This window comes from Melanostigma gelatinosum (genome assembly GCF_949748355.1).
Source record: "Melanostigma gelatinosum genome assembly, chromosome: 11".
NCBI classification, from domain to species: domain Eukaryota; kingdom Metazoa; phylum Chordata; class Actinopteri; order Perciformes; family Zoarcidae; genus Melanostigma; species Melanostigma gelatinosum.
This window is the reverse complement of record NC_136644.1, coordinates 19,499,879-19,571,967: the sequence shown is the minus strand read 5'-3', so window position 1 is coordinate 19,571,967 and position 72,089 is coordinate 19,499,879. Positions and strand designations below refer to the sequence as shown.

Genomic DNA, 72,089 nt, shown 5'->3' with positions numbered 1-72,089 from the left:
ATCAGGAAATTGTCATTTATGCTTTTCTAGTCGCCAATCTCTGATAATGTTACATTGTAAATGACCGTGTTTAAATAATAGACTGTGTATAAAAAGGTTTATATTGACAGGATGGTGGAAGCATCGCTAACTCATGAAGGTTCATCTCAGCTACATTATGATGCGTTCAGGCTCTGTTCTGTGAAAATGAGTATTGGGCAAAAGGTAGATTATAACGTGATCATGATGTGTTCACGTGTAATCTCGTAAAATGTAGTGTTGGTGAGAAACTTGAATAAATCCAGTTGTTTGAAGGAGATGTTTTCACAAGAACATAAATATACATTAGAGAGGGAACTATAACTCGAAGCAGCGTATAATACATCATTAAAACTACTAATGACAAGATTTTTTATGTTCCATAAAAATACAATCTTTGATTTGCTTAGATTTTGTGTTTTCATGAAGAAAAATAACACACTATAGTTGACCATAACAAAGTAAAAGCATAACATCTAGAATTGTTGATGGTTTACTGACTTCAGAGCAGTCAAAATGATTTTTGGGATGATGGCAAAAAAAAGAAAGAAAAGCCTTGTAGACCAGCTGCTATAATCGAACAACAAAGGGATCTGTTTCTGCCAATATAGATCATCAACGATCGGCAATTAGTATCAAATGCAAAAGACAGGATCAGGGATCTCTTTAAGTTATATTTGCTCCCTTTATTCTTATGTGCTGATTTGATCTGTGATCTGATCTGTGATCCGATCACCACTCCGTTGCACCACTAATAGACGAGGATGTCTGCATGACAAAAACAGGCTTTTTGTGCACCAATTTCGGCTCATACCTTGCGGTGCTAACAGCACTAACAGTGCAAACTCTGATGAAAGTGCTGACAGAGCTAACAGTGTTTACCTGAAGGGGAACCAGAGGGTGTGTGCGACGCTACGATGACGCGGTTGGTCGGGACGGCATGGTCAGCAGTAACCGCCGCATGAGAGCAGGGCAGAGCAGTGAAAGGGAGCTAACTAGTGAGAAACGCTCGCATGCACTAACCTGCACTAAAAGCACGCGCGACCGGACAAATTATGTCAACAAAGCGAGGAGGATAACAACATTGTAAACATGAGTTTTTGGCAAGGGTATTCAACTAAAATTCAACGAGGTCCAGTTAAAGAGAATTCCCTCATGCAAAGGTCCGGAACATCACAGAAATGTCTTTTCCTGACATCCAGACACAAAGCTGTAAATTGTTTGTTTTGTCCAACACATTTGCAAAACAGAGAAAAGCAGCAATGTTTGGGTGATTGACAACTTACAGGATTAACTGATGATCATTCAATGTGGGTTAATTTTCTGTAGATTGATTTATCAACTATCTATCTATTCCGTCAAATATCTATATGTAGTCATCAACCTTTGAGCCTGGTCGCTCATGTCTCACGCAGCCAATGAAGAGTCACAAAGATGCCTGCAGTGGCCTCGGACGCTGCTCTGCTCCCTATAAAAGCTGAAACACAAACCATCATTTACACAACAGCTCCATAAAAACTACTCTGACATTCCCTACAGCTGAGGCCGGGTAGTGCTCTCTCGCTATTGTGTTAGCGGTAGCTCGTTATGGCCATCAGTTAGCCTATCGGACAGAAACTGAGGCTAATGGGAGCACAGAATGGGATCATGCGACACTGGCAGGCGGAGGCTTTGACCCACCTGGTGTGAGCTGTTAGCCACTACACTAGCCCCATGGATCATTTTGCACCACTCCAGTGTCTGTTAATCAATTTAGGCCTGGGCTGTGTAGGATGAGGAGGCAGTAATGATGCTCTCTGGACCCTCCCCTGGGACGGAGCATTATAAAGAAGCTACATTATTTATCAGCAGGGTCCTGGATGGGGCCTCCATTAGCCTCCGCTCAAATGGAGTCACTGGCTATAAACAGAGGAGTACAGGAAGAGAGAGAGTGGTAGATAAAGAGAGAGAGAGGAAGAGGGGGGTGAATGATGCAGAAAGAAAAAGAGAGGAATAAAGTGAGAGTGGCGGCAAAGTGAGACAGAGTGATTGTTTTGGAGAGAGAGAGAGACGTGGAAAAGACTCGTATAGCTGGTCTCTTCACCGAGCACTTCTCGATTAAGTGCCTTCAAGGGTCGTTGCTGAGCAAAGAGTGACACTACAAGGATGCAAGAAATGCTTTTTCACAAATATGAATAACAGCAATGCCTACGAAAGCATCTCCAGAGTAGCAGCTGTCGCAAAGTTCAATATCACTTGAGGCCACACACTGAAAAGAAGACTGATTTATGAGCTATTTCACTGTTTTGCAGCTTTGTAAATTGAATATATTTGGGTCTTGGACTGTTAGCCAAACAGAATAAGCATTTTGAAGACTTCACGTTGGGCTCTGGATCATATTATCGGCAGATTAATCAGAAGATTAATCTACAGTGAAAATAGTCTTTAGTTGCAGTCCTAATGAACAAAACCCTTTTATTCAATAAAAAAGTTTAAACTTCTCAAATGCCTAAATAAAATTGCCCAAATGTAAGTAAATCAGGCTGTATCTGATGAAAGAAATGAACACACATTTTAAATCATTTTTGAATAAAATGCCTTAAATTTTGTTGTACTGTAACTGTAACCAAAATACGCTGAGTGGGACATTTGATGGTTGAAAAATAAATCAGTCAGCGCTCTCTGGTGAATATGAATTGCATTGGCAACATATCTTCACGTAAATTCTTGCTAATATATAAGGTAATATAATATACAGCATTTGCAATAACCTAATATTACCGGGTATATCAGCCTGTCCTGAGCACGACTATTACTAAGCTATGTCGAATAGCCAGCCCTAGCAGGTAGCAATATGCAGATATTTACCACAGCCACTTGTGTCTTATTAAACAGTGGAAGAGCAAAGCTTGAAATAACCAGTCAGACGTGAGGTGCTGGCCTTAGCAACTAGACATGGCATTGACCTGGGAGGCTCCTCAAACTCACTGCTGTGGTCACTTGTCTTCACAAACACCAACACGTACACAGCTTGGGCCTATCATAAAGATTACGCTGGTGCACAAGTGAGAGAAATCCAACTTGTCACTCTTCTTCCAAGCATGACATGGAAAACACTCCAACAAATACTAGATTTAAAAGGCCGAACTGGGTTCAGATTCTTTATGTCCCAGACACACCAGTCCCACACACACACACACACACACACACACACACACACACACGACTGCAGACATAACGAGCAAACACATGGGGTTTCATGCAGCTATCTCAACCATGCTTGGCACTCAGTGTTGGGTTAGTGTTGCGTTAGGGTGGACACCTCACCCCGACACATGGCAGGCTGTGTTGTCCGGGGCCGTGCAGACACACAGGAGGGTTTTGACGTTGTTCACTACTGTTGTGACTGACTCTCTGGATACAGGAATGCTGCTAACCTATATTTACACCTTGTTGTTGAGTAGTTTTTGGTCTTTGCTACAGTAGATAGATAGATAGATAGATAGATAGATAGATAGATAGATAGATAGATAGATAGATAGATAGATAGATAGATAGATAGATAGATAGATAGATAGATAGATAGATAGATAGATAGATAGATAGATAGATAGATAGATAGATAGATAGATAGATAGATAGATAGATAGATAGATAGATAGATAGATAGATAGATAGATAGATAGATAGATAGATAGATAGATAGATAGATAGATAGATAGATAGATAGATAGATAGATAGATAGATAGATAGATAGATAGATAGATAGATAGATAGATAGATAGATAGATAGATAGATAGATAGATAGATAGATAGATAGATAGATAGATAGATAGATAGATAGATAGATAGATAGATAGATAGATAGATAGATAGATAGATAGATAGATAGATAGATAGATAGATAGATAGATAGATAGATAGATAGATAGATAGATAGATAGATAGATAGATAGATAGATAGATAGATAGATAGATAGATAGATAGATAGATAGATAGATAGATAGATAGATAGATAGATAGATAGATAGATAGATAGATAGATAGATAGATAGATAGATAGATAGGGGTAATGTTTGACTTCGGTATCAGAGGCAAATATAACGTTTTGTAATGAAGCCAATAAAATCATCTTACAATCACATCTTCATTGCTATTTACTGAAGAGGCTTCACCCCTAACCCTGTCGTTTCAATGATATAAAAACACCATTTGTTGAATTTTCAAACTGAATTTAAAGCCGCATACCCTGAGAATGCAGTAACGATAAAAAAAAAACATGGACAAGGACAAATTCCTGTCCTTTGGGTAATCTGATATGTCATCTTCAATAATGTCAGGAGATCCAGCCTGAGCTGCTGTAGGTCTCACTCTCTCACTCTCCCTCCTTTCTCTCTCCCTCTCTCTCACATACACATGAACACAAATTCACAAACATATTGACAAGTAAAACCAGAAACGTCCTCTAGTGCACCAGTTGGATAAGCCTCAGCATCAGCCAAAAGACAGCAGAATGATGAAGACTTAAAGATGTAAAGGTATGGCATGTGTGGTGAATTAAACTGCATGTGGACTTCCTTATTCATCACACTGGTTCAGTGACATCAAAGTGGGATCACTTTATGATGGAAAAGGACCACATATCAAATCACAAGCTTACCACCATACAACTATATATATATATATATATATATATATATATATATATATATATATATATATATATATATATATATATATATATATATATATATATAGTATAGAGCTGAAAGGATACGTGCTCAGTCATTTAACACATTTGTCAAAGAACGCAAAATATTTCCAGAAAATGTGAGGATATCATATCATTTTAATTTAAAATATTTGGGTTGGCAATTTGAAGCAATTTCTTGGGGCTTTCGGAAATTGTGATGGGCATTTTTCCCAGTTTTCTGACATTTCATTGATTATGTAATTCATTAAGTATGACACATCCAGTAGCTTCATGAACCCACTAGCCGACCATGTGTTCCATTCCTGCAGTTTCATCTTTATTCCCTCCTGAATGATCACTGTGTGGGCTTCTACTGATACCAGCTTTAAAGAGGATTAACCCCAAATTTAGAGTGTTTTAGTGTCCAAACACAGAACATTCCTGTAAAAAACAAACTTTGTCCCTGCAATATACAGTAAGCTAGCCTACATTATTACAATATTAGAGTTCTGTATCAAAACACTGATGTTTTTAACAATGAACAATCATGAAAATGTGGCTGAATTTGCAGCTTTGCAGTCTGATAGTGTGAGTTAAGGGAAGGACAAAAAAGAAAAGTTTGAAGCTGCCAACTGACACACTGTTGCGTTGATAACCATTGGGGTCTATTTCCCTGAAACAGAACCACGCACACCATAGCGGGTGAAAATACGCATACGGGAACTATTCATTTAGCATGTTGAAAAATAAAACAAAAAGTTTACAGTACCTTTTCTTCCTTTGCTGCTCTCTCTGTCTCTCTCTCTCTCTCTCCCTGTGTCTCCTCCTGCTTGCGCTCTCAGCCCGTCTTGGGTCTGCTCGACCCTGGCGTCAGTCAGTCGCGGAGCCCTCTCACCCTCCGCTGAGCGCCAGTATCACGCCGCGGGAGCATGCAGCCCCCGACAATAACAAGACCTACTTTTCACACATCTAACATCTTCATTCACTGTGTGGAAACGTATTATGTAACTATGAAACAATGGAGTTTTCTCTCGCTACACACACACACGAAGTGCTTCTCGCCACTGGAGAGTTTCTTTTTTGCAGATGTCTGAGTTTGTTGTCGCAAAGGTGGTGAAATGTTGCTCGTCTGATGCAGTTCAGAGAGAAAGAAAGCAGAATGAGGGGGCTCTGCACTTCAGAGACTCCCAGAACATCCCTGCAAAATATAGGATAGTTGCTTGATTTTGCTCTTTTCTGCATAAATTACCAGCAATTGCACAATAAGGACGACTGACCCATGCAGCAGCATTATCGTTCATTATTTCCCTTTCTGTTTTTACTAAAAAGCCCTTTTCACCAAACTTGGCCAGTAATCTCTTGTAGCAGTTTTAACTCTCTGGTTCATCTACAGTGAACTCCTGAACTGCACCTTGTTCAGCCTGCCTCTCAGCTCCTCTCTTGCTTGATGATCAGCACTATTTATGTTGTCAGGAGATCAAAAGTGTCCAAAAGCACAGGAGCATGCTTACACATCATCTCAACTTCTCACCTCAAGACAATCATGCCCAGTCTTGATGCAGGCTTTACACGGGTGGTAGGAAGAAGGATAATTTTGCAATGTCAAGAGTGAAACTTCCAACTGTTGTTACCATCTCATTAATATTGCATGATAATGCATGAAAATAGCCTTCAGGCCAGGGAGCAGCAGTAGAGGACATGAAATGTCATTTACGCATGAGCTAAATGAGTCCATATAGGCTACATATGTGCATCAGAAATAATCATCTTTGGGGCATTCAGAATAACTTTTGATGACATAATATTTGATCTAATCAAGGCAGAGCTGAAGAGGTGAAATTGCGGTAACAAAATATTTTATAGCCAAAAAAGAAAAATGCACTCCTTCACATAACAGAAAGTTCAAAAAGTACAATATGGCATCTAAGAAAAATACTTACCAGCATACAATACATTTGATTGAAAAGTATAAGACAATTACAGTAGCTATTAATTCGCCCGGGCATATGTTAATTTGTTAAAAACGTAGGGTCAAATAGATTTGATTTAATTTATTTTGAGGGTTTCATTAATCACGTTCAGGGTCGCCGCGGTGAGGAGGGACTAGATTATCTCGAAGACAGGCGGAGGGAAACGTTCAGAGCGGAGGAGGCTTCTGGCGTAGGTGACGTCACGGCGCTGGCGACAGAATGTCTGAGTGAGGCGGGAGCGAGCTGCACGTGAATAAATCTGGGAAAACAGTGCGAGGAGGGGGAGGGAGAGGAGGGGCAGGGACGACGATGATGATTATGAGTAGCAATAGAAAGAAGGCCTCCCAAACTACTCATTTTTAGTCGAAGGGTTCCCTTCGCACACGCAGACACACACACACACACACACACACACACACACACACACACACACACACACACACACACAGACAAGGCTACTGTACATTCATTACAACACCACAGACATTTGCATGCCTAATGCTTTTAAGGAAGAGGTTACAGAGTTTATATAAACTATCAGGCTTTATGACATTTTATCTCATCATAACTGTGCAATCGACTGTTGATATTCCCGTAAAGATTTACTTTGATATTTGTACAGCGCCCATCTTTGTTTAAACTGAATGAATCAACCCCAGTTTTTTCTAGCGGTGGAGAAAAGTGACAAAGTAGCCTAAAAGCACTTTAGAGGTACATTTCATGGGATATTTCAATTGTATGCAAATTTATACTTCCACTTCAGTAGGCTACATATAAGAGGGAACTATTGCACTTTTTAAACCACCACGTTTATCTGACACCACAGCTGTTGTTATGTTATAGATCATTTTACATACATACCATGATCATAATCATCATCTACAACATTATGTAAAAGTCGCAACAATGTAAAATTACTCGATTATAAGTGAAATTGATCTTGTAATGGACTATTTTTACATTGTAGTAATGCTAATTCTACTTCAAGACAGGGACCGGAGGTAAGAGGTTAAACCTGCAGGGTCACCAAAACATTTTTTTTTATTTTTTATTTCTTTTAACAGTTTATATAATTAATTAACTGTTTGATTATGTTGTATATCAATTTGATCTATTTTCTACACAAACCTACACACTGCCACAAATAAAACTGTTTTTGGGGAAATGTATATTTTATCTATTTAGTGGAATCAGCCCATAGCATATCCACCAGTTATAGTTTTTAAACATAATTTAGGAATCATCGCAAGAGGCACAAATAAAATCTGACAGATGCCTAAAATACTTGTTGGCTATTTAATTACTTGGCTCAAGAGTGTCAGTAATTTCTCGTTATGTAGCATGAAGCAACCACAATGCAAATATTTGCATTTTTACAGTTACTAACATGAAGCAAATTATATTCTACATCACACAAATTATCTCATACAGTTGCTGGAATCCAGATTACGTGAGCACTAAAAAAGAAAATCAAATGTACTTCACTTATGTACTTGTTTTTGTTTTATCAGTGGCAAGGCCGCTACCCAAACAATCACAAACAGAAACCTTCTCCCTCGTAGCAGTAATGACAGCTGACACCGTAATGAGTTTATATCCCATTTATTATTCACACTGAAGACTGAATATTGCTACAGGAAAACAAAAGCTGTGTTTCATACATACAATGAACAATGCTGTTATTTCCTATCCTTGCACTGTAAGCGGTAAGCACTGAATGTGGAGACAATTAAGATGACAGTCGCCATTGTTGAGCCATCACACAGCAGGACATCAACCACTGATGGAGAAGAGAAAAGGCCAACTGATGGGGTCAGCTCCTTTCCATCGCAAGTTGTGGTGCATGTCACCCTTAGGTAACCTATAGCTGAAAGAGACACCGCAAGCAGAATCTAAATCATGGCGCAAGACATGGGGAGATGTAATAACTCTCAGGCAGACAACAAACAAGAATGTGGCAGGCTGTCTTCAAACGATCCAAACTGAGTGGCGACATGAAGCTCTGCCCACCTCATGTATGGCAAACCACTGGCTTCTCTGGCCAACATCCACATCTGGCAATGTTCATGGGCCGTTCAATCATGGCAAAAGATTTAATAACAAAAATAAACTGCAGTGGATTTTGGGAGCTAACATTGACTCAATTGGGATTTGTCAATCATTCAATTGTGAAGACAATTATGTCAAAATCCAAACCTCAGAGGACTTGAGGTTGTTTTCTCACCTGGAGTTCGCTTCATTTGTTCTGGACCAAGAAAAAAAAATAAGGAACTCAATTCTGTAGTCACTGGTCGGACCAGCTTACAAACAAAACTGTAAACTGTAAGAGCTGTAAACATGTCTGTCCAATAAATGAGTCAGTTCATGCAAAATTATATTTACAGCTCTTCATTTGTTTGTATATGAACAAGAACCGGACCAGTACTAAAAATGCCTCAAAGTGTCATTTTTTACCGTTTCGATTCAGGAGAAATTATCAAAACAAGATTATAAACCACTAATCCGGTCCATTTGGCGTTAAAGTCTACTCAGCTCATAATAAATTGAACATGGCTATCTCTGTGGTTTATAACAACAGATGTGTGGACCACTAATCAGCTTCTAATGCCCCAACATTTGCCTTTTGAATGATTATCCTGATGCAAAAACTGTTTTGCTTTTATTTTATTTATGAAGCTCAAAATCACATTTGCCTCAGAAGGCAATACCATCTTCAACATAAGGCATCCTGTATCCTCAGACCTGCAAATGGAGAGCATAGGTGGCCGATTTTTGGCGAAAAATATGTGACATTGTGGTAAATCTTCTAGATATCTATCTAGATAGAGATATCTATCTAGATATGATATTAGTTTGTGTATAATTGTGTTTGCAGTGTGTAAAATGGCTGGTTGTTTTGCCCAGAATCTCTTCGTTACATAGGTATATGATATGTCATAAAATATCATTTTATTAATTTCGCAAAAGTGAATTGCACACATGTGTAGTCTGTCGCCTTTATTTAATTTAATTTCCCACCCTGTCACCTCAATATTTCTTTGGCAGTTAATCCTGTTCTACTGTCCAGTCACAATCATACAGGAGGACAGGGAGAGCAGATATCTTCATCTAAAAGAAGAGCCCCGGCTCTTGAAATAGTCAAATACTTCTCTGCTCCCTTAAACCAAAACAGGACAAGAAATGCAAGGCTGTAAAACGTGCAGACAGGACATTAACATTAGAAGCACTTAGTAGTTGGCTGTATGAGGTCAGGGTTCATGAAAAGCGGGAGCCATTTAGAAACTTTGGTGCGCTGCCTGTCTCCGACCAGACGGAGGAAGAGTGGACTCACGGGTTAGGATTGATTACAACATTAACTCCATAGACTCCCATGAATTAACACGGGGTTGAAATGCTTAACGGTGACTGACACAAGTGTTTAGATGACACTCCTTCACACACGCAATTCATTTTGCCATCCGACAGCTCTTGGCAGGCCCATCCCATTTTTTGCAGCGATGCGAGGCATGGCAGCAGTGCATCGTGGCCGGCTCACATTTCAAACGGATGGCTCATTTGGCGCGGCTTTCTGCAAGTCCTTCTAGAAATAATGTCTGGGGTGGTAATATTTGAATGCTGTCTCCAGGGGCTCTCGGTTTACCTCTTCTACCTCCATTGCACAGAGACAGAGGATGCACCAATCAGAGAGGGGGACACGACCTTAAGGCCCACGAGCTCGCCACTTTCTCATTTTATGCTCAAGGTATGTCCATTTACATGCAGTGAGTTGCATGCGTGATGGGCAGACGTGCACCTTGTCTTATTTTCATCGTTTCTCGAACACACTTGATTGTTTGTTCTCGCAGGTCTTTTCGAGGTTTTGATCGCTGGCCCTGTCACTAGACAATGTATTTCCAATCTAATCCCACTGTGTAAAATGACACTCCCTTGAGGACTGCTTCTGCAACCCCCTCCCCACCCTCACAAATGCACACACATACACACACACACACACACACACACACACATGCAATTCCGTTCAACCCCGGCAAAGAGATTCCATGGGCTCAGTGTGGAGGGTGGTCTGCCCTGGTTTATTGAGTAGAAGTGTTGGAGTCTTGGGGAGGGGAGGCATCTGATGGCAGCTGTCACAGTCACTTGTTAGATGGGACATTAACCATAGATAGCACAGCTGTCAGTCAAAGCAGTCCCTTTGTCGCGGCACATTTTGCACAACGGGGTGGTGACAGGATGAACTTCAATCAACGCTTGTGGACACATGGCAACGCACCTGTATGTTGGCCAGCTGTCCCTCACTGTACAGGTGCACCCCCAGAAGCATTTCTTCACTAAGGACGTGTCTTTTTGTCCCAGTGAGACATGTTGCATTTGACGGCGTTACCTTTGTTTTTACGAATTTCCTTTCATTTTGCCAAGATATTTGTCAAGGGAATTTTGAGACTCTAAATGGCCTAAGGGTGTTCTGCTTTAGACCTGCAAAGGATTGGTATCCAATCCAGGGCGTTTTCCTCTGATTAATGAATTTGTACTTGACATGTTATGAAGATCCTTCTGACCTCGGCTGCTGAGCAAAGGCTTGCTGAAACCTGCTAGACAAGTCACATTTTTTGTCAGTTTTGAATTTCTGAGACAGTAAAAAGAGATGGAACAGACCTCAGAAGCTTTAGGAACACTTTTCTTAATCATGGTCAGGCTATTCAAGTAAATTTAAAATTTGAAATCAAATTGAGTAAGATGGATATGCAACAAAGGTCACAAGGGAGACCCAAAAGTTATTCCAAAAAGGACAGAGGCATATTTACAGTTTTAAGCCTTCGGTTTGACTTTAGAGGGCCAGTGTGTAGCATTAGCAGAAATGTAATGTAATATTAAGAACTATATTTTCAATAGTGTATTTCAATGAGCCCTTTATATCTACATGAAAAGCGGGTCCTCTTCACAGATTCCGCCATGTTGCACTTAAAATAGCGTTGTCACGCGAAGGATGGCCTCTGAGCGAGGCGAACGGCGTAACCACGATTTTGCACTCGGTGGCACACAGTAACGCTGTCCCTTTAAGAGGACATTGTTACATTTTGTGAAATACTTATTTGCTTTCCTGCCGAGAGTTATAAGAGAAGATCAACACCACTATCTCATGTGTATATCAGGCTACAGCCACCAGCTGCTTATTAGCTTAGCATCAAGACTGGCTCCATCTAAAAGCAACAAAAAAAACGCCGACCACCACCATCTAAAGCTCACTCATTAACACGTTCTGTATTCTGTACCAAAAATAAAAAAGTGGTAAAAATGGCTTATGTGCCAGAGTATATTATTATTCAGGAAGGTACTACTCCCGGCCAAGAAACAGACCTAACGCGCCTAATAAAAGGTTTAATGTGTTAGCTGATGCAGCACTGAAGAATGTCAGGGTTACAGTTTCAAGTAGTAAATTCAATATTTTGCTGGATCTTCTTGCCAAAGGTATTTCCATGTTGTCTGGAACAAATATGAAACACAGCAAATAGTCTATAACATGTCCTTGCAAATCATGGTGCATAAATGAGTACAGTTCAGTTTACAAGGAGACACACAAACCTTTAACGGATCTTCTTGTCTGTGACCTAGTTCAGGACACCAACCATAGCTACAGTAGATGAGGACTGATCACAAATATTTTCCCCGAGATCAAAACCTCTCTCCAGTGTAACGTCTTGCGTCAGATCAAACCTGCATCCTGCTAACCAGATCATCAAGCAGATGTTCCCTCTGTTCAACCAGGCTGAGCTCATACCTCAGGAGAGAAGGGGGTCTGTACATCTGCAGCCCGGCTGGAGCATTGTAAGCGATAGCCATCATGACATCACCTCTTCCTGGTTTGGCCTCCAAAGACAGATCTGCAGGGCAAAAATAGACCGCTCCTCAAACAAAGCTGATGACTGATTGTTTGCAGCAAAAATGATCACGCTGGTGGACAAACCACAAGGACATGAAGGTGAAATGTCACAGAGTCAACAGAAGAGCTGTACATGGATAACCAGATTCTATATAACGATGTTAAATTGATTTAATGCCAACATTACATATATTTCTATCAAATGTGAGGCACATTATTTAATTGTCTATGTGGGACTGATGCATTGTTATATGTTTCTGGACAGAGGTTCTGGAAATTTGATATCGTGTTACACGTGTAAGGTTACTTGTTTACCCTGTTATGTGTCCTTTGAATCTTTCCAGCAGAATGTTATTTCAGCTATAGCAGCATGGCTCTTTGGACGACAACGGCAGTCTGTCCACCAATCTGATGCAGACTGAAGTATCTCAACAACTGTTAGAAGGATTACCATGAAAGTATGTGCAGACATTCGTGGTTCCCAGAGGATGAATTGTTGTAACTCTGGTGATCCCTCTTTCTTTTCCTCCATCTCATACCATCATTGGGTCAAATTTTCAACTTGTCTACAATGCTGTTTTATGACGAATTACCTTTAGAACGAATGGCTACCGTGGTGTCGTAACACGCTAAACTAAGATGGTAAACATGGTATACATTAAATGCCGACTTCAGCATTTCGCTCAAAGCACCACTGTGTGTTTTAAGAACAGCCTCAGAGCCGCGAACATGGCTGTAGACTCTTATTTACTGTGATGTATTCTGTATGCCTTGACAGAAACAGAGTGTTGTTGACTGTCTTGGTTGAAAGTGTTCTTGTCTGCACCTTTTGATTTGTTTGCATGCTCATTTGAATGTGTATTTGTTACAGTATTTACAGAAATTCAACACATGTCCCAAAAAGGAGAACAATTAGTCGACTGTCCTGGCCATTTACAGAAACGAGACGAGGGAAATGTTTTGGAACACAGCACTCATACACACGTAACAATAGGACACTAAGTTTGTCTCACTCAATTGGTGGTGAGCTGGCATTTTTCTCTACTGCCGTATCATGACACCACATGAAATGAATGCTGTCTCGGCATTGCAAATGTGTGTGCAAACCATTAGCTACAAACGTAACATGATTCTGAACCATTTTCGGAGCCAATGCTCACTTGAACTCATAACAACAGCGGGTCAGAGAGCTGTAAATGAAGTAAAAGACACACATTGCCAACCTGGGAATTCCCTCCTCACACGGGGGACTCGGGGACAGAAAATGTACCCAGACAGTGTGGTGATGTCACCAATCTCTAATTGATCCCTGCGGTTACAGCTGTCATGTGACCAGAACAGATTTGATTAACAGGGACAGGAGGGGGTTCATATGTTTTATAGGGACTTCAGACATTTACAGGACGAGCTCGCTTAACTGCCCAACCTTATTAGATAACCCTCCATCTAAACTCCCATTCACTTCATTCCTGAGTAAACTAACCGAGGCTTTGCTCATGTGTAAGCGTTTTCTCTTCGTCAGGTGTGCAGGATGCCAAATGCTATTTCCCTTTCTTCACAATAAAATAAATAGTAGTACCAGAGGAAAGCTTCTCAAGTTACCTGAGCACCAGTTACACTTTTCACCAAGTGCCCACCAAAAACTAAAATGATGCATTGTGGTTTGATAAAAGCAAAGCCACGTTGAACTCCATTTTATTTGACGTAAAAATAGGAAATATGTTTGCCCAAAGCAGCTATCAAGAGCCCCATTCATATTCTGCAAATACAATTCCAAGTGTCATTACATGCCTATACCATGACTTTAAAGGGAAGTAAGCTCTGTGACATTGCAACACAGTAAAACAAAAAAATCTCAATCATTTTTAAGTTGTTTAAGTTTAAGATTCCTGATGTTCTGGAAAATGTTGTGACTGCTTTTTGAGTAGAAGACACTCATAATATCATCTTGCCATGAGCAGCAATGCCATTTAAAAAATATAACAATAAAACACGATCCGTGAAAGAGTCGATGATTATTCTACGACATTATGATATCCAAAATTTACTGAATAAAACATAAACTTTGTAATAAATAATCAACATTAAAACATGAATAGAAAATTAAAATGATCATAATAACAGGTTTTATTTAAATATATATTTTTAACTAAACAAATGTGTTACCATTTTGTTGATATTAATCCAAAGATATGTGGACAGAACTGACCACTGGTACAGAAGAGAAGCTCACTGTTCAGTAGATACTGAGCACCATCTAGTGGTCAAAAGTGGTCAGTGACCGTTTTTGCAGATTTTGGGCTGCAGTTTATTTAAGACCAAGTAGCTTCATGACACATCGAGTGCTGGAATAGTCGACATGAAAATGCAAGCGATAGCCCCCGTCATTTCCGAAGGTATGTATCTCAAATACTATGTGTTTCAATGAAGCAATAGCTGCTCTCAAGTTCAAGACTGTCCATCACAAATACAAGATTCAATCCATGAGTATACATCTCAAATGAACCTCAGTGATACATCTTACTACCGGTAATATTGGCATATATTCAGTACAGTGCAACGTCTTCGGACTGTAGCAGCCACTGTCAACATTTTCTAGTTTCTAAATACTAACTTCTGGCAACTGTAAACACGTGGACAACAGTTCTTGGCCAATCAGATTGCAGCATGGCATTGGTAAAGACTTTTAACATGCATATTGATGTTTTCCAACACACAGCAGCGTGAAGCTATCACTCTAATCATCACATGGCTCTGGAGCCGTGTAACTTTATTCTATGACGATTTTACTATTCCCTTCAGCCGCTGGTCTTAACGTGTTGCAATGCGTCAATAACATGTTTTATGTCATGCATTAATCACGATTAAAATTCATTTCTAAATGACTCAGTCCCACTAAAACCGCACTTCCCCCCTGCTGCCAGCAGGGGGGGCTTTGTCACACTTTTCCCCAAATGAGCCTTCGCCCTCTGTCCGTATGTCCGTCCACTTGAGACCCCCTATCTGCTGATATCACGTCGTTACGTCCTCTATTGTTCATCTTTCACATTAATTAACGGTTCATTTCAAAATGTGCTGCTGTAACACAAATTAAGATCAAATACAATTTAGATTTAGAGAGATTGAGAACATCTGTAGTGTTGTTCTTTGGGAAAATAACGTTCTGTATAACAAGAAAGCATTCCCACGATTAATAAATGTGGTGAATAATCACATGTTTGATGATGATGAGGATGATTTTTTTTAGACAATGTGTGATTGGTGGACCACACTGCAAGCACCAACAATATTAGTTGGAAATTGCTTTTCTTTTAGAGCACAAAAGAAAAGAAAATCCAAATGTAGAAAAAGACCCTCCTCAACTAATTTGTTGTCTATACACTGAGGTTCCTTTTTTTTTTGGAAGAAAGCTTTCTTCAGAAGCGTGGGCGTTAAAAGGGAACGCGTCACACGTCCCCAAAATCTGTGATTGTGAACGATGATTGTTGCTGCGCTGTACCAGATTCCCCCCAGCCCTACGCTGTGCATGATTGAAATGGATAAACATGACATTACAGTCATTTAGCAGACACTTTTATCCAAAGCGACTTACAAGTCAGAGTCTATCACATTCCTACACCGGGAGCAATTTTGGGGTTCAGTGTCTTGCCCAAGGACACATCGACATGTGACGAGCAGAGCCGGAGCCGGGGATTGAACTGCCGACCCTCTGATTGAAAGACGGCCCTGCTATCCCATTAGCCGCAAACATGAGAATGTAGCTTTTGTCTGAAAGTGGATGCATGTGTAAAGTCACATATAATAGAATACAGAGAATATAATATAAAGAATATTCGTAGAATAAAGTCCTGGCAGGGAAAATTAATTGAACAAATTATCTATTTTTGGACACTCTTTAAAGTTTTGCTGAGGGGATATAAATTGCGATAGTTCTACGTGTAACAATTTTTTTTGGGTTCAAGAATTCCAAATATCAAGTGGAAGTTTGACAAAAAGTTCTCCGGTTGCATGTTATACACAAATTTTATAGTGTAATTTACACAAAATGTACATTTCACTGCACTAGAAACATGCATTTTGCTACATTTTGTTTGCACATCTCCTGGTTTTCCATGAGATGTCAGTGTTGCTCTGTAGACTGTCATTGTCCCCCAAGACGTTGTGTGAAAGAGGCCTTTGAAAGTCTCTTGGCAGCACCTGACTTACAGCTAAACACTGGTACAGTTGGAGGGAAAAATCAGTCTCTCACTCCGGCTTCAAGAAACATTCCATGTCAAGTTATTTCAACTTTTCCGTCAAAATAGACGCAATTTCTTTTCTCGAAAACCTTTTCAAACTAAAACAGCGAGCCAGTAATTCATGGAGCTAACATGGAGGCCAGTGTTGATCTCTATGGTGCCAAAATAGACAGAGCAAAGCCTAAAATGAAACAATATCTCAACCAATGGCTCACAACATCTCAGCGATGCGGCAGACTGCCAGCAGGGGGTTGCAGCGCGGTCAGGTTGAGGAGAGGTTTTGGGGTTGTCGGTTCCTCCTCAAGTTTAGATTAAGTGGCAATTGAGGTTCGGTTTGGCCTGACTCGTGTGGGTTTAGAAATGGAGCGGGAGATGGGGGAAGTTTCTTGAGCAACACATCATTCCTTTGCATTGTCATCAGACACAAACATATTTTTGATGTTTTGTTAATTGTTGTCTAAAAAGGGCAAATGTAACATAAAAACAAACATCTTTCACCACGCTCCTGTTAGAGCGGGCATGTTGGACATCAAGTCAACCATATGAACATGCAATTTAAGCTCAACAGTAATAAAACCATTTCCACTCATTGAAGTTTTTAGCGGAACACACTGTTTTAATTTCTAAGTCAGGGCAGGGTGGGGTGGCAGCAAAGGGGGAGTGAATGGGAAGGTATTACACAGCATGACTACAGTCCGTCTCTGTGTCCACGTCTATGTTCCCCGACTACTGCCCCTGTGAGCTCACCGGCCACTGACAGGAAATTGGCTGCAGTCTCCTCTCACTGAGTGATTCCCCAGCGGGACAACCTGCCAAGCGACGAGCTTGCCAGCAACCTTCTCATACATTCCTCAACGGAGTGGCCGCTGCCAGCTCGCCGGGTCTGGGTTGGTGCCACCCTGTGCTTCCTTAGCTGCCCCAGACACCTGAACTGGCACAGGAGCTGAGAGGACAGAGAGAGAGAAACAGGGAAGGCTGCATGGTGGAAGTGAGGGCTATGCAAATGTTTTTGTGTTTTTTTTTGTGTGGCTGTTGTTGGCCACTTGGTGGCAGCAGAACAAGATGTAAACACAACACTGACATAATATCTCCTTATGAAGTTGCTATGGTGAACACGGTTAGCCAACAATAGCAAGTTTACACATTCAGCTGATATGGAGCAACATTTCTTTGGAGTTTGTCTTTCTGATGATATTTACTCTCCTTTTAGCTCTGTTTTTGGTCTCCACCAACTCTTGAGGGAAATGTCTGTCTCTTTAGCTGCTAAATGCTCCACTATGTTCACCAGCTATTCACTAACTTTGTCAGTGGGCTGTTTGGTGCTGGACAGTGGTTTATTAGAGCTTTTTCACGATGAAAAAACAAAGACAATCAATGGGTTTTGTCATTTAATTTACGAGGACCTGTTATGAAACTGCAGAGTTGGATGATATTCACGTCTGTTCATCACTTAAAGCAACTCGTCTTTATTTCAGCGTGAACATATTGATTTGTGCAGCTCTATTCTTTGTGCGATTGACTTCTCACTTCTCACTAATGTTCGTTCCTTTACTTTTATCTTTGTGCTGTTGAAAACACAGTGATGCAAATATTGCAAGTAAGTAAAAAAAGTACATAATCCTCTGAAAACTGTCTTGTCGAGGTACCAAAACTAGCCCCAAAAAGCTTTAGTTCATGTCTATAAAATGTCAGAAAACAGTGAAAAATGTCACATTTTCACAGAACCCACGGTGACATTTTGAAATTGTTTGATTTACTACAAACAGCCAAAACTCAAAGACATTCTGTAGAACAACACATCCTTCCACTAGATAAGATGGAAGCTGGAAATGTTTGGCAATAGATAAATTATCAAAGTTGTTGACAGATCGATGACTCATTCCCACACCAACAGGAAGCAATCTCTTCTGTCTGTACCTTGGAGGACACATGCTGTAAAAGAACAGAAATATATTGCTTTTCTCACTGGTGGGGCCCTAATTGCTGCACAAAAGAATAGCAAAGTGTGTTGGCTTCGAGGAGAAACCTTTGGTCCCAGCCACTTCCCTTCACCTTCTCCAGAGTGGGCATTCCGATATAGATTAGCTGGAAATCTTTCCTGTTCTATCGAGGATAATCCCCCGAACAAGGCTGCTCAGATATTAAGAATGATTTAGGCACAGTGAATTCCGGTCAGGTCAGCGCTCCACTTTCATGTTATCATGTGGCTGTTCCACTTGTTATATATACCTTGTGGAGAGAATAGGAGCAGACAGAAGAAAGGAAAGGAAAAGACTGTTCAAACAGAGTTTAAAGTCTTCATGTGGATTTGAAACATGAATTAAGGTCACTGATACACAACAGCTCAGTCTGTTTGTGTGCTTGAACAAGGGTGTCTGGGAGTTAACTTTTTAAGACGTTTAAGGTCTGTCGGATATTTCCTCATCAGGTTTTCCTACAGCCTCACACACACACACACACTACCCACCGCATAGCCGAACATTCATCGGCAGTGTATTATGAATGAGAATTACAAGGAAGTGCACACCGCCTTTTTTTTCCTCCCGGGGTCACACAGAAGAGAGTGACTCACATGTATTTGCTCCACATAACGTGATTTAAAAGTGACAGGACAGAGCTGCCTTTAAGATAACAGAAAGCTTTAATTGTCCCTCGTGGCAAAATTGGGAATAGTGGGTTAGTTAAGCTGCTGTGATGTGATTCTATTTTAATTTCTAAACTGACACAAATGAACCCAGTTCATTTCTTTTTGGCGCAGATTCGTGAATACGGGAAATGATTTGGCAACTGAACCAATAAGCTCAGCTCATTTTAGTCAAATTCAATAAAAGACATCTTGGAGGATTTCTGTAGGCAGTGAGCTCTCTGCTCGACTGCAGAGTTTTGCAGGCAAAGGCAAGCAAGAGAAAATGGCATCCTGACAATGGTTCAAGCTTTGGCTCATTCCCCCTGAGTGGGATTGGTCAGCATTTATAATTTTAATTCATTCATGGAAACACTGCACTGTGTTCCTCCGAATAGTGACTGTGTGCCGGAGATGTGGGTCCAATAGGAACACAATACCAGAATTAGCCGTGGAAAAGCCTCCTCTGTCAGGAAGAAAAAACGGGCTTATTTCTAGGTAAAGTGAAAAGGACAGTATGGGCAAGACATGGGGTTTTAGTGGTTTTACAGTTCAGTGGTGGTGTTTGAAAGCACGGCCTTTCAGCAACGTGGGTGGCACGCTTGTTCCTAGCATCTCTGCTATCGTATTGTCATTGGCTCTATGCACTTGTCAGCATCATTGCTCACTTTCTCAGGATAAATGTTGATGTTGCTTTACATAGGGAAAGCCGAGGCAGCAGCGCTTTGATTCGTGAAATTGCCATGGCCTCGCCGTGAGAGCTTGTGTCACTGCAGATGTCCAAATTCCTCTGACATGTTTATTGTTTTATTTTATTTTGCGGAGGCCAATCTGCACGGCTCTAGCGCCACCGTTCCTGTCGCTGCTCCTCCAATGCGAAATCGTGTGTGGTGTAAACAGAGAAGCAGAAAATAACAAGCAAAAGAAAAGGGAAAATTTCCACCCCGGCGACGTCCTCCTTTTTCCTCCCTCACCCCTTTCAGGGTGCCCACCGCTTGCTGTCCTTTATTTGTGGCCTCAGTGCTTTGGCGTTAAATCTTATTATTTTTTGGTAAATAAACCAGTTTCTGGTCGGAATTACACACAACTTGGTGTGAGGTCCTTTTCAGAGAGGGGCCTGGATCCTTTTATCTAAAATGTTTTCTATTTCTGCTTTTGTAGGACACTTTTGACTGCTTTCAAAGAGAGAAACAAGGTTTTTCTTGCTTTTCTGGGGGTGAGGTTGGGGATTTTTCTCAGCATTGTGGTGAGATTTATTCGAAGAGGCTGCATTTTTTCTTGATTTCCCTCTTTGTTCTCTGTAAGTAGTTCCAGGTCCCCCCTCACTCACACACACACGCACGCACGCACACACACACACACACACACACACACACACACACACACACACACACACACACACACACACACACACACACACACACACACACACACACACACACACACACACACACACTCTTTCTCATCTGTGTGTGTGTAAACGTGCACGAGGCTCTGGGATTTCTCAAATGGGTGGATGTGTGTGGAGCACATGTGTGAATGTGTGTGCGCGAGGCTGAGGCGGGGACTTGATGTGACACCTGCTGTTGCGATGAATAGGGTCAGTGGCAGGGCCCTTCAGCAGGCAGCAGCTGCTTGTTCTCACTGCAAGCCCGACTCTCTCAGCACTCCAAAGCCTCCAGGACTACAACGGAGGCCCTGACACAACACATAGTGCCCCCTACCATCATCTACTATCATTACAGTTATTATCTCCAATTCCCCCTCTCGATGGTCCCGGGGTCACGGTGTTAATCGTACGGATGGAAACGTAAAATTGACCTGAGGAAAACATCAAAAAACGAACTTCAATTTCCATTCTTGTGCTCTCTGAACGCAGGAAGAGGTTTCCAGACAGCTGCTGACAGACAAAGATTCCTGGTATTTGGTTGGTTTGACCTGTCTATGCTCTCTTGCTGTGAGGTAGTCTGCCCTGCGTGTGACTTAGTAGGTCTGAAAACATTCCCTGTGGCACAACAGAGGAAGAGGGCAGAAGATAAACAGCGAGGTATGAAAAACACAAGTTTCAAATGCCTCTAAATTGACTGTTAAATTTGTTTGTGCTTTTCTATAGACATTATTGCCTGCATTCTTGCTTTGGTGTCAGTTTTAGGTCTATTAGAAATGTGTTAAATCCTGAATTTCTATGTCAATCATTTGCTCTAATCATGCAAGATATTGTCTCCTTTCCGAACATCTTTGTATTATAGAATATTATATAATAAATAGTTGAAAGCTGCTAAAATTTCAAACAATTTTAATTTGAAGTTCATAAAAATAGCATCATATTAACCCATTACAGACACATTATATGGTAGATGTACAGATCACAGTGAATATCCTTTCACAGCAATTTCTTTCACCAAGATTCTTCAGTTTCGTGTAAACCGAGCAGATATATCTTCCCTTATCTATCCACCAGAGGTCAGCCTTTTATTAACAAATTCTGATGAAGTCTCACAAAACAGCTTTTTCCTATGAAGAAAACGCAAGAAATATTTGATAAATTACCAAAGATTCATAGACAATTTTACGCAGCATTTCGTGGGACAAAGTAGGTCCAACATGCAATAACAGGGGTGGCATTTCTGTGACACTGGATGATGCCACCCCAAGGAAAGCCCTCCTGTCATCACACTCCATTTGGGCTGAAGCTCACACAAGCAAAGTACAGAGTGTGGTCCTGTTGCGGTGCATTTGTTAAATGAAGGGTTCCTTCAACAGACTTCAAACATGCAACTAATGGTGCTGGGGGTGTTCCAGGTTTTTTCCTCGCTGACTGGGACAAGAAATGACAGCCTTAAAAGGAAAAAGGTTTAATAAAATGATTAACATTCACAAAATACTTTGTTCTGAGAGTTGCAAAACTTCCCCACGTCTATTAACCATTGTTTTAACCTGAACACCCCTTAAGTAATGCTCTAGTGTTGCGTGTCCCTTTTGGTTTGAGCCAGACTGTAAGAAGTAGCTTTAAGATGAAGGTTGTCTGGGTTTGGTCCTTTTGGAGAGTTTGTAGTTGAAGTACATCTCAGCCTTGGACTGTGGGGCTCTCCTGGGCCAGCAGGTGCGTCCGTTGCCGGAGTAGTCCTCCAAACACTGACAGGTGTAGGAACCATCTGTGTTGACGCACTGAGCATGGCGGCTACACCGGTGAGACCCGATTAAACATTCATCCATATCTGTGTAGCGGAGGAGAACGAATGCTCGTCAGATATTTCATTGTTTCTCATCATCAGAGCGAGGCTGCATCGAGTCACGTTAGATCAGCATGGAGAGAGCAAAAGGCTCTATTTCAAACCTGCTCGAGAGATAATTTTGCAATGCTCATCACATGGCTGAAAACAAAAACAGCTCGTGGGTGAGCCCACAGCTGAGTGGGTGAGCTATGAGTGCTCATCAAATAAACATGGTCTCTGGATCCTTCGCTGCCAAAGCACATCTAAACATGATCCCTCTCCCTGCCAATTAACACAGATGAGGAGAACATGTGGAGCTGTGTTGTGATCCGTTCAGACATTTACAGGATTGGACATGGAACAGTTCTGAATGTGGCTCCACACACTGTGGCTTAATGGTCTAAAGACGCTGGTTTGATTCTGGTGTGAGACTTCTGTTGCATGATATCCCCTTTACTCTCCCCCCGTGTTTCCTGTTTATCCCTACCGTCTACCAAAAGGTTAAGAAAACCCCACACATACCTCTACATTCAAGCACATCTTCACATGTACGATTTAATGAGATTTCATCTGAAACATTTGACCATCTGCACAACAACAATGGGGAACTGCTGGATATTTACATGCTCCGAAACCACACTCTTCCTTTTTAAAATGTAACTTTGTTTAATAACAATTGAAGGCCACACCTCGACATTGCACCGCGCCGCGGAGCGTCCCCATCACAAAGCCATCTCTGCACACACACACGAAGCTGCCGAAAGTGTTCTTGCAGATCTGCCGTGGCGGACACACGTCAGCATCTCGCCGACACTCATCGACATCTGCAACACAAACATTGTGTCAAACGCCAGCAACAGCTTTGGCTAATTTCATTGCACAACAGACCACATTTTTGGCCTTCTCGTCCACACAACGCAGCTTAAATGTTTCTGGTCTTTGGTCAAAAGAATAATTATCTTCAAAAAGACGTGACAGGCACAAATGAGTACCTTAACCCTGCAACTAGCTCTTTGTACTGAAGCGTTAAAAGGTGCACTGTTGTTTAAAATAAAGCCAAAAAAAGAAATGATCTGATGTGATAACATTGTGGCAACAACACACAAATTAAATAACAACTGTGGTATATATAAGAGCCATGACAATAAATAAATGAGTTGCTCCAGTGAATGGGAACTTTCCCACAGGGACAGGGTCCTTTTTACGGACTCTGGAACTTAACCTGCATTTTGATGAATTAGGGAAAGAATTGACAGTGCGTTACAATACTAATACTACCATAATATTTAGTATTCCAGAAAAATATTTAGTATGTCCCAATACATAGTATGTAAAATGCAGTATGCCAAAAATACCAGGATGTCCTACTGCATGAGGTCGCATTTTGCAGTATGTAAGCCAGCAAGCTTTTATCGCTATTCTGACCCATAATCCTCTGTGTAGCACATATATCAACAAGAGGGTCGAGGTTCAAGGTGCCATGTTATTAGGACGTAGTGTGTTCCAATTGAATGCATACTGCATGCAACAGTACATACTTTGTTCGGGTTCCTTTAGAGTTGTGTTTCTGGCAACCTGATTAATGTCAGTCCAACATTCACTCTCTTTTTAGCTTTGTTTTGGTCATTTAGCTGCCAAATGCTCCACTATGTTCACAGTTGCTACCTTTGTCTGTGTGTCGTCCTGGGTAGGTGGTGTACAGTGGGTTTTTAGAGAAAAGGGTTAATAAGAGTGGTGAGAGAGCATCAAAACATGTGGGCTGCAAAACCAAAACAACAAGCTGAAAGACGGTCAATACCCCTGAAGCTGAGGGATTAAAATGATGAATACACTGTTAGTTAATGCGAAATAACAACCACTCCCAAACACGAACATGATATCAGCCTGAATGATGAAGTGAAATGAAACGGCGGTTCAGGCTTAATATCACGGCAGCATGAAATATGAAAAAACACTAATTATAAACAAGTGAGGCGTGTTGTAGTGATGAACTGAGGGGGGTTTCTGAAGGAGCATTACCTTCACAGGTCTTGCTGTCAGCAGCCAGGTGGAGGCCGGGAGGACACAGGCAGCGCACTGCTCCCCCTCTCTCCATCTGGCAGCCAAACTGGCAGCGCAGGGAGAAACATGCGGCCTCTCCTGGAAGACAGACAGGGAAAACACTGGCTGAGGAACGGTCAGAGGAATGGGCCACTGGATCACCGCTGAGAGAACACACACACACACACACACACACACAGCCATACCACCACATACACTCACACAACACAAGAGTGCAAGTTCTGCAACAGTGGGACTAGTAATGAAACCATGATAAAAAATGGTGACTTAACGTTACTTAAAACAAAAAACAGTTTTAATAAAAAAATCACAAATTTGTATTTTGTACCCTTTAAATATCAACATGTACAGACATTTTCATCATTTGGGTTTTTAGGACACTAGAGTTTTAAATGTTCTGCTTAAACTGAAAATGACTCACTGGTGCAGGTGTATCCAGGTTCACAGTAACAACGATAGCTACCGTGTGTATTCATGCAGCGGTGGAAACATGGTCTCTCCAGGAAACCGCACTCATTCACATCTGGAGTCAAGGAAACATTATTTGAGGAGTAGAAAGAAATCCTTGCAGTAAATCATGCAGGAGAATTGGTTAAGAAATTAGAAACATGAGACTGACAATGGTTTTGTGCATTACACTCATACCTTCATCACACTGAGCTCCTTTATACCCCGTGGAGCATAAACACTTCTCTGCTCCCAGACATTTTCCATTTACACACGACTTCTTGCAAACCGCTGAGGAAGATGGTGGACAGACCATGAACCAAATCATGTTAACATCACAAACTTCTGTACACTGGTATATGATAAGACCATAAGCAACAGTATACTAAATAAATGTTACAATTGAAACCAGCACTGACTCACTTCTTGTTCACTTAAGGGCAACAGAAAAAAAGCTGTAAACATATTAGCCGTGTTTCCATTCAATTTTCAAGCCAATAGTAAGCAAACTTTTGAAATGACGCAAAAAGTAATGTGAAAAAAGAAATGTGAACTAGGCATGTTTCCATCAACTTGGTTTGAAACAAATAAACTAGGCTGTGTCGATTCCTCAGACGTTGCCGGTATATGGCTGTAATCTGCCGGTAAACACACGTAAAGGTTGCCAAATGGAAACAAAACAAGTCCCCTTGGTCGATCTATGAGCGAAAAATGGAGAAAGGTCTTCAGGAATTAGTATCAATTGGGCAAGTTTTAGTTGTCCCTTTATTGATCGTGTTTCATGCTGGGACAAAGACGAGTATTATATGAGTTAATAAGCTCATACCAAGCTCTCATCACACAAATGTAAAATCTTAATATGCATTGTAGATAGTAACTGTGGCTGTCGGATAAATGTGGAGGAGTAAAAGACTAAAGTAGTATGAAATGGAAATATACAATGATTATATGTTAGTATAGATGGAGGAAAAATGCAAAGAAAAGAACCAGAAATGCAAGAATCACAACTTCCTCACACGTGTTTGTTGTTTTGCTGAGATGCCGAACTGATAACCTGTGAACTGTGGGTAATGTGTCATTGTTCTTGTGCTGTCACTGCATCGCAGAATGACTTACGCTGACAAATGCCGTTAACATTCCTCCATCCCAAACAACAGGAAGTGGTCTGACCATAGCTGCAGATTCCTGGCGGTGTGCGACCCCCAGAGCGCTCCAGCGCATCCTCCACTGACCTGCGGAGGCTGCGACACAAAGGTTACCAGATCATTAAGCATCGTCGAGCCTTCGGGGCTTCAATTTCAGCACAGAACCCAAACAGACTGCTGCCCTGGAAGACGGTGGCACACCTCAATTGTAAAAACACAGAGGGAGGCTATTTGTCTGGCCTCAGTATATGTGCAAGTATGCAGCGAGCTACATAAACACACTTCAAATAAAAAGCTGAAGACAGCTGCCTTCAAACTGAAAACGCGATTGGAATACAAATTTAAGGATAGATATAGCTAATTAGAAAAACTAGACGTCTTAACGAGGTACTGCGAAAGTGTTGGATTAAAATGTAATCTAGAAGTGAATTCACGTAAAAAAAAGTCAAATTAAAATTCACAATTTTAGGTGTAGGTTTGAATATCATCCCACCAATCATGACACATCAGGGAGAGACAAACTTGTTTTGCCTCTAGCCATCGTTGCCTCAGATGCAGCGACACAATTTAGATTTGTTTTTGAAACAAAAAGTGAGGTGGGAGACAACCGGCGCCAGTAAGAGCTCCAAAACGTGTGCGAGGGGATATGACCCTTTTGGATTCATATAATGGCAAGCATGAAGGGTGAAGGTATAAGCGGTACATTTGGTTTGGTCATTACAGCTGACAGTGGCATAACACAGCCCAGTTTATTCTTTCTCCTTTTTTTCTCAAGTCTTGTTCTGTTTCTTGTCTCATTTATTTTGGGAAGGTGGTTCTCAGATGTTTTTTAACAACCAAAAGTTACCAAAGGTTAAGAAGCCTTATCTTAAATAATTGTAAGACAAATGGTGTTCAAAAAATGAATTAGTGAAGTAACAAGGAAACTATTCGACAACATGAAGTTCCTAAAGGAAGTATAATGCAGGAATAACATACACCAATATAGTGAGCAGTATATTCAGCTTTTAAACTGTTATTAATTACTGTAATTTTGAGTCATCATCGCCAAGTTTTTATAATACATCCACAGTCACACCGGTTTTCACATCTATGCATTGCATATTGGGACTGATAGCTGAAAGTACATGCCAAGGAGCTTGTTAAGGTAACTAAAAACATAAAAGATAGGGATTAAAGCAAAAGAAAAGAAAGAAAATGTATCTAGTCAAGAATGAATTTAGTTTACAATGAAATGCCACGAAACTACAATTCCCATTCAAATAAATATCTTGTGCATTTTATGGCTTATCTTTTGACCACACGTGAACCCATTTACTGCAGCTGTATACCGTAACTACTTATGAAACAGCTTCCTCATTCTCAAGAATTCACCAGAAAAGTCCTTAAATTGTACGCGGTAATAATTCCTCCCTCGTTGAAATCTGCAGTCATAAACAAAAGTGCATAAACTACAAGGCCCACAGAACCACCGAACAAGCTTCTTTCATAGCTGCTGTTAAATCTCCTCACACCCACAGAGCAATTGAGGCTAAAAATATGATAAGACGAAGGCCAAGTAAATGTTCATTTCGCATGGTCACACTGTAACGGAGGAGAAAGAAAGACCCACACTCACCCTCCTTGGTTTTTAAGAAATTTACTAAATTGCACATTTGGTTGTTCTGATAGTTGAGCAGTATTTAACTTCTCTTGATTCATATAATATGTTGCTTTCAAAGGATAGATTATCTTATCGAGTAAAACAGATTCACTTTTATTTAAACTCTTTCTTACCTGTCCTGGTGATGAGCCATCGAGAGCATAATAAAATGCAGAATCACCAAAAAGAGTCGGAATATTTCAATCATTTTCTCCCTCCACAGTTCCTATGACAACTTTTTAAGTTCATATTAACTACATCTATCCTCCAAAAAACCTTCGCGTCGTCAAAACGTGGCACTCGTGTTGTGATGTGTGTTTAAAGGCACAGGTAGAGGTGTCTTCCGTGCCAAAGGACATTCAAGGGCTTGTGAAGGTGTTTGTTTGAGGAGTGGCGGGGGAGTCATGGTCTAATTGTAGGGTCCAGGTGTGACAGCTCACCTGTGTGAGAAAAACAGAGAGGGGGACAAAGAGAGGCAGGGGGGGGGAGAGGACAACAACGGAACAATGAAGGCAAAGGAATACAAAGAATGGAAGAAATATATTAGTTGACATCTCCTTTGTTTGTTTCTTTTTATTTTTCGGGGAGTTATTTGCTGGAAGTATTTCTCTCCACTGGTGGCCGGACAACCTCACAGTGACAGTAAGACTCCAGTAAGTCACTGCCATTCAACTTGTTTCCAGTAAATCCCGGTAAAACCAAAGCCTGTCATTTTCATACTCAGCTTTTTGATAGAAATAAACAAAATATTTTTGTTTGTGATATTTCGTGACAGACAGAGCCAGGATGGCGCTTTCCCCTTCTGTTAGTCTTCATCCTAAGCTAATCGCCTCTTGCCTCCAGCTTCACAACATGATGATACCTATCTGAGGCCAACATTATTCTGCTTGTTTAGTCAGTTTGCAGAAAACCCCCTGTTTTCAATTGACGCCTCAATTTGTTGACGCCTCAATTTGTCTGACCACGAAACAACAAATGGCACATATTTGGCAGGTTGCTCCAATTCCATTCAACTAATTATGACATCACTGTGGGTAGGTGGCTCCGGGGTGCCACTGCTGCAGAGGAGCCCGTAGCGCTTTCAAACTGAAAACCACAGAGTTTTTAAATTCAACCAATCATACTCATAGAGGAATGTGATTTAAATGAGGTGCTGGATGGCAGGAAAGAAGATGTGGTTAAGGGTGACTGAAAATTGAAAATAGCCTCAGTTCATTTTCAATCTCTCCCTACGCACATACACACAGCCTTCCATCCAAACCTCCATCTTGGATGGTTTTTGTCAAATGTGTCACCACCACACATCAGCAAGTGAGGTGGAAAGAAACCATAAAATGGCTGTGCACGGTCTGCCTTGAATTAGTGCCAAACCTCACTCCGTATCTGTCATAAACGATACAATTAAACTTAATCCTGCCTGCCAAAAGGGAAAGGAGCGAGGGAATTGGCGAAAAAAAGTGGCCGTCAACAGTAAAACTGAATGATAAACGTTGTCGGTGCTAGCGCAGTGTGTGGCAAGTGCAGGAGTTGATCAGAGAGTTTGCGTTGTGCTTGCCTCCATCTGGACTCGGTGGGAGCGGATCAAGATTTCAAGTGTGTGTGTGTGTGTGTCTGCGCCAAATCTGCAGATTCCTCCTCCTCCTCCTCCTCTTTTGACCACATTAGAGGTGTAACACATTGGTGGTCTTTGATTCCTCAACTTGAAAAGGGATGCCCCACAAAGAGATCAGATGTCACTTATGTAAAGCCCCTTCCCCACCCCCACCTGCTCAAAAGATATAACATATCCGTCATAAATGATGAGGTTGGAGTGAGTCCCCCGAAGTGAAAATAGGATTCCTGGAACAATGTTGGTGGTCAGTCACACGGTCCATACAGAAAGCCCTTCTGCTCTTATTAAATAGCACTTTTTCATGTGCAATAGTGACATGAGGGTCTATTTCCTGACAGTTCAAATGCATTTTCTCGTGTCCACAGAGATGAAAAGAACACCATCATTTTGGAGTTAAACACTGCCTCTAATGGCTTAATTTGAACTTCATTGTCAACAGTCTGCTTGAGGTTTCACAAATGTCACACTTGGAGGTTTTACTTGTCAAGAAATATAAAGACATTTGGGAACGAAGTACACAAGCTGTGAAAAAGGGAGAAACTGTAACAATGTATTTTACTTACTGTGACACCCACTGTAAAATAGATGGAAAATAAATGGGAATATACTGCAAACATGCCTACATCTTACTGAGAACATGAGTCAGGAAATATTAAGGAAGACTTTTTCAGTTTCTGACATGTTTCAAATGAGAGGCAACCAGTGTGAATTCACTTTGTTTCCTTTTCTAAACTAATCACGGCCTGTATTTCAAAGCCACACTATAGAAACAATATATAAGAAAGAGAAGTAAAAAGTGTAAACATGTCTGAAAAGGAACTTTGATGGGCTCCAATATTTCACAGCAAAATGCAAGAAACTGACATTATTCAACACTTTTTAACATGCTCTTAAGGACCCCAAATTCAATCAACGGATGAATTGTCAGGTTCTTTGACACATTTCAGATATAAATCATCTCCTTCATGGTTATTGCCACATATCAACCTCCCTGCAGGAACCAGCAAAGTATGATGAAACTTGAATACAAATCAAAGTTGTGAGTCAACGTAGCGTGTCATTATTTTGAGGGTGTTTCTCTGCTTCACGAGGAGCTGTGCGGAGAGCTTCATCACCACAGAGCTACCATCGTTTTTTTGGTTCGTGATTTTAGCAGGTCACCCCCAGGATGATGGACAGTCTGAGGTCAGAGTTCGGGAGTGGGTATGCAAAAGAGTCGCCCAGGTGTGAGGGGTTAAAGAGGAAAGGTCAGGGATGAGGTCAGCAAACGGGACACCTGCGAGGGTCTGATGAGGACAGCAGGGATGGCTGTGGCAGGAGGACAATGTAACTGATTTGGGGTGAGAAATAGGGTGGAATCCCACTCTATCCATCACCATGATGCTGAGTACCCGGTGCAGGTGCAGCATTTTGTAATCCTCTCTCTCACTGTGTTCTTCTTTCATGTGCCGGGACATTGTGCACATTTACATTTACACATTCAGTCAAGAATGACAGTGTCTTCTCTTTGAGTCATCAGCTTTTTCAATTATAATAACATACATTAATATTGACATCAATATTAATGTATGTTATTATTAAATCCAACATAAATATCCTTATTGTAATATTATTAATTATTATACATACTACTAATATGTTATTATTATTATTGAAAATCTTAAAGCTCAGTGATTGTAGTCTAAAAAATACATGTGTAGCCTTACCATAACACTTTAAAACACAAGATTGGAGCCTGCTACTACTCCAACATTGATTGACAGGTCTTGTATGAAGCATACTTGTAATATTTTCTGATGTAGTGTCATTTGTTTACATCCGTCATGTTTGTCAACAAGAGGCATGTGTTTCATTATTTTAAACAAGGTTGGTTTTTCATCTCAAAGTCACAGTATCTGCAATCACATATGAATATTTCCACAATTTATACTGTCACAGAATTTCAGACTGGGCCTCCCTTCCTGGTCTGGTTGTGTAACAACGCCTTCCTGTCACCACTTTGCCATGCTTGTTAGGCTGCAGTTAAACTGGAGGTACACAGTGTACAGAGAGGCAGTGCAGCCATTCGACACAGAGCTTTGGAGAGATTAGGATGCACACACACCACCAACACAGGCAGTCTCTGTACCAAACAAGGATTAGGGTGTTGGCAAAGAAAAGGCAGCACACCAGAGCATTGCCAAAGAAAATGATTCACCATATGTGTTTTTTACCTTATGTGGCACTGATGAGAATGAATGGGCAATATTTTCTGAGAAGGAAGGGGCAGTATTTCTTATTCAGTTCAATATTTCACTGTGTAGAAGGGCATGTTTACTCTGTAATCCTCCATTTCTGGAATAACACTAACTCGATTTATTTAGGATTCATTTTGGAGAGTGTGCTCTGACGCAGGACTCGGAGTTATGGGGCTGCATTTGTGTGATTATGTGGGTTTGACTGAGAGGCCATACACTGTTGTAATTTTTTGTTATAACAGAGCCATAAACAATAAAGCTTTCTTGTTTACAAAGCGTTGCTCTGCCTTTTTTGTTTCATAGTAACTCTTGATTCATTAGCACGAGTTAAGAGATTATTTTGAGTGGTTTAAAAGCTTTCTTCTTAATTACTCTTCAAATCTTCAAGGTTTAGTTCAACATTTTGGAAAATGCAATTATTTGCTTTCTTGCAGAGAGTTTGTTCCTTGGCAGTTTCTCGTGCTTGCACATTATTAAGTACGGAGCTAAAGCCAGGAGGTGATTAGCTTATCTTAGCATAAAGACTGGAAGCAGAGGGAAACAGCTAGCCTGCCTCTGTCAACAGAGTCCACCGCCATGCCAGCAGCTGTGTGAGGCTGTACTGAGGCACAGCTAAATACTGAAGTTGTTTACCATGTTCAACATCTTATTTTAGCATGTTAGCATGCCCACATTTGCTACAAAACACAACATATAACTGAGGCTGATTCGTTTTACAGGTAAAACCAAATATTGGACAAGTTAGAATTTAGACCTCATGATTTTCTTCGAGGAGAAGTCAAGGGATCAACAAAAGTGATTTCAATCAGGAGAGACAAGGGAATGAAGAAAAGACAATTGTTTGTTTATAACAGATGATATGTCATGATAAAGTCGTGACAGAATGCTGTTGGTGCTTAGACTACAGGGAGCAGCAGCAAGATAAATCATCCTGTTGAGTCCAGACACTGGTGGACACAGGCTGATGAACTGATGAAGCTGCAAAGCAGAAAGACAATCATATTCAACAAGAGAGAGAGAGAGATGCAAGATGATCGGCTAACAATGTAGATGTGTCACTGTGCTGTTGGATAGATGTGACCAGCTGATGAGGACAGCTGATATCAGGTTTGAGAGCCTCAGACAGTGACAGCAGGAAATTATGAGTGCACATGCGTGAGAGGAGTGAATGCAGGATATGAGAAATAAAGTACAGGCCTAAGCATGCAAAAGAACAGTCTTCCTGACTGAAGTTACACTTGAGCTCCATTACAAATTACCCAGAGGACAACATAAATGTCTGAACCAAATTTCAAGAAAAGAAAAACAAAGATGTTAGCGTCAGGTCATTACAATGCATTATATGAAGCACAAATGGTCGCTTTTACTTCTCTGTTAGTGTACGGATTAAAAGGTGATGTTAAAAGGTGTGGATAGGATCATTTTGGAGAGAGCCAGACGAGCTGTTCCCTCCAGTTGCCAGTCTTTACGCTAAGCTACAGGCTAACTGTCTTCACTTGCTCTGTGTTTAGTAAGACTCAAGACATGTGAGTGATCAACCGTCTCTACTCTCAGCAAGAAAGTTTATTTCCAAAAAACGTCATATGATGTTATACATTTCTACAAACTGGCTTAAACAGGATTCGAGTTTTGTCATGTATGCTGAAGGAATAAACCAAGCAAGACTGAGCAAGAGCACTTTTCAGACACACGCTGCTGTGGGATGTGTGAGAATCTGCATGCAGAGGTGTGCATTTGTCCCCATTGATGCAAGATTCTCCCTCTGAGTGTACATGCTATATACTCTGGTGTGTGTGTGTGTGTGTGTGTGTGCCTGTGTGCTGTCACTTGTGCAAGACCCTAACCTCTTTGCTGGTGTGATAAACTGTTTGTCCCACACAGTGCAACAGAGCGGACCCTGCCTGTACAGATAACAAGGCGGCAGGCATCTGGCAGAGTTCACTGGCCTGGACACACAGACGCGCAGACAGAGGGCTGATACAAGCTATGGCCCCACTACAGTCAGAGGAAACCACATCTTTGCAAGCTCAGAAAAACCAACTGTGCTTTTCTTCTATTTTCCTTTCACTGTTCCCTTCTCTCTCTCTCTCTCGTAGGGCAGGACAGTTCTGGAGGGAAGCCCGTGTTTGAAAAGCAAATATGTGCGAGAACAGCTGTCATCAGAAAATTGTTCTGGGACATTTCTCTTGTAAACGAGAGACAGAGAGCAGGACTATAGTTGGTAATCAGGTGATCTGTGGACACTTAGTGGACCTTTTTTGGCTTTGCTTGGTGTCTTTGCTTGACGCACACAAACACATACACACACTATTTGACCCCGGTGTCAGCTCTAGTGTGAGCAGTGAGGCTGCGGCGGATGTCCATCTGTTGACTCGGAGTGATGTAAGCTCAAGATGAGCCCTGCAGATTAAGAGTGAAGGCAAACAAAGGGCCCTGCCAAGATGAGCCACAGTGTATACAGATTAATATAACAATACAGCCACACGAGCGCTGCCGTAAACCATTTGCATAACTCTTGTTAATGTGTTTCGGAAAAATGTCCTTGCTTTGCTTTGAGGGGATACCCCGACATGGAAACTTATACTTAGGTGGTCCATTCCAGCCGACATCAGTTGTTTACCTCGCCCTGCTGAGGATCACAGAGAGGGGAAGCAGACAAAGAGCGATGTGTTGTCTTTGACAGCCGCCCGCACGTCCGGATAGATCAAACACACACACAGAAACATACGATATATGTAAAGTCACACATGATACATGAGTATCTATCTGTCGATCTATCTATCTATCTGTCTGTCTGTCTGTCTGTCTGTCTGTCTGTCTGTCTATCTATCTATCTATCTATCTATCTATCTATCTATCTATCTATCTATCTATATCTATCTATCTATCTTTCTATCATGTTAATTTAATCAGCTCACTGAGGGTGTTCACACTTTTCAGTTAAACCAACCATCTTGTTGCTTTCAAAGTTTAAAATCTGTTCCTTTCTCCCAGTGAGCACGTCAGTAATCCCTCGTCAAACATCACATCAACACAGAATGTCTGATGTATTCACTCTTTCATCACCAAAGTGTTGAGACTCTATTCGGGGCTTTATTGCTGTACAGTGTGTCTACCCCTGTGAAATGACGAAGCCATCGACAGAAACTTGCTCCCATTTCTGCATGTTTCAGCTTTTTAAGTGTGCTCAATGAATAAAATACATTACCTTTCTGTAAATTAGTCTCTCCTTACAAAATGCAAGATCTACATAAAGTAATAAATAGGAACAGACTGGTTTGGATTCGGGAACACACACACGCAGCTGATGTTTTCGTTCAGAATCCTCTCCTTTCAATGCCGTGCGGTATCATTTATCATGGTTTCTGCAGTACAGCACATCACACTCGCCTCGTTTTTTAACCGCCACCCCTCACCCCTCACCCCCGCCAGCCTTACCTGTCTCCCAACACTCAGAGCTGCTCTCAGCCCTCTGTGGGGGTTCAGCATGTGTTAACATGACAGATTGAGCCCCAGTGGGAACCTTAATTGCATCATTTCATGGATGCGAGTCAGTGCTGTGGTCCGGGAGAGTAAACAAGCTCTGAATCCAGGAGCAGAGAGAGAGAGAGTGAGTATGGGGGGAGGAGAAGGAAGGGGTGTGGGGGAGTGATGGAAGGGTGATGGAGAGATGAATGAGCATGAATGCGAGAGCTAAAGAAGAAGAGGAAGTGCTTCAGGATGGGATATTGGTGTAAAATACCGAGATACTGAGATGAATTGAAGAAGTGTGAAATATGAGATAGTGGGGGTGTGTAGAAGGCAAAAAAAAAAAGAAATCTCTCAGCTAATAGGGCCGAACAAAAACACACAAAAAGCAACAGCCTTGCAAAACCACCCAAACCTCCTCCAAGGTGGTCGTCCTAGTGAGGCTTGTTTTGTTATGTGATAAGCTGAGAGTTAAGTGAGGCAGAAGGAAAAGGCAGCAGCAGGCTGCTCGGAAAAGTGTGTCTTCATTAGTAAGCGATCGGGGCCAGGGAATATAAGATTTCAGCTGCCTCGGTCGTACGTTTCAGCAGTAGTACTCACCGAGTCAGCCAAGAGTAAACACATGAGGTCACAGAATACACTTCGCAATTAGGGGAGTGACAAAACCAGATATACAACGGGGGGATTTGACGCGCACACACATGTACACACATGTACACACACAGGTACGGACTCAGTGAAACAAGCAGCACGCATGTTTACACAGTCCAGATCCAATATTCTCACATGAATCAATATGTTGGAACCTGGAGGCCACGATTTATACTCAAAATCACAGGAGACCAGTGGCAATGTGGACAAACACAGATGTTAATTCACAACAATAATCAGCGCAGCTCCCCAGCTATAGGGTCCCTCCCTGTCAAACATGACTTCATATGTTAACGCGTGACATCAAGCTCAGCCAAATGTGCAGCGCGCTGTACATTTAACCGTGATGTTGTGGTGTGGTGGTGAAGTGGTAACAGTTAGATCACAGTGGAAACAGTTATTCATGGTGCAGGGAGAGGCAAACCAGACTTGAAGAGATGTCACAATCGTGGTGAGGATGGGGAGACGTTTCCAGAAAAGTGTCGTGGGCGGACATGGGTGGTGTCAGAAAAATCAAGCCGTTGGAGTCAACAGTGAGAATAATGGATTACAACGTGGGTTTGATGAAGTAGCAGTGCCTTCAGGGAAAATTTTGGGAAAATTACTTTTTTTTGTTGAAAATACTGTAAAACATGGTGGTCTGCGCGTAAGTTTATTTAAATCGACAAGTTTTATTAAAAGGAATAGCCTTTTTTTCTGCAAAATGATTTACACCATTTTTTATAAAACTTGGGAAATGCCATTCAGCAATTCGGTCATCAAAACACATATTTCACACCAACTTCGGTCAACTTTCAAGTTTTCGTGCATGTCTGGGTAGAAATATATATCTGGCTTTTCCACTGCACAAGTCACCGTACTGTACCTGCACTGTGTTGTGCTTTACCTCCACGTGCACACTGCAGTTTGGACCGCACAGTCACAAGGGCACCTAAATATTCACTTAATGCTGTTGAACTCACAGTCCTCTGCTACACAAACAGTGCTACACTCGGATAACACTGCCTTGAAAAAAAAGGTGCTAAAATACTGGCGCCCAAATGTGAACTCAGCACTCATCTGACAATCTTGAAAAAGGGTTAAAGTTACAGGATCATTCATAACGGTATATGTTATAATCTGTAGAGATCTTTGCTGAAGCTACTCAGAACATATTTTACAACAAAATAAATTCAACTTGGGTCATGTTTTTGTCGTTTGGGCCTTCCATCTCATTAAATATACCGCTCTACTCTTCAAGTTAATTGCAACCTGTTGTCCATCACATTTGTCAGACGATGTAGTGTATTGTATTTCTGAGTCCATTAATTGTCTCTGTACAATATTAGATGACTCACATTTGATTCAAAGATTCAATAAATATCTCATGTATGAATAACCTGTAAAAAGATAAACAACTGTTTTAGAAAATGTATTTTTGAAATTCTTTTTTCAAAAGTACAAGCCTAAAATGCATAAAAACACAAGGTGAGGAGTTAACTGCCAAGGCACGTTTAGGTTAGAAACTGGCTGCCTGAAACTAAAGATTATGCTGTTGAGAAACATGACAATCTGCAGTTCAAATTTTAGATTCATTCAGCAAATATGGTGCCACGTTTTGTTCCCTTTCGCAATAAATGAGTGGGGAAAAGTACTTGCAAAACCATCAGCTCCTCCCACTTCGCAGCTCTACTTAGATCCTGTGGCCGGCAGGCATTTAATAGTCACATGTGTTCAGTAACTATCACTATCACAAGGCACGAGAAAGATGTTGTCCGAAAACAAAGCAGCGATTGGATATCTATTGAATCTCTCACAGGATGCAATACGTCACTACAGAATTAAAACACAAGCGAATACAGAAAAACAAAGTGTTCACTTTCCTCTGATTGAGCAGAAAACAAATGACGTGTCTCTTTTTAAAGCCAAGGGCTATTGTTCTTTCCTGTTTTTTCCTGTCTCCTCCTGTTACCCTATAAGTATTGCTTGTGCTGACTCTTTCACTCATGTATACAATATTATAGCATGCACTTCCAGCCATCTCAGTCCTACAAATATTTGGTATACAGGCTCCTCATGTTTATTCAAAGTACTAGGTTACACTGTTTGGGAAAGATAGCCAGACAAGAGCCCTTTGGGAAGGAAAATGAAAACTATTCCAAATGAAAAGTAATGATTCATGCCGCAGATAGTGTATAAACTCAAATATACGTTGGACCTCGCAGCACTATTGGACAGTTCCACTTTATGCAATTTTGATTGGATCCGAACAGTGCATAGACAACTTAGTATTGCATTACTCTAAATATGGCAGTGTGTGCACTTGTGTGGACGTGTGAGTGAGACCAGAGTGAGGTGGGTGGTCTCCACTCACTATCAGTATACAATACAAAGCCTCAATGGTATTTTGAGAAGGAAATTAATATTGCCATCAGCTGTGGCTCTTGCGTGTGTGCCTCCATGCGTATACTTCCTAAAAACAGAGCGGAGAATTTCCACTTCAAATGAGGACATTTTTTTTGCAGGCTGAACTTTGAGCGATGCCATGACACTGCATGACGACATAGCAGCCATCTCCGCTCTCTCCTCGCTGTCAACTCCGCAGGCAGCTTTTCCATTCAAGCAGAAGTTAAAGGAAAACCCTGGGCCTGTTGCCACATTGGCCCAAGTTTAAATTAAACATTTTCTCAACATCCTTCTCTTCTTACCTGGCTGGAGGACAAACCATCAGTGGAAATGTTGCAGCTGACTCACCAAAAATGAGAGCATTCTCGCTATGGGTCCGCAACCACGAACAGGGTTCTTATACATTAAATTACCATCCCATAGAGACAGATTACGCCTTGACTAAAATTTTAGGCAAAGTTTTGTTTTACAGCTCTGTAATTTCTCAATATTTCCTCATACTCAAGTTAGAGGAAAGGTCAATTGCTTTTTTTTTTTGATTATTTTGTTGGTGTTGCGCTTTTTTTTTTATATAGATATCATATAGTGAGAGTATAAAGACAGACATGTTGTACATGTTTGGATAATACACTTTTTTAGCTTTCTTGCTGAGAGTTAGAGGAGGAGACCAATACTATTCTCCCACCTGTATGATAAATATACATCGTCATCTAGCGACCGTTTAGCTTAGCTCAAAACGATGGCAAACAGGGATGAACGGCTATCCTGCACCTGACCAAGACAAAGGAAATAATCCACCCCAGTGCTTTCAAAGCTCAATAATAAACATGCAACTGCTGATGAAGGTCATACGATGCTATCAAAAGCTCCACAGCAGCTAATAGTGAGCCTGGTGGTGCGACTGTTTTATTAATAATTCAACATATATGGAGAAATGTTACCGGTATATGAATTTACTTTCTTTCCAAGGAAATTTCTAATTTTACAACAATTAAAGTAGCATGAAATTGCATCAGAAATTATTAGGAAATCTTAACTTTACCATATTTGACTAAATACCAACAACAAAGAGAGACACATATTTCCGACATGCTATAAATTTTAATAGACATATTGATATTTCTGTAGAGAAACAAAGTTATCCCTAGTTTTATTTACAACACAGGAATACAAAAACAATTGTCACATACAGTACAATGGTAAAAACAACATAAAAGAACTTAAATAATTATTTTATTTGTGTAACTACTTAAATAATGAAAATGGTTATTCTATTCACACCACGCCGTCTCAGCAGCTACAATGCAACTTTCACATTAAGTGCTAAAAGAAATGATAATTTTCCATTTTACAGCATGAATTCCATTTTGACCAGGTAGTTGATTTATTTCAGCAAGCACAAGCGAGTCGGGAGATGAGGAACAAATACATCTTTAACGGACACTGAACTTCAATTAACCGGGATACTTGGAAACTTGTTTTTCAAAATAAATGTTGGGGAGAACGCAAAACTGCAAACGTTTGCTTTCAAAACTGTTAAACACAATGCCATGATGGTTCGTTCAAGACTCCGATTGTGAATTCAAATGACAAAAGTTCAAAGGTCGAGTTTATGGAGAATATGGGAAAGAATGTATGTGAACTTCTGTCTGGCATCTGAAAAGACACAACACATTAATGTGGCTCCAGACCGTCCCAGTCTGTGTTCAACTGTGTTCTGACTACAAGCAGGAGTCAGATGTTCATTCGACGTTCAATCGACATTATCTCCACGAGACAGATCATTAGTTTAATCTGAAATCTGCTCTCCACAGAGAAGATCTGCGTCTGACTGTGAACTGCTTCCACAAAGACATGCCGTTTGATCATCTGACAACAGAGACACATTTCTGACAGTGGTAGTGAAACCAGATGAATTCGATGGACTCAGCCAACTGCTCCGAATTACTCTCTGCAGGCACAGACATGCATTACTTTTACAGTAGGGGGGGGGAGTAGAAACAAATAAAATACTTGTCCTCACGTGTCTTTCTTAACAGAGGAAAAAGCTGCATATGTATAAGTACAAGAACATGAAATGACATGAACTGACAAGCTTAGTGTAAAACTGCTTTCTATAAACACCATTCTCTCCCATATATTATTACGCTTAAAAAAATAAACCCTCCTCTATGATAACAATAGTAATGCTATAGTTTTTTTTGTTGTTTTTTTTGCAATGCTAAGTAGTACTTAGGTAAGCTCTATTTGAAATATACATCACTGCGCCATCTCTTCCCTTTATAGTTTTGAGTTCGGGTTCAATTTCAGTGTGTGACGCCATGAAAGGAGTTTGATAAACGATAACCGTGACAGTGTGGTGTGTAAATGTGAATGTTAAACTACTCTCATTGCGCTTTTAATAAATGTTTTAATTCATTTTGAATAATAAAGTGAAACAAAAAAATGAATACAGTGCATGAGAGCCAGCAACTCTGTTCAGATTGTATGAAACTGGCTTTGACAAAACGTTCTCACTTAGTCGTTCTAATTTCTGTGTCGGTGAGTCCTCTGTTGTGGATCCACTGATAGCAAGTGAATGTTGCAAAACAAAGTATACACACTGTATACTGTTATAGCTTTTTTTTTTATGACAATGTGCCCACAAACTAAATACAACATCTTAAGTGAGACGACACGGTTCATCTGTCTTGTATTCGTGCCTTTAGAATAGTATAGCACAAAGCACTGCAGGCTCTATAGGACCCACGACTCTCATAGACTTCAGAGGTGCAGAGTGTTCCTTCAAAGTCTGTGGATCTGGACATTTATTTTTGAATGGACCATGAGCATGAATTGGATCTGGAGCCACTCTGCTCCTTAAAATGTTTAACCCTTAAAGAACCCCTGAACAATCAACTGTCTCCGCTGAAACGCCTCAAACTCCATTTTTCGAGGGGTCTTAATAAAGCAACAGATGGCCCCTGAAGAGATCCAAAGTCTTGGGTTAAAATGGTCTGTTCCTGTGGAGTCAGCCGTGAGTGAGCATTTTCTGAACGAGACAGGAAATGTCATAGTGGATCTTCCATAACTTGGCCATGCTTATCAATCATCTCCTCTGCTGTCTGCAGGTCTCTCCGAAGTGTGAACACGGCTTGGATGCCAGGCCTGGTGCTCAAGAGCATGTAGCTTATAGGCAAAAGAGGATGAGTCTGGTATGGTGAAGAAGACAAGGATGCAAAGCAGTCTGATGGGGATCCTGTGTGTATTTACGTGTCTGTGTGTGTGTACACATGCCTGTGTGGGTGTGAGGGAGATTAAGAGGCCATATTAAAGACACCTCGTTAAGAGTCTGCTGGTGGTGGTAGGTAGATTTGTGTCGACTTGAGGATGAGAGCGGGGAGAAGCCCCCCTCTGCGCATCCCTATACGATATAGCTGGTCAGGTCTAGGAGGTACGAGGTCATGTCAATGATGTGGTCGAGTATGCCGTCTTTCTCCTGGTCGTTGGGCATGCCATGCTCACTCTTCTCACACTGGGCCCCAGAGTAGCCGCTCTTACACAGGCACTTGTTGGGCTCCATACACACTCCTCCATTGCGGCAGGCTGGTTCACACTTGGCTGGAGAGAGCAGGAAACACCAGTGGTCAAAACGTTAGGTCAGAAAAGATGAGAAAAAAACAGAAGCTGCTCTGTTTGATTCTGAATTTAAAATCAAATACGTTTTTGAATATCGTGGCAGGCACGATGTGCAAAAATGAACCCCGTTGAAACGTCTGTAAAGGAACAACACATGGATGTTTGTCCAGCTAACAATCTACTTAAAGGCACTCACCAATTCGGCAGAAGGGTCCCTCCCAGCCGGGGCTGCAGCAGCACTTGCCAGTAGGAGTGCAGTGTCCGTTCTTACAGTGTCTGGAACAAGCCGTCATCAGCAGCTCTGGAGGCTCCACCTGACGCTGGCACTCTTTCGGGGCGTGAGGTCTGTAACAGTTGTTAGAAGGGAGGGAAAGTCAATATGTGGGCGACACAAGCCGTCACATGGCATGCTAACAAATTACAGAAAGTAGGGCGAGGCATTCATTTTATACGATATTTAAATAAAGTCACACCTTGATAACATAATGATATACTTTGTCATTGTGACACAAAAGCAATCCCTCAATCAAAGCCATTCAGGGGACATCATTTGTCAACATTGGTTTAAAGACAATTTCTTGAACACAATCTAAAATGTTGGCAGTGACATTTAAATTACATTCAACTTCATTGTTGCTGCACAGAGTACTGGGACAACGGAACTAAGTTTCACTTCAGGAACCTTTAGATCTTCAGTCTGACGTTCACCCAACTGAGATGTTTTGGCTTGTAGACACAATACAAATAGGGGGTATATGACAACAGAATTTTAGGAATGTTTAGACATTTCACAGTAATTCCCAACTCCTGTAATTGAGACCCAAAATATTGGAAGTTATCATTCAAGCAGTCTATTAGGGAGGGAGTACAAAACATTAACATTTGTTCCCTCTAAGTTAAGGGTTGAGTCTTGCCCTCTTCATTTAGATCAAGTTAAATGTTGAGCCTACATCCAATAATGACACAATGACATATTTGATGTTGAGTCACGCCACTCCTTACAATCCTGAATCCTTAAAGAACCCCTAAACAATGTACCGCCTCCGCTGAAATACCTCAACATTGTATTTTGGGAACAGATGAATCCAATAATAATGTCTGTTCTGAAAATAATTACAGCTGTAAACAGGGTCCTATTGATTTATCAAAGGCAAGCAAAGTGCGGTGTCAAGGTGTGCAGTCATACAGTAACGCCATGCTTTCCTTCTTCTCATGTCTGCTTTTCGGTACACTACGTCTACCCGTCTGTTATGAAGCTAGACGAGCCTTACAACAACAAACATCAGTTCTTATTTTCCAGATCACCACAGTTTCGTGCAAAATGAATCACTTTTCTTTAAAAAGCCTGCTAAGACACAAACAAAGAGCAGAGACGGGGCAAAACAAACCCTCATTAAACTCTTACTGGCTGAGGTACACAGTAATACTATGATGCTATGATTCATGGCAGTACTGTATGAATTATATTTATACATCTATCACTTCATTTTGATGTATCATGACAGCTGTAGCAATGTGTTTACTGTAAAGCTATTTTTGAATGTTACAACAGGAAGGATCAACACATCTGCCATCGTATGGTGGGCCTATGATCTCAGATGATCGGCAGGGCTTTCAGTATTTGTTGATATGTAGCCAGAGCACTTGTGAGATGATGCACATTCAAAAGTATGTATTTAACCTCTGTAGCAAGTTAAATATGCATGTATACATTTTCATCCATCATTCATGTGTTGCCGGCTTTTCTGTATGTTGTCAATTTGTGAATCCAATGTCCAAGATGGATTGAAACTGTACAGCAAGAACAATAACTGTGCCAAGCGTGGTGCATTTATTGTTTTGACTCGTTTCCCATAAATTCTCCAGACTTGAAGAACAAAACAACGCATACATGTATAACACAGGGCTCTTGACGGTATAAACATGATTTGGAAAAAAAAGACGCACACAAACACAAACATCTCGACACCATATTTGTCAAGTCTGACCACCAAAGAGACATATTGTGATCATTCCACATTAAGACAAACATCCAGACACGCACTTCAGCAAATGGGCTGAAACTGATTTGTTTCATATCACACTCTAGAAATCTGGAAATAACACAGTGCGTAATCACGTTCGAATGTGAAGTGTCTGTTCGTGCCTGTTGCCCACACACATTTGTCTGCGTGTGCATTTGTAAAAGAGAGACAGGGAGAACTATGGATGTGTAAACAGTTCTGCTGTACTGAGGCAAAAGAGCTACGGAGGCAACACAATTTGCTGAGGGAAGGACACACACTCATACACACAGGCTGGGTAACTGGACTCCTGTAGACGAATGCTTCTATGAGGGCTGAAGAGCATCAGAAGTGAGGTCAGTGTGTATATATGTAATGCTTCGGCCATGGGAGAGCAGACCTCATCAATCGTGGCTGGAGAGCAAATGGTCAATCAGCAGTAGCAACCAAAACTAGATTGAGTTCAGGACCTACAACCAGGGTGATCATTTTGTATATTAAATCTGAACGCAGCAATGTTTAAAATGTACGGTATTAGACATATGACTGTGCGTTCACTCTTACAGCTCTCAGTATTCTGCAGTCAGGGAATTTTAATCGAGTTTGTTGAGTCACACCTGTTCTGACCTTCAGTAGTTGGGTAAATATAATATTTGTTTTACCTATTGTACAGGAATTACTGTGTGGGAAGACACATGTTTCAGCTTCAAATAGAGTCTGTCAGTTGTTAGACAAACGACTGCAACTACAATGTTGTGTGGCGATAACTGTATTTATTTGACTGTGCTAGTGTTTAAAAAATGTGTTGAAAATGTTCTGACAAGACACACTGACGAATGGCACTGTGCAGTGACAATACTGTGGCTGTGTGAGTTTAAGTTGCTTTAAATTTGGATGATGGAGGGTGGGGGGAGGGGGGGGGGAGTTGATTCCCATGCTCCCATCAGCACCCAACTCCAGACTCCATCCGTGCTGGCTTTTGTTGTTGCAGGCTGCATGCAGTTAAAAAAGAGCGAAGGAGGGAAGCAAACAGAAAGAGAGGGAGAGAGAGAGAAAGAGTAAGAGTCCCTGGAGGATTGGGGGGTGTGTAGCTAACACTGTTAATAGCAGGCAGGGGTCAGCAGCGCTACTAAACAGTCTGTACGACTGCCAGGGTGGCTGTGAAAACAGCACCTGCTGGTAGCGCCACTTGACAAAGGCAGCTGGGTCAACAGCCACTGTGGGAATTTATCAACTTTGGGAGGGGTGGTGTATGTGTGAGAGCAAGGGAGTGGGAGACGGGTGACAGTGCTCGCACATGAGGTAGTTACATGGACAGAGAGAGAGAGAGAGCGAGAGAGAGAGAGAGGGAGGGAGGGAGGGAGATAATAATGACAACGATGAATAATGTCATCATTTAAATGAAAATAGAAAGTACGCAAGGCATATTCAGCAATGACTGCAGCACAGCTGTAAAGATAAGGCAAAGAACCAGGAAGATGAATGCAGGTAAAGAAATGCCCTCCCTTCTGTCCTTACATCAGGGGAAGCTGATCACTTACATATCATAACACTGACATCCATTCAAGGCTGCGCCATCAGAGCAGTGCGAATGCTCTGCCTCAGATTTGTTCCTGATCTGTTGAATTATTATGTTTGTCAGTGTGTGATTAGCTTGTTGGCTCGCAGGGCCTGTTTGATTGACATGAGGTATATGTGAGAAAAGGGCTGTGGAGTGGTGTACATTGTGCGCCCTAACAATGGCTTCATCAAACGGCCCAGTGTGGTCTCTTTTGCTGTTTTGTCATCTCACTCCATTGTTTGGGGGCTTCTTTTGTAGCTTCATTCCTTGTTTTAATTGTGCAAGAAATTTACTGTGTATTGTAGGAGCCAGGGCTATTCAGTGCGGCTGGCAAGCAGCTTTGTCAAGGGGAGGACCACAGCAGAGATGTAGGAAGATTTAGGAGGGATAGGAAAATAAAGAAAAGGCTCTTTTTTTTTTCTGCAGCGTGCTGGGAGCTAGCGTACCGCACGCTCACACAGGCTGACAGATGTGCATGTTCGCGTGTACGCACCACCCACACAGTGTTTATCTGTACACACAAAAAAGAAAAACACAGAGCGGCACACATACAGATAAACATATCCACAAACGAGCACCCGCTGTCTCCCTCCCCCTGTACCTCCAGTGATTTGTGACTTCCATGGCTAATGCAGTTCATAAAGGAGGTCTCAGGACCCTATTCGAAGTTTGCTGTGTCTTTTTAAGGTCTCTGCTCACTGTAATTCAATCAGTCCAGCCTGCAGCTGACAAAACCTGAACGTGTGAAAGCTCTTTCATAATACTGCTTTCCCTTCTACTCTGTGGAGGGGGGGGGGGGGGGGGGGGGGGGGGGGGGGCTGTGACAAATAGAAAGGCAAATTGCATTTTACACCAGAAATCAGCAGGAGGTCTGGCTCTATACTGCGTGTTAGAATTAAGCTATTGCAGAGGACCAACTGTAAGAGCAGAGCTGATTCTGTCCAACTGCATCATGGATGGAGTGCAACATGTGCTTTTAAAATGACGATATGATAAACATGTAACTTTGCTATAAGACTCGCATGACGTATTGAGTAAACACAGAGGCGCTGAAACAATTCCTGGTTTTGTGCTGTATCATAATGTATTTCTTTGTTAGTATGTTTCTGTTTTCTTTCTGGCATAAATATAATGCGCTCACTGTATACATAATTATGTTATCAAATGCAGACTCAATGGGATTGTAAAGTAGCCAAAGTTACCCATGAATACCTTCTAACAGTGTATGTGGAGAGTAAACCGCAGTCAAACTAAAGTTGAATTCTGTCTAAGGGCCTCTGCTTTGCTTAATTACTTTATGTTTAAGGTTAATATAGTAAGTAAGATTGTTGAAAAGGAAAAGAAGATAAGCAAAAATGATATTTTGTCTCAATCAGATATGACATTATTTACATATTTTACTTTTAAAAAATCGTATTGACATGTATCTTTTGTTTTCTTTTATATCTCAACGCTTCTTTTCTATGTAAAGTACTTTGAACCATGTTGTTGTTGAAAGGTGCCATACGAATAAAAGATGCCCACTTTTAACCTTTGGGAACAATCTATGGTGAAGAGAATCTAAATTCAAAGGTCCACTTACGACTGATGTAGAGCTTTCAACTGCATGTCACTGCCACAATATAGAGACCATGTGATTGGAAATATTTCTATCCAACTGTAATACCACAAACAAGCCCCGTCTTGCTCTCTGCCTTCTCTCTTTCTCTCACCCACATACACCCTCACACCGCACACATTCAGCATGTTTCAAAATGCATGGTGGCCTATTTATTATTGGAGGGGTACTCCAACTGACAAACAAATACCTAGAAATGAAGTCATCTGGCCAGGACATGTTTACACAAACACTGCTGAGGGATTTTATGGCTGATGTTTCCCTGTAAGCCTTTGCCGCCCTCCCTAACAGTTCCTCTTTTCCCTTCTATGTTCCCAAACACAGCGCTAGATGCTATGCTGGACCACAAAAACCACCGTACTCTAAAACAAACCTCTTTATGAGAGGGCTTTAGGGTCCAGATGTCCTCGCAGTATGGAAAAGAAAAAAGGGGAGGACCACCAGACTTGATAACGCGCTGAGGTCAGACATGTTAGCTACCCCAGTTACTCCCCCCATCAGCCCCTCTCCATCCCCGCTGTAACAAGATCATAATAACGAAGCCAGAGTGTATTAGGAGTCAAGACTCCAACACCACAGGATCCGCACAGACTAAACAAGTCCATTTGATGGTGGAAAGAATTGTTCTTTGGGAGAAATACGTCCAGCAGTCATGCCAGAAAGCATAAATATGGAGCGAGCCACCGGGGACCCTTTGAAACATCTGTGGTGTAATTAATTGTGCTAATGCCTGGGTGGCACTGTCGTCACCCAGGAATAATCAGCTGCGGATACGTTTCTATTGTGATTCTGAGCAATGCAAATTCCCTCTCGCCGAGTCTGCCTCTCCTACTTTATCTGCCTCTCTTAATCACATCGAACCGAGCCGAAAGAAATGCTTTTCATTTTGTGCATTCAGTATGTTTAAAGTAGACTCGACCCACTCACTGACCTCAGCAGATGAGCCTGCAGGATCTCACTTTATCAACTTCCTGCAAAAAAACTGACAAGAAGATAGGCAGAAACATGGGGGGGGATTCAGCTTGAAAATTAATATGCAATTGGTTTGAATTACGAAGTCTGCTTATGTTTGCGGTGATTTCCTTACTGCCAGGGTATATCAGACACATATGCTGATACATCCCTACTGTATCATGTGGGATGAATTCATGCCCTGTCTGCACATTTTCTTGTCTCGAGTGACAAATGTTTTTCACATGTACTTGGCTTGGCAAAAATAGTTTATAGATCCATCCCGATCAGAATCATTTCTAATACTGAGGTGCATATGGTTAGGATTATGACACAGCGCAACACATACACACACAACACATGCACACACACACATTTTAATTACGAAGCCCACACATTCCAGTTGTTTAACATAAACTCATTAAGCATTAGACTGCAGGGAAATATATGTTTTATGCATGAGCATGTGTGAGTGAAATAAAGTACGTAGACATCCCTGTGCTTGACAACAGGTGCCTTTGTGTTTTCCTTACTCTCAGCAGAATGAACCCTACTGTTAAATATTGTGAAAATAACCAGCAGGCAATAGTTACTAAAGGTGAAACATGGCCAGCTAGTCAGTGTTTCTGTCAGCAATACATTACAATAACATTTTGAAATGCTCCGCTTATTCTCCACTTAATGCTCAGCATTTGTTTTGGCCCAGGGAGGTGGTCACTTACTTATTGAACTGAGACCAAACTATATACCGCAAAAGTTCACAAACAATCAATGGCTGAAGAAATATGGTTCACTCAAAGCCCCCTTTTCAAATGTGAAACAAACCATCCCCTGAGATAAAGAAAATGTGCTTAATGTACCTTTTAGGGTCAACCAGCTTGTAGAGTTTCCCACTGTGTGACTGCGCCATGCTTTTACTGCTTGCCAGTATGTAGACTTCACCTGCGAATAGGAACAGTCACATGGAAAGGGGCCATCAGCACAATTTGCATTACAGATTGTTAATGTGCAGCATATGTCCCAATAATCAATCTGTCGTCCATTCGTGCAATACCTGTGGCAAAATGAGGAGGGGAGACAAGAGGAAGCAAGCGATGACAAGAGGACAAAAGGAGAGGACATAAGGGGAATGGGTGTGGCAACAGCTTCTGCATTACTGTACTTGCCAAAGGACGATAAGAAAGAGTTTAACGGGGCAATTGAACACTCATGACTGGGAACCGAGCGGATAATTTAATGAGGAACAAGCCAACAAGGAAATTCCATCAGGGGACAAATTGTAAACATGTGTCTGTGGGGCCAATACTTTGGGACACAAACCCACCCCCTCCATGATTCTTGCACCACTTGCAAATCATGATCAAATGCAGGAATCTTGAAATACCTCGTCAAATAATAACTCCAAAACCTGGCAAGAACTGTGATTAAACATTTGGGATGGCTGTGTGAGTGAGCCACGTCATGTGTTCATGTTAATCAGAAACACCAGAGCTGGCAGTTCATAATTCTGTGTGTCTCTGGTGGGGGTCCAGCTGGTAAAATGTTCTGTATCATATTAGTCTGCTCACCTCAGCTCACCCTGCCTGATCTCAACGCTGCAGTTCCCCCTCCAGGTAAACAGTAACACATCTCACTACCCATGCAAAACATTGCATTGTAGGTGGCCATAAACACAGCTCATAAATGGGTCTTTTGGAGTAGCATTGCTATTTTATGGAAATGACAATTAATCCAAAAGGAAGCACGCCCTCTTTAATATCCTGTTGGGAATGTGCCATTGAGGTAAGGACGGTATTAGTTCCCCTGTAGATTTGAGTGTTACTCCTTGTTGGCTAGGGTATTCAAATTGTTCTGGATTTTAAATCATGTTCTTATTGCATCCCACTGTGTTAGTGCGAAACATTACAAACACATTTTTGAATAACCAACTGGAAAATTCCTCAACGTGATGTTAACATGTGCACCAATGATAAATATACAACAAAATGACTCCAAGCCATGATTTTTCCATCCGTCATTTGAGGCCAACAAGCCTTCAAGGGTTCGTGTTGTAAACGCCACAAGGGATTTCAGAAAATAAGTTAACACATAACTGTCACTAAATGTGGATGTAGGGAGGAAGAACAAAACAAAGGAAGAGAGAAATGAGAAAGAGCGCGCGAATGAAAGTCTGAGAAGAGACAGATAATCTGCGTAACTGTGTCGGTTTCTTATCATTGCCCTACTGACCCAGTTCATCCTCTCCGAAACCCAAGATGTGTCCCACAAGCATGAAGCCACAGGAGCCAGCTGAGCCCAGACACAGAGCTTTCTCCTGCCACTGTTCACCACTTGCTGATGTTGACAATGTCGACTTCTCGAGGATCCGCAGGTTACTGAGACAAAGAACACACACAGAGTAGGTGAATTACTACAATCATTACTTAGTCAGTTAATCCCCCCCAGGATACTGTTCTGTACTATACACGACAAGCACATTTAAAGCACAAAATACTAAACAATTCATTTGCCGCAATATTAGGCACATTGCAGTTGAGACCTGGAAACAGGGTGAACTTTTACTTCATGTAACATGGTTCATTGACCCGTCATCCTTTTCCACCCCCATGTCTCACATGGTGTCATTTAAGACCTCAGCTTTTCGTTTCAAAACAAACATCATGCTGGAGCCTTCACTTAGCCACAACATTATGCCCTCAAATTGTAATAAGGCCCAAAATCAACCGACCACACATTGTTTTAAACACAGTGCCAACTCCTGATAGTGTACTCGCCCCCTGCTATTTACTTCCTTTGTTTACTCAAGCGTCAGTGTTTTACATCAGCAAAGTAGGATAAATTACAAACCAAAGAAAAGTGTGAAGAGCAGAGAGCAGGATGTCTAATCTCCATTTACAGTGAATGGGCCGTGACGAAGTGGTGACAGTAACATAGAACTTGTTTTCCCCCCACGTGGATGGAACTTTGGGTTTACTTTGGCACATGCCGATGCAAGGAACAGATTTTTCAGTTTGAGAAGAGAAGAAAGTATCATGTGGATCTCAATAGGGCTTAAGATGTTTGCCTGATAACTTACAAATCAAGTGCACTTTAACGGCAATAGGATAAAATACACTACTATGTCTTCAAAATGAAGCCAGTCAGCAAGTGTGAAGGGAGTCAATCTAGATTTCGCAAACCTCATTTTCAGTTCATCAGTACTGTTTCAATCAACCTTTTTCACAGCAGACATTTTGACAGGAAAAGCACAGCTGAAATTGATAACATTCACGATGGCTCAGTTACATTAAGTGTCCCCAGTAAGCTATCCCAGTGAGCCAGAAAGCACAATACCTCCCCTAAGTGGAATGCGTCTATCATTAATGTTATCAAATACACCTCTGCTTTTCCTACAATGACACGTCTGCTGGGAAAAAGGACTACAGTCCGTTCTTTTTCATTCTTACCCATTTTTATCTCCAAACACATAGCTGCCATAAAGCCTTCTAGACTGGCAGCCTCTGTAGATGAAGCCCCCCACAGGTGGTGCTCCTCCACTGGACTGCAGGTCATAGCCAGAAGGCTCATTTTCTGGGGACGGACAAGGAGGCAAAGGTCTGATTTAGGCACTGCCGCCTGCATGAAACACTAGTAGACAAAGTCTTATGATAGAGGCAATCTAAACCATGTATTACTCAGGTAATCCATCAATCTGCATCCTGCATCCCAGTGGTTACAATCTACTAATTTACTCATGAAGTTATAATCTATTTTATAAAGTTTGTATTGAAATTAAAAAAAGATTAACTTAATGTTTACTCCATTTTGTCATAGTCTATTAGACATAATGGTTGTGTGGTTCCTATTATTGAAACTTAATTCACTAAGAAAAAAAAGAGCAAAGAGTGCATCTCATTTTAAATTGGACAGCAAACAGACAACGTAGACTTCAATATGGCTTTATCAAAACCGGAACAGAATACACTGATCTTTCATCAGTAAGAGTGATGGTGAGGCAATATGGCATGTTTTCTGGATTACAGTTGTCTTGCCAAAGGGAAATATGAATGGAGGTTTGCTGTCTTTATAAATGTATGACCCAAGACTTTGTGTGCTTATTTCCCCAACTGTACTCACTTTAGAGTTTGAGTAATTGGCTAAATCAGGCACCAAGCCAAGTGAGGAGTGGTCTGTAGGCAAAAAAAATGGCACTTTTGAATTGGAGTGAGAGATCACGGTTGAGGGAATCGTTTTGGTTGCCAAAACAACAACTCGCTAACAAAGACAACCAGCCATTCAATTTGAAACAAACAGCAGTCATTTGTTTTTGTGTGTCTGCGAAGAGAAGAAGGCTAGCATTGTGACAGTGCTGCTGTTATTGATTATTATCTCAACGTAAAAGGAGCAAGGCCCCTCTCAGCTGTGTTTTCAACAATGCTAAGCCATCATCTCGACAGTGATTGTTTTTGACAGCTTTAAATCGTATTTTTGTGGACACAATCTCACATTCCCTTGGCAAATCAACACTCCACAAGGGGGGAATCTTTCTAGACCACATCATTTTTACATTCAACCTTCACTGTCTCTGCACTCAACCCGGGGTGTTTTCTGAACGTGTTGCCAAAACACCATGTTCTTACAAAATGAAATATATGCATAGAAACAGATGTTATTTAGCACTCAATCATTTTTTTTTATCTTGAGGAAAAAAAAAAAGGATGAATATTTTTTAAACATTTTTGGAAAATCTCATGGAAATTCTAACTCACCATAATCTTTCCCTTTAGTAATCTCCAATATTCTTCCTGCTGATGTGTTTTTGCCACTGGCATCCGTACAGATGATCAGGAGACTCCCATTGTCGCTCTGAAGCCGATCCACTGCACACCTACAGAACAGAATATCGGATGAGACACAGGTACATTCATGACACCAACTACAAGGTGGCACGTTGGCAGCCTGAGTTTATAAAACCCTTTCATAGAAACAGCAGAAATAAAACAGCGCTTTAAGATAATTGCTATGTAAGCTACACATTTTTGCCCAAAAAGCAGTAAACGTTTTGTGTCAGTCGTACAGTAGCAGCTTGTCTTTTGCCAGGAACAGCTGTTTAGTTCCTCAGTGTGACTTTGCTGAAGTTTCTCATGGAATGTTTCACTCACCTGCCTGGGTCATGTAATCCATGAGCAAAGATTTCAGGTGGCTGGTTGGTGCTGTTGAAGTAGGGATTGTTCTGCGGTATGGAATAAGGTGATGTGCAGCAGTCTGTGTCCACATCTACCCTTAGGATGGACCCTGTGAAATCACTGCATTCAAACACACACAAAAAAAAAAATACACCTTCACGATTGTGGGAGCTAAAAGGATTTCATCTTGGGGCACAAACACCAGCACTCAACCATTTATAGTGTGATTCTAATGCTGCGTACACACTACGAAAGACAAAAGCAACAAAGCTGCCAAGTGTGTTGCTCAAGCGCTAGTTGACGTAGTTATTGTTGTTAAATAGCACTGGGAAATGACCAGATGTAACAGACCGGAGTGAAACAAAAAACATGCGATTGGGTGACGCTTCACTGCAGCGCTGAAAAAGGTTGAGGCCGGCTCAAGTTTGATTTGTAGCCCATCATGCAGCGGTAGGTGTCGGGCGTCAGTTTGTACCTTCATGTCACCATGCCTCAATTTGAATTGGCTGTTGCTTTGTCGCTTGTAGTGTGACCGCAGCACAGGACCTCTGATCTCACCTGAGCCCGTCCATTTCCTCCATGTCATCCAGGGTGATCATGCCATCTCCCAGGACGATGTGCAACAGACCATCGGGGCTGAACAGAAGTTGACCACCAAGGTGCTTCCTGTGCAGCTCTGCCACTTCCATCAGCACTCGGACCGTCCGGGTGTCCACCTGGTTCGGGTTTTTCCTGAGGAAAATGTTAAAACGTCATTGTCGCTGGGTTTCTGTCACAGGGTGCAAAAAAGAATACATATCAGGAGCATGTACAACATTTCTATACCTACTGTACATGCTTTCACACAGTGTCATAATTATTCAAAAGTATACACTCTATCAGGGTCTTGGTAAGTAGCTTTTCTACACAGTTGGCTCTTGACTGTGCTGAAAGCCACTGAAGAAATGCAATGTAATGTTTAAATAACCTGCATAAGACATAAATTTAAAAAACATTAAAAGTCCTCTCCAATTACATTCAGGAATAATTGTGCTTGTGTATAAAATGATGACACCAAGGCATGGATGAGAAATGCTGACAAGACGAACAAAACAAAATCTAACATTAAATAAATGAGTTTAAATAGTTTGTTGTCTGGAGACATCCAGTCTAAAGCTGTGTCTTAGTGAGGCAAAGACAGTGGGTGGAGATGTAACACAGGATTTAAAATGTTGCACAAGTTCGAGTGCAAAGTGAGGATTTGGCTTCACAGTATCAGCAATAAATATTTCACGATGTGTTATTTTGGGTAGTCCTGCAATTTTTAAAAAGCGCCTTGCCAAAGAAAGAAAAATGACTCTCTTGAACTACCATCAAATACTTTAACTGTCATTGCTCTATTGGACCCTCAAATGAAGGTGTAGTCACCAAGACTGCGTGCCAAGACAATAATTAAGATGACATCATGAAGTTAAACTTACAACGGTGATTATGCAAATTCAAATGTAACACTTAAACACGTTCGTGAGAAAAGATTGTTGTCTAAATTACAGGTAATTTTGAAGGGAGTGTGAGGTATCGCCACAGCAAAAGGCATGCGTCGCTATCATAACAAGAGCGTTGCAAATGAACGCCCATGTTACTCTGTGTGCACTCGAAGCTTTCATATTTACTGTGGTTAGTATGGTCTCAGGCAAAAAATGTGTTCCTTCAGGGTTTTGTGATCAGAACTTTGTCACAACATCCAAAACATTTCAATTTCAACCGATTCTTGATTCTCTTGTTGCATTTGAAAAGCTTCCAATTTGTACAAATCAAACCATTTGAATTTTTGAGCAGTGAAATGAGAGCATGCACTGAAAAGCAGATTGTGGGAATCTTTACCAACAGTCATGCTTCGCTACAAATTACGACTGACCACATGGTATTTTTCAGTGGTTAAGTAAGTGGGCTAAGGCTTTGCATGAAGCAATGCATGTGGCCACGCTTTATCAATCACCAATAGTTAATAGGTCAGTTAAATGTTGTCCAGACTGTGAGGCAGCTGAGGTTTTGGTTTCCTTTCAGGCACTGCCTGAAAGGAACGGCCCATATTTAAAAAGGTAGATTTGGCACACACTTCTCCCATTACCTCGAAACGGTGTATTCAACCACACGGAGAATGTGGTCGTGTGGTCCGATTGCCCAACGCTCTTGGTTGGTGGTGTAGGAGACGTAGAGCTTGCCATTCTTCTTGTAATTGGGGTGGAATGCCAGGCTTAGCAGGCCCCTTTCATCTCCGCCCTGCAGTCAGATGAGAAACACAAAAGATCCAGCAGTTAATTATGTCCCTCCTTGGCTTCTGCTCGGCTCTGTGGGGTTGGACTCACCCCCCTCGGTCATCTTCATCATCACCAAGACCACTACATGCCACCCCTACACACCCATCACCCCCCCCCACCTCTTCAATTCTTCAACCTCTCTAATCCCCCCTTTTTTTTAATTTATCCATCACATTCCCTTTCACACCCCTGCTATTCTCCCAGTCTCTCTTTTTCTACCCTCGCCTGTTTCACTTCACACCTTCACCAACCTCCTTGAATATACCATTACCAACCATTATAAAGCATTTGACTCTGGGTAGAGCTGCACCTCCTCTACAAACCCCCGCCTTTGCCCAGTCCTCTCTGCAGCCTGGTTATGTGCGCTTGTCCACAGGGTCGGGGGGCCCCTGTGACGCCCAGGCCCTCCCGGTGGCCTCCATTGTGCAGTGATTTGTGTGTGTAATCTTTTGGGGGGATATCCGTGAATGCTACGCTGAGTGGCTGAAAGAATTTATTAGCTCACTCACAGTTCATAGAGAGCACAAAAGTGCAGAGTGCTTCAATCCGTGCTTTTTGCTCCCCATCCCCTCGCTCTTTCCTGGTTTACACCAAATCCATGCAAAATGCAAGGCTTGGAGGGGTTGAGGGAAGGAGGAGGAGGAGAAGGGGGGGGGGGCAAAATGCTGCCAACTCCCACTGTCTTGGCAACATGTTTAGAAAACATCTAAATTGCTTGTGTAATATGTAAACCTTTGTCTCACCCCGGAGGCAGCTACATCAGTTGTCACTACCCTGGTGGTCCTCCCATCATAGTTAGCTGTAATAATCAGCTACAGCATTTCATTCCCCCGGCAAGACGAGCCAGGTCGCCCCTTTTTTTTATGTTGTACTCTCCCTCGCTATTTCTTCTTGACAAAAGAATGATCAGAATGCAAGGCTTAGGTGTGAATAATGTTTATAAAGTGGTGCCTGTGTGGTTGTATCTCTCTAAAACAGCTTGATTCTTTAAAAAACAATAGTAATAGTGATCATCATGCAGACAAACTAGTATCACGTCTACAATTAACACAGCTGTGTCATCCTTAAGGTATTTCTTCTCAAAATAGTAAAAGAATGGAAATCAGATCAAAACATGTGGATTGATTTGAACACAAGTGGCAGGCTCTGGATAGGTGTAGTCTGTGTCACAGGCCAAGTAACACACATCATCGATTGGTGTTCTGAATCTTGTAGTTCTGTTTGGACCGAGTTAGACTTGGCCCAGTCAAATGCAGCAGTGACATAGGCCACAATTAAAAAAAAGAGATGACTCTCTCCAAAGAAATGTATCTGAAGCACGAATGAGCAACAACAGAGACCCACACGATAAGCCACACGGGGTTCTATATAAAGTGAAATGTTGACAAATAAATCTCCACCGCAAAAGGCAGAGTTCCTCCGCAGCAAATTTACGACCAAACGTCAGATCACTGAAGTCAAATTTAAAAAAAAAGGAGTTCATGGCACTGGATGCAGCACACTGCGCAGCTGGATGTGAGTGAGAGCCGAGGGGACTGCACTTTGCAAAAGAGTGTCAAAAGGTTTCATCTTGGGAAGAGACATTCTCAACCTCACCTTGAAATGCTGGATCCGTGTGTTGGATTTGGGGATGCAGTGACCCGCATCCACAAAATAAACTTGCCATAGGGAGTGGGTCAAAGACCGCAATTCCAAAGAGGCCTAGATCCGGAGTCAAAGGAGGACCACCATGATACACAGTGGTGAAAAGGGCTTAAATATTAGCTCCCTTGCTGATGACTAGCTCCTTCAGCAGCAGGCGAACAGCACAGCTGGCACTGGAGCCACAAGAAACAAACACTGCATTAGAAAGTCTCTCACTGCAGAGTCAATCCAAGGAGGCACCTTGATTAAAAGAAGACAAAGTGCTAAACACTGATCATGCTAAAACGGCTGCCAGGGCTGCAATAGGCAGGATCGTCTTGGCAGGGTTTATAAAGCAATATCCTGTACAAACAAGCTCATTTAGAGGAACTGCAGGTTTCACATTGTGTCAGCTGCAAAGTGAATTTTCGGGGGATTCTGCGTCTACATTGTGGGTTTAAAAGCCAAGATGAGATTCAGCAGTTGTGCTAGGGATGTTTGCCTCGTTTCATACAGTATTCATCAACTACAACAGTACAGTACAATGTGTGCACTTTGATACCATGCTGTGTTGTGCGGTATACTGTTCACCTTCAGTAGATGTATGGATGAGGGACAATTTAGGGGTAAGCTGCAAAATTCTCTGTTTTATAACGAGCACTTAACCCGCATATTAATAATAATATACCTGCATCATTTCTTATCAACAGAGGTTAATGTTGCGGATTATAATGCCTGCCATCTCCAAACCTCAAACTGTACAAATGACTGCTGTGTCGCGTTAAATCACATTCCCTCGATTCCTCCCTTGAACATCTTTGTGTTTTTTGTTTTTTTAGACTGCCATCATTCTTCAACAGCCAGGCAGGGGGCTCTGATTGAATCTCTCATGAGGTATTATCTCTTCAGTTTTCACAAACACCTGCCTCTGCATTCCTCTTTTCCCTCCAAGTGCTCTCTGGGGCTCTGGCTTTGGCACTGTCAAAGTGTTGGCGTCACTCCACAGAAAGCTGGGAAAGTGTGGTGCAGGGATGAGGAGCGGTTGTTATCTCACATCTCACGGTGCATTACATTGAATGCTGGTCCTTTCTGAGTGGCGGAGGCAGCGACACACACACACACACACACACACACACACAACGCTACATTTTCCAATTCTGCAGGGGCAGCTGTCTTTGAGTCCTATGACGCACCTGTTGGCTCATGCATTGTTACCCTGAATCTTTTGATCCTTCCTCATTGGCTCGTGGGCATTCCTCCACCAAAAGATATTCCACATGAGTTGATTGGAGCAAAACAATGTCCTCGCCCTTCACTCAAAGACTACCTGCACCATCTACGCTCACACCCCCCCTCACAAATCTCCACTGCTACTCCTCCACCTGTTTATACATAAATCCTGTGAAGATTTCATAGCAATTTCATGACACATTAATCTTGCCACCAACCAATAATCCATAAACTGGGCCATAAAGTTCAAAGAATAGACTCTTTTTTTGCCGACTGTAACTGTTATATTTGTTAACATCTTCCACGAGCAGGCGTCCCACTGCTGGAGGATAATTGTGAGATCATTATGAGTTATAGTGAAGATGAGGCCACTTATTTTAGTCCATATGAGAGCAGCCCTGGGCCTCTGATGGCCGCTGAGAATGCAGAGCAGCTGTCAGCGGAGCGAGGAAAGGAAGAATAACATGCTGTGACTTATTTGTTTAAACAGTGAAATACTTCATTGCAGGCCCCCTCGTCCATGTTACACAGGCTAATACATGTCAGGGGACAGTCAGTTTTGGGATGCTGCTCACGGATGTCTGCATTTATAAAACTCACTGTCACTATCACACGTGCTAGTCTCAAGTGTCTTTTCTGAAGTTGTGAAGTGCAATGCGCTGTCATTGTTTGAGCAGAGGCTGAAGCTTAGCATCAAAGTCCAACACCACAGAATTTACATATACATTAAAGATAATTGTTTTTGGATTTAACTGTGGCTGCTTAAAATAGGTCGCCCTGAGTGCTGCTACACTAAGTTCAAGGATAATTGTAGTTGTTGTCATATTTAATTCTGTTCAAAGTTTTGTCATTAAGTTCTCTATGAAGCTTTATGTAACTCTCATATGATCGAAGCACTGCTATCCAATAAAACATCATTTTGTGGCAAACTTGCCTGAAGATTGTTTTAAATAACTTGATTTGAACGCCTTGTACTGTATATACAATATTGCTTAAACCTAATGTTTTATTGAATCACTTAAAGTTATATTCATAATATAGCTTCTTTTGTATTGTATTTATATACACACAGACACTAACTGGACTGCTTCCAAGCTGAAGCAACAAAATCTCTTATGGTATAGAGATTGAATTTCAGGAGAAGAACAACCACAGCGCAGCTAGGAGCCCACACCACCACAGCGCAGCATTGTTTCTGTGCAGTTCAGCTTAATTGGCACCGGGGGGGATCCGTGGAAGGAGGGGGATAGAGGAGCAGAAGGAAACACAGAACATTACAATCAAAGCATGTGCGTGGAGCTGATGATAAACCCGTTATCTGCCCTGTCTCCTGGGGGCCTGGGTTCCTCTCTCTGTATAAAGCCTGCTCCATCCTGTTGATGCTGCCAGTAAACACCTTAGCCCTCCCCTGGTTCTGTTTCACCCCATGTGGCTGGGAGCCCTTTACGGCAGCCAACATCCCAGTATAGGACTCCTGGGGCCTGCGGGGGATCGAGCCACGTCTAATTGTCATAATGATCACTTTATCCACAACCAGTTTGGATTAAATGACGATAAGATAGCACAGCAGAGCAGTGAGAGCATACCGCAGGGGGCAGTTGCACATTCAATTGCTGCGCTCCGTTTGACTCCTTGTCAGCAAAGGGTCTTGTCAGTGGAGGAGTAGGAGGCATGCGTGATGGATAAACTTCCTGCTTGGGAGTGTGGCCCACAAAAATCCCAGCTAACCCATCTCGTGCCATCTCAATTTCCGAACAATTCTCAAATTCAAAATCTGAGATGAAGTAAGGATTACGGATAAAAAACAAATATCAGGACATTACCCTGAAAATGACAGTGTCTTTGTAATTGAGATCCATAGAGATTTGCTATAGCTGCAGTATTACACACAATTTATGTCTAAGTCTTGCAATATTTCCAATGTCACAAAGAAGATATTTTAAGAACAAACGCCACACCACAACACACAGGTGGTTGAAAATATATCTGCTCTATGACACAATGTAACAGTTTCCAAAATCTACATCAGGCTAGAAAAAGAAAAAATCTGCACACTAGATAATGCTCCATTGAATATATATATATATATATATATATATATATATATATATATATATGTAATAACCACCAAGTGACATTAAGTGACAAAATAAAAATATCATTATTTTCAGCTCTTCTAAAAGAGAGAAAGAACCTCAGTAAACCACGTAGAGAGCAGGAGAAAGCAAAAGGATATCAAAGGCATTTGAGTATATACCTTGAGTATTGGTCTTGGGTAACCATGGGGGATATTAGAACCCTTATAGGAACAATATGGGAGAGATTAAGAAAGCCATCAACCCATCTTGTGAACATTTGCTGAAACGTAGCAGTATTAACAATGTGTGCGGTATGTACAGTTAAGTAGCAGATAATAGCGTAATGATTCGCCACAATTCCATTTGCTGAATGACTGCTTGTTTGGTGTAATTATATGATTGAATACTAATAGTGAGCAGGCACTATTTTCAAGGAGTTTGTCTTGGCTGTAGACGTTCCTCACACGTTTACAGTCGTGTTGTAAAGCTTAGTGTTAAGGCTGTCGCACCTTAATTCTTTACTCTAGCAATGTAGCAAACGACATGTAATACTCCCATCAGCCAAGATCCTTTCCTCTTTGCTGTTTACATCTGCGCTGAAATTGTATCCATATTACCAGATTACCTCTGGAAAACACTGTTAACACTAAAGGCAGGCTTATTCATACCTTCAGGCCGTTTTGCACCAGCTTGTGTATGTCCAGGAAGGACTCCTTGATTAGCTCGAGGTCATGGTTGAGTATCCTGACAATTCCCTCTCTCTCCAGGACAAAGAGCCGCTGGGATCCATCCCCACAGTGCACCACGGCCACCGGCTGCCTCAGACCACTCAACACCTCCTGGGCACAGTAGCAGTTGTGTTTGTGTTTCCTGGGTAACAAGGGAGACAAAAGGTCAGAGACCGACGGTGGCCGTGAATAATCCAATTATGAGGTATAAGAGGCATGATAGAATCTGAAGCAGTAATATTTGGAAGGAAGCAAACAATATTCAGCTGGAAGATATCATTTTGCGGTCTAGGACTGCAAGTACTTGATATTTGTCTCAACTGACAAAACTAGCAGGGGAGCTCTTTTTCATTCTTATACCATTGGTTTAGAAGTCTGATGTTGCATTTCGCAAAGGCTCAGTGATGTTCTTCCTCACCTTTGCTGATTTACTAATTTGGTGACTTGCCGTTTGCCAAGGTGGGAACATTCTTAACCAGAAAAATGCAAGATTTAAATGCAAAATCAAATTGCAGTTCATCATCATGTCTGTTATAATGCAACTAAAACTTCTTTCTCCTCTCTACATCACTGAACACTGTTCCCACCAATAGTCTCCCTCCGTCGTTTAATCGAGCGCAGGAGGTTCGTTCTGTCCCTCCATTGTACCCCCTCCACTGTGCAGGTACCCGACTAAACTGTGGCGACGGGGAAAAGAACCCCTGTTGCTTTCCCTCCTGTGTAGATGGTCACTTTTGGTGCAGAGAACACAGATTTTAAAAAGGGGATAGGAGAAGCTAATGTGACTGGCCACAATTGATACCAGCCCATAACCAACTAACACACTGCTGGTAATGCATACTGGTGGATTATTTCTTGTCCTGTCCTGTTTTCTATGTGCTCTGGTTAGCTACGTATCACCAGCCATGAAAATGCCAAAAAGTGCACCGGCACTCTCTCTGTGGATTGCATGAGGACCACAGCACTTGAACTCCGTGTCTCAATTTCCTGAAAGCAAAGGCCAAAATGCAAGCCCACAACTTTGATTTAATTTAGACTCTTTCTTCCCGCCTCGAATGTAAGAAAGTCCTGCTCATTTACCCGAGTAGACCTCTCAGAGGATAAGGCGCAGAAGTGACAAATGAGCCCTTGACTCGTAACTTTTGGAAGTTATTTGACTGAATGTTGGTCGTTGCTATTCAGGTGCACATACTGCTTGGCCCTCTTGCCTCGGGGAACATAGAGATGAAAGGCATCGCCCCCATGGACAAAAGGGCAAAGCCCTCTATGATGCACAGACCTTTGCTGTGAGAGAGGCAACCAGAATGACGCAGGATAAGCATTTTCATTATGTGAGCAAAGCTGAGCAAATGCAGTCTGGACAAACTTTAGGATTAGAGAGGAGATGGCATAGCATTTCTGTCTGAGAGTATGGAACATGTCAAAGTGGACCAGTCAACCCAAAACATGTTTCTATAAAAACATATAAAAATCACAGCTGAATGTCAGTGTCAGTACAACGTACTAATGAAGCCAGAAAGTTCACTCGGCTGAAACACATTGCGGAACTAGCCAAAGCTCATTCTAAATAATAATATGTTCATCTTCCATTGTGTAACTCAACCCTCAACTGGAATAAAACACGATAAAAGCCAGGCTACAAACCTTTTCTCCTCTTCCAAGTAGTTGGAATCTTGCCCTTGCGGTTGCTTTCGTTGAAAATCTGGAAAGCACAGACTGGCATCTCTCCTCCCATAGTATTGGCAGAACTCATCTACATCGGCCTGGAACAGTTCTAGCAAACACAACAGATAAAGACATAGACAGAGGGTCTTACACTTACTGTAGATACTGCATGGTTGAATGACTTCATACACAGGGGCTAATACAAACACCTAAACCGGGAAAATACAATTCATTTTCTTTTAACAGTGTTTCAATGGTACACATTTCTGTAGTTGTATGTGGCTGTACAATGTGGCCGTGCATGAGTTTGTGCAAGAGAGGACAGAAGAGTTCGAGAGAACACATGTGATGTGCTTGTGTGTTTGGGAGGGTTGGAGTTACGCTCGATGAGCCAAACCAAATTCTGGCTAGACGAGGCCCGAAATCAACAAGTGAAAAGAAAATGGGCCAAACCAAATGGATGGCAGATTGGAAAGGGCCCTGCTGTGAACTATTCCTCCCCCAGAGAGCATGAACATTGCATTCTCAATATAAGTTTGCACTGTCAGTATGTTGATTCTGCTTTTGGACTCGTCCTAATGGATTCCTATGAAAGAACTCTGACACTGGCTTTTCTTCGAAGTCTATCCAGCAACATAGTGATGCTTTGCTTGTTTTTATTTTACTTGCCATATACATTCTTAACCAGAAGACACAATTAAATCCAGTTTATTGTCGTGACTGATTCCTACCAGCACTTCTTCAGCGGAACATGTGTGTTGTGTGAAGGCTTTTAGTTGTAAACCTCTCTCTGCAGCCATCCGAAGCCAGCAAATATACAGTGATTTTCATCTGCAGTCTCAAATCTGACTGACCTTTTGAGGAATAAAGTCATATTCCCCTGATCCAGCAGCTCCAAAGACTCTGCTCACACAGCCTTAGCACACCCCGACATAAACTTAACCAAACTATCAACGAAAATAGAACCAAATTGAAAACACTGACACAGAAAGACTGAGAAACACTCATATTTACTTGAAGAGATCACAGTGTTCAATTAGTTGTCATTATGTGTCATAATAGTTCACCGTATTAGGCTATTTGTAGGACCTTTGAATTTGCTAATTCTCTCTGCGCACACAAGTTGAGGGACAAACCGTGTCACAGCTCTTACTGTCACCTGTCAAAATCAGCATGTCAAAAGGCCACTTCAGTGTCGGCATCCCTAGATGTTCTTCAGTCAATAAGTCCAGACCACATGTTCTTTCCTTCTTTCCTTCAAACAGGTCTGACTGGTTTGCATTACTGAGCAACACATGGGCACAGTATGCAAAATGAAATAGTCAACCTGTTAAATATAGCATGTAATTTGGAATAAACAAAAAAAATGGTTTTCAGGGTGAGAGATTGCATTGCCAAAACGAAGACGTGATGTTTCCAAATGGTTCTTGAGTTTCGTTTTTCCTTCTCTGAATCAAGGCGGTCTAACGATAGAGGGTGTCATAAACTCTACAGATTGGGCTGAATTGACTTGACTTGGCTTTCTGATTGTATTCTACTAAGTTAGCATGTCAATTCTAGGTACAACTGCCATCTCATCATTCCACATTTGTCTTCGGCCTGCAGGTTTACCTAAACTGTTTCAGAGCCAGGGCCAAAAGTGATCTGCGTAAACATAGCAGTCACACGCAGCTACGCCTCCAGCCTGTGCAGTCACAACACTATTCCCGGCAAAAAGCAAAGTGTGCAGTGGGTCTCAGAGGCCCTTTGCGACCTAAAAACAATCTTGGCAATATTGTTTCCTCTAGTCAATCCCTCAGAGGACAGAGGAGAGCAAATACACCAGTGATAAAAACACAAACAGGACTCTCCCTGTCCCTCCTTTCATCTCCCTCTCCTGCCACACACCGACCACAAGAGCTGACCGCACCAAATACTGGAGGTGATAGGATATCCCCTCAAACATCTAAACACAACATGAAGATCAAACACACACACACACGCACACAGCTCTCTGGCTATACCACCCACTCACTTGTGTCTGCAGTTATCTTAAGCATGCTGGTTGGGGACCTTGGATGCAGGATGGGGGGGGGGGGTGTTTGGGAGTGAGGTGGGGAGGAAGATATGAGAGGAGAGGAGTTTGGGGAAGGTTGGAGGCCTCCAGGCAGAAGTGAAAGTCAAGGCAGTAAATGTCTTTATGGAGAAATGGGGGCTAAGTACATGCCCTAATCAAGGGCTGGTAGGACGTTTCATGGGAGCAGGACGACAGTTATGGATGCAGTAAAAGGCTACCGTTTCATTTGAATTCCTTTGGCCAGTGATTTTGAATTAGAAAAAGTACATAATAGTGTCTGTTCATGTTTGTGTAAAGGATTATCTTATCTAATGTTATCTTCACTGTTAACTGCCTCCCACGATAAGATTCAGGACCACAAATATTTGTATCAAACGTTCTGAAATGCCAACACAGTTGTTATTGTTTATGCAAACAACGCTTATAACTCTACGGAGAGATTCATCTCTGCAATAGGATTCAATCTAGTTCATCAATTTAGAATATATTTTGTAGGGTGTGCATTGTTTAAGTCATGCTGTATTCATGCACGTTCCACCTCAATTGTACAGTGTGCGCAGAAAAAAAGAGCATGAACCACGTAAAAGAGAAGAGGAAGAGCATGCAAAAGAAAAAAAGACAGGAGGGAAAGAGCAAAGAAGTGGGGGGAGAGAGAGAGAGAGAGAGAGAGAGAGAGAGAGAGAGAGAGAGAGACAGAACTCTGTCCATATTCCCGGCTCCCCAGCGCTAAAGTTATACTTCCATCTGGTTATCTTCCAAGGCAACCTGGGTGGCCCACCCAAAGTACTTGACATCTTGATGCACTTCAGCAGTTTTACATACACACAACCTTTGTAGAAAAATAAATGTGTCATTCGTCACCACATATGCTGATCTGTGGAGGGCTGGATGGGAAGGGGGGTACGACAGTGAACAGAGGGGGGGGGGGGGGATTCGATTCCTCTCTTAAGCTTTTTTGGTTTAACTCGCTGAGCCCATGCAAGTCAACTCAAAGTCTTCTTCTTCTTTCCTCTCTCCAGGCTCTGTGGAGTCCCACTCGCCAACCTCAATTGCAGTTCAACAGCAGTGCAAGATATGCGAGCAGGCCATTAGATGCAGACTCAGATGGACTCAGATGGAATGTATGTGTTTGATATTCGACTTGAGCTGAAGCATACCATGTGGGTGGGTTGCGGACAAGTGTGTTTGAAACTGGTCTCTGTTTGCAAATCTCAGCAGATCTAATCAGTTTGTGGCGACAGAGATTGGAAGAAGACTTTGCTGGAGGAGAAAAGAGCGTCAGAAAGTGTTTGATCATGTTTGGTATGCACTGTGAAGGCACAGGTACCTCTGATCTTGCATCTCTCCAAAGGAAGTTCTGAAGACCAAATGCTTTCAAAGGGCAAAGGGGTTCCTATCATTTAGCAGTGTCCACAAGGAAATTGGTTGCATCAATGGGTTTTTGTCCCCTGTTCTGTGGATTCTGACATCTCCTAGTAGCGCTCATAGTCTGAGATGACAGGAGCCAGTAAAGCAACACTTCAGCTGTGTTTAGATTCATGTGAACTTACTAGTTAAATGAAAACTTACTAGTGGCAGAGCATGAGCCACAGGTTTTTAAGTGAGGTCTATGTCTGAGGAAGGCAAGGTGCTGGGCAGCCATGTCTAGACCACAGCTAGGGTGCTTATGCTTCCCGAATAGAGAATCAGCCCCAGGAGTTGAGTCTGGTGAGCAGTATCCAGGAACAGGTTATAAAATAGTTTATTTAGCTCCAGTCCAGTTTTCTGGTACACTGGTCAGGCTGGGTCAGCTTTTGTTCGTGCATGTTTTCACACCCACCCTTTGCAAATCTAATATTTTCCATTCACATCACAGGAAATGCCTCAAATCGGTGAACTGTAACTACATTCAAGGTCTTCAAAAAAAAAAAAGTCACATGTTTGCATATTTATGCTGATTAAAATAAACTTGCGTGATCCAAACAAACCAAACGGAGACAGGAGAACAAAACGTTCTGCACCTGGTGCCATAAATACAGCTCGACTGAACACTGCGTCATGAAAAAGCTAAAGTATTGCAAGACCAAATGTGCTACGTCAGACTGCAGATGAATCAGCATACGGGTGTTGTGTCTATATTGGCAAGTCATTTCACTGATGCATTAAAGTGCAACAGTAAAGCAAGGAGCGAGCCAGCGAGCGAGCAAACGGGTGAGACAAGCTCAGCAACAAATGGAGGTGAGGTCAGATGAGGTAAGAGCTGGATAAATAAATATTCACAGACCAGACTACTGACGCACCACTTTTTTTGCACAAGTCCAACAATCTGCCAGTTCTACATGTGCAGGCTGAGTCTCAATGACAAATGAGGCCTGCCGTGAATTTCAATTCATCACAATCAGAAGTGTCAGTTTCATTTCAAATGCATGGGAGACCGAAATGTGCAAGTATAACGTATGCCTACTTACACTTACTCTATGTGTGTATGTTTGCGTGCGTATCACCAGGTAACCACGCAGGGGCTATAATTCAAGTCACATTCATGGTCATTATTATCTGTATAATTACCTGGTATGTGCCCCCTGCAGGTGTAGTAGAACTCACGGCAGAAGTCCTGGCAGAGCCGAGGCAGGTCTGGCTCCCTGTGTGGCATCTTATCCATGTCCAAGGAGTGGAACAACACCTGGGCATTGGGGGAGCAGCGAGCACACTTGATCTCCTCCAGGAGACGTCCACATTCGGTGTTGTTGGTGGAGAAAATCTGGAGACCACACGCAACAAGGACCAACGCCTGATTAAAAATGTTCGGCTATTAACTTTTACTTCTTGAGTTCAGAATGCGGGGTGTGTTTTCAAATCGACGTAATCATGAATTCCTGGCAACTCGAGACACTGAAATTCTGAAAACTGTAACTAGACACGAAGTGAACTGTTTCCAAATGACTCCAGTGACTCCAAATTACATTTTAAAAGGGAAATATTAGCCCTTAAAATAATTCACCTACATTTTTTCAATGTGCATCTATATATCAGTCCATGTAATGTGTAAAATCTCCCCCTAGTTACCACAGAAAAGGCAATGATCTCTACTAAACACATCCAGAAAACAACCATGTGTCGACAACATCTTTCTCCCATATAACACGTGCAAAGTGAGATACTCTCTCGTTGGCAACCAGGTGTAATAAACCCATTCCCTCACATGCCACACCACATGTTAAACATCAATGTCATCATGTCGTGTCATCACACTCTACATGATCCTCAGATTTGACATGTGGTTCGTTGTCGTTTGGGTTGATATTGTGCTGAACAGATTATTTTTGCATAGAAATGTTCTTTTTTCATTTGATGAATGAAGAATGAGGAGGGAGACAGACAGTCACTTGCGATGGTGTGAAAGTCTGCAGCCTCTCTACAGGACCACCATCTGCATGAACGGTCACACCATTCACACTGCAAAGACACTCCAGATCTCCACTGGTAGTCGTGGTATCGCCTCTTACCGCATTCTCACACTGAAGCATTTCTTCAGAGATTTTACAATCTCAATCTACACAAGCTGAATCATAACAGAGCCCTGTACACTGATGTTTTCCAATTTCTATCCCAACAACATTTTCTGTATCATGCAATTCTATATCCTTTGATACCAATTTGTTAAACATTGAGGTCGGAACACCCTGTCTGTTTGGAGCAATAAACAAAGAAATAATCTCAATCACTGCCTACTTACTGCCTACTAAGTTCATAAACAGTTAAAGTCAAATTACAATTCCCATGTCTGACAGATTGCGGGCATGAAATGGATGAAGCCAAATTAAGAGCCTAAAAGACTGACTTGGGGTCATTACGCAAAAGTACACAAAGAGTTAATCCAAAAGAAATTAGCAGGATTATTTACAGAACAAATTAGCTGTAATAAAACACAATGTAATCTGTTTTAGGTCAAGAGCAGCGCTGCTTGGGCAGCCAGGCAGGACAGGCTGGTAGTGCTTTGCTCTGTGTGAGGTCCATGTGTAAACACCAATTTAGAGATAGACAGGCACATCATTCCCACTCTGGTATCAACAAATTAGCAGTCTGTCGAAGTCAATTAGACCAGCGGACTCAAGGCCAACATATGGACGCCTTACACTTCGCTCGGACAGCAAAACAAACTGCAACTGGAGAAAAGATTTTCTGTTTAGCAGGTATTCAGAGCTGAGTTTACCCAACAGGTAGCAGAACATCTGGCAAAAAAAACATGAGGGTCTACCTGAATGATACTAACATAAACATACAATCTCCAATCACAAAATGAAGTGTGACGGAACTGAAGATAGAAAAGAAATTCTGGCCGAACTGAGATTCCATGGTTACACTCAGGTCTGAATCCCACTTTTGTTCTATATTTGATCTAATTGTTGCCGTTTTCCTAGAAAAAAAAAAAAAAAAAAAGGGAGCTCCATGCTGGCTATGTGTGTTGTGGTCCTCTGTCAAAACCCATGCCATGCAGTGTCGTGGGGCATGCCTGCCCTCCTGCTCTAAATTGCCCATTGATTCTGTGTGCCATGGGCTGGCACAAGGTCCATGGAGAGTATCATTTGTGTGCTCTCAGCCATGCCCTGTGTCCATATGTTGCTGGGATGGGCTCCAATGTTGCCATCATCCAAACCAGAACAAGTGGACCTTTGTTTGTTGTGTTTTGCTGAATCTCAGTGAATACGTTCCTCAAAAGCAGGGAGAAAATGTCAATGAGGCTCAGCTGTTGCACTGTTGCTGAGGACACGCTAAAGCCAGTCAAGAACAGAGCCATAATCAAACAAACATGGAGTAATAATAGTGTAAGTCACTAAAATAGTCATTGAGGCATTACCCGGCTAGTTCAGATGTTTACATTACATTCTCTGAAGTTGGCTTCACACCAAGCTGCAATGCATGGCGTCACATGGGAGAACAGCTGTCACAGGATTACTTCTTTCTAGGATAGCATCTGCACGATTGCTTTTGCCAATGAAATTGCAGGAACAAACATATTCAAATACAATGCCAAACTTGGCGAAAGAAAAAAAAAAAAAGCACTTGCCTTTCAAATGCAATAAATCAGTAACACTGTGCAAACCCTCATATGGTCAGGGAGACTGAGAGAGGGGGAGAGCACTGATGTGGGCAATGCTAAGCTTTAACAAAACACTTGTCCTCAGGGAATAGGTGTAAGTCGGTTGGCAGGGGGATATAGTGAAGGACACACACCCTCTCAAAGGCATTACGATTGGACAGGGCTGATGACTGGGGGAGAGTGATGTTCTCCAGCTTCTCCCATTAGTGAAACCAACAAACACAATGGTGTGGTTGTTATTCTTTTGCCATAATCAGAAAGGGCTCCGTGTGTGGGCAGTGTAGTGGGGAGGAGGAGAAGTCGAGTTTGTCCTATTCACCCCCCCCCCCCCTCCTCCTCTTATTTGCATGACTTGAGCAAATTAAATGATGCAATATGGCTTTTTGTCGCAACACAAAGTAAGATACCACCCAGCCACTGAATAATCCGAGGAACGGAACGGCTCGGCGAGGATCCAGCGGAATCAGCTACACAAGTTTGGCGCATACAGTCGCTTTTTATTGCCTTTACCCCACCGGAAAAAAATGAGCACAATGCTTTTTTTTTAATTCTTGCTTACATGACATTGTCGCACTCATTGTGTCACTTCGGTCGATGCCATAACGGCCACGACTTTTTTTTCGTGAAAGCGCGAGCACGGTACATTTCGTGGAACGTTTGCCTGAACAACTTCCTGTGCGTCAATAAGACGACAAGTAAACAGTTCGTTATCAGCTGCCAGCTCCGGTAAAAAAAAAAAAAAAACGTGTCGACGGTTCACCACCGGGCTCCTACCCTTTTCGGGTGAACGGTTCAACAGCGTGGATAGTGGGCTGTCCCTCTCTCCTGACAGTTAAAGCGGACTGTAGCGAGAAGTAACGTAACTCGGCTGTGCGCATTGCACAGCTAAATGAATGTTGCACCAGACTGTGTAAAGCCAGACACCCAGTAAACAAAATAAAAAATAAATCCCCAAAACATGGAAAAATAACTTTCTGACCAGGTAAGTAAAACAAACAGGTAAACCCTTACAGAAAGAAGCCTACGATGCAAAATAAGTTTTATTTCACAAACAAGGACTTTACAGGGCGAACCTTTAGGTAGTATTAAAAAACACAAAGGTATGGTCAGGTCACCTGCCATGCAACCACACACACACACTTTCGCAGTGATAAATCAAGACTTTTTCATCGGGACACTCAGAGGTAGCCCAGGGCTATTTCCCCTGACCATCCCCAAATTCAGCTGCCGGCAACAAGAGCTAGAATGACAACACAAAAGCGCTGTGAATGAAATGCATCTCCTCGGGCGTTTAAGCAGTAAAACCCCAGTCCCTTCATTAGAAAATGCAGCGTGGTGGACGGACAGTAACCTACCCTGGCATCCCTGCGGTGCAGGATCTGATAGGCGGCTCTCCTGGTGGGACAGCAGGACACACGAGGATACAACCTGTGGCAAACTTCTCCGCTGCTGCTGCTGCCGTCAAGCAACACTTTTCGCTCCCTTTTCTTCAGCCGCTTGGGCAAGCTTCCGTCGTAACATCTTCTTCTCCTGGGGCTAATTTCTCCCCTTTCGCCAAACTTTGCGTCCCCACATTCCCACACGCTGACCGCGATGGACAGGACGAGCACAAATTGCAGATGCTTCATAGTTACAAAAAAAAAATTAGAAAATTCACAAAAATGTAGGAATGCAATAAAAGAACACCTCAATGTGTGGTCCCCTTTTCTAAAATAGGAGTGGGTTTAGCCTGCAATGCAGCCTATGTATTTATTTATTTTGGGCTATATTTATCAAAGCAGCAGAAGCCAATTACTACCAGAACATTACAAATATGCTGTTCATCAGAACAGGTGTCCTAAATGTGACTCACTGCTATAAAGAAGGCTGTTTAAATAATACTTGTTGTTGCTTCTGCTTCGGCTATATAGTACAACAAAAATAAAACAAAAGCTAAGTCAAATAAAAGCAAAACAATAATAATTTATCCTGATGAAATCAAAAAGTCAAAACCCCAACTGCAAAAGACGTTCCTTTAGGTGTAAATCCTTTTAAGCACAACACGGCGGTTTGTGCATGCACAGGGTCAAAACAAAAACATAGAAGACATAAAAGTTGTCTCTCACTAAAGTCCTCAGACCGCTCACATGTTTTCCCGTGCTCTATCCT

At 41.9% G+C, this 72,089-nt stretch overlaps 2 protein-coding genes across 2 annotated transcripts in view; both read right to left on the bottom strand.

Annotated features, from left to right (window-relative positions):
- Positions 1-5,567, bottom strand: part of smad1 (SMAD family member 1) — a 17,701-nt gene extending 12,134 nt beyond the window's left edge. The window contains exon 1 of the mRNA XM_079278715.1: positions 5,463-5,567. The gene's annotated coding sequence lies outside the window, so the exon portion shown is untranslated. The remainder of the gene's footprint in view (positions 1-5,462) is intronic.
- Positions 5,568-39,346: 33,779 nt separating this feature from the next.
- hhip (hedgehog interacting protein) lies at positions 39,347-71,569 on the bottom strand (the record flags this gene model as incomplete). The annotated part of the gene is made up of 13 exons (XM_079278501.1): positions 39,347-41,865; positions 42,080-42,228; positions 48,877-48,958; positions 50,246-50,391; positions 51,463-51,586; positions 52,765-52,883; positions 53,158-53,301; positions 53,740-53,913; positions 55,292-55,443; positions 61,081-61,282; positions 62,785-62,914; positions 67,409-67,601; positions 71,297-71,569. The coding sequence occupies 13 exons, from the start codon at positions 71,567-71,569 to the stop codon at positions 41,669-41,671; spliced, it is 2,085 nt and encodes a 694-aa protein (XP_079134627.1). The 3' UTR covers positions 39,347-41,668.
- Between the last annotated feature and the right edge of the window lie 520 nt (positions 71,570-72,089).